General features: G+C 32.0%; 1 protein-coding gene, 1 long non-coding RNA gene and 1 pseudogene across 2 annotated transcripts; 1 reads left to right on the top strand and 2 right to left on the bottom strand.

The window, feature by feature from the left end:
* Positions 1-3,540: 3,540 nt before the first annotated feature.
* LOC134681368 (uncharacterized) lies at positions 3,541-14,592 on the bottom strand. Its single transcript, XR_010100611.1, has 2 exons — positions 14,194-14,592; positions 3,541-3,831 (listed from the first exon to the last, which is right to left on the bottom strand). It is a non-coding gene; the product is annotated as an uncharacterized LOC134681368 (long non-coding RNA).
* A 14,128-nt stretch (positions 14,593-28,720) lies between these two features.
* LOC134727953 (uncharacterized) lies at positions 28,721-30,586 on the top strand (annotated as a pseudogene).
* Positions 30,587-47,081: 16,495 nt separating this feature from the next.
* Positions 47,082-70,643, bottom strand: LOC134681367 (uncharacterized). Its single transcript, XM_063540968.1, has 3 exons — positions 70,467-70,643; positions 52,490-57,825; positions 47,082-51,100 (listed from the first exon to the last, which is right to left on the bottom strand). The coding sequence occupies exons 1-3, from the start codon at positions 70,476-70,478 to the stop codon at positions 48,949-48,951; spliced, it is 7,500 nt and encodes a 2,499-aa protein (XP_063397038.1). The 5' UTR covers positions 70,479-70,643; the 3' UTR covers positions 47,082-48,948.
* Between the last annotated feature and the right edge of the window lie 1,446 nt (positions 70,644-72,089).

Below are 72,089 nucleotides of genomic sequence, written 5' to 3'. Positions count from 1 at the left end.
AACGAACCATGAAAATGAGGTCAAGGTGAGATGACACCTGCCAGTTGGTCATGTACACCTTACAGTCCTTCCATATACCAAATATACAAGACCTAATAGCTATTGCTTAAAGTATCTAAGATATGGACTTAACCACCAAAATCTAACCTTGTTCACTGATCCATGAAATGAGGTTGAGGTCAAGTGATAACTGTCTGTCAGGCAAGAGGACCTTGCAAGGTATGCATATACCAAATATAGATATCTTATCACTCATAATAAGAGAGAAATTAACATTATAAAAAAATCTTAACTTTTTTTCAAGTAGTCACTGAACTATGAAACTTCGTAACATGAGGCATCTATATACAAAGTATGAAGCATCCAGGTCTGCCACCTTCTAAAAAATAAAGCTTTTAAGAAGTGAGCTAAAGCTGCCATCGCCGGATCACTATCTTTATGTCGAACTTTCTGCGACAAAAGTCACAGGCACGGAAACAAATTGCCTGTAACAAGTCTCCCAGGAATATGACATTTGTTGTCTATTTGTTTGATGTGTCTGAGCTTTGGATTTTGCCATTTTGTAAGGGACTTTCCGTAAATATTCTATGTAAAAAGTGGATTGATTTATTTTCATGAATACCCAACTTGAAGGATTAAAGAAAAATTGAATTTTTGTGGATATTCAATTCAATGGTTTTCCAACATTCAGTATTCAAGCCTCTGGAAAATGTGTGCCACATTGAAAAAATTAACTTGGGGTTAACTACCTACAATAAATGGACAGTGTCAGTCGGAGTCCTGGATATACATGCAGATGGTGCCCCTGCTTCCATTTAACATAATAAAGGAGCAAAACACGAGAACGGTAAAAATGAGATGACGCCCACATTCCAACTTGATCTGTGTTCTGTGGTAATAAGAATTATGTTTAAGTTTCAAAGCATTTGGTTTAGGCAAACTAAAGCAAGACAAGAGTAAACAAGCTGAAATGTCTCGCCTTCTTTACTAATCATTGATATTATGTCGATAGTCCTAAATATAAAGCTATACAAGTGTAAGACATAATAGTGTCCTATGAAAAAGTGTCCACATGGACACTTTTTCATTGAAATTTGGTATTTAATAAAGTCCATTGCCATGGAATGGTGTCCCTCAAAAGGACAGATTTTTACTGCTAACAATATGAAATAGTGTCCACTCTCAGGACAAATGTTCATAGTAGTTGCTATTAAATTGTGTCATCAAGGGAAGTAATACAAAGGGCATTACAAAGTTTTATTATACTTGAATTTTAATTAAAATATGAAAGATTGATGAGAAATTGATCAATATACAAATGTAAACAAATAAATAATGGATGGAAGTGAATATAGAGAAATTTAAGTTCTAAGAAATTCCCAGCAAATGGTAATGACTATGAAAGAATAACAATAAGAAGGAAGTGTATAATCAAATTATGAAAAATGTTATTATATTTATTATGTCAGAGAAGAAGGCAATAGAAAATAAATAATGTCCATTGCCATGAAATATAATTGTCTTCTAAGTGGAAAACATTTTACAGCAACAGTTATGAAATATGGTCCATCTGCAAAACAAATTTTCGTAGTGAATGTTATTAAATTGTGTCCTCAAAGGAAAATAAAATGGAACAGCATCTAACATGTATATAATTATATTAAAAAATATAGTTATGAAGATAAGGATGGTATTAGTGCCAATGAGACAATTTTTATGTCAAAGTAACAATTAATTCAAGTTCGTAATTAATAAAAATGCGTCCAGTAATAACAAGGCAATGGATATCATTTAATACTTTAATTATATCAAAAAATGCCCTGGCGGACACAATGTCCTGTGAAAAAAATGTCCACCTGGACAATATTATGGTAGTGAATAATGTCCATGTTCATGGACACTTTTTCATACCCGAGGACATATTTTCATAGGAAATTTTGTCCAGGACACATTTAAATAAGTAAATATTGTCAAAATGTGTCCGGTGGACATTTTTTCATGGAGGACATTATTAAATCCTACACTACAACTATCACATAAACTTAATATGATCCAAGAAAATGAGGTCAATGTCATATAAATCAATCAAGAAATACACGTACACCTCACAACTCAATACACTAAAAGAATTTGACCTATTGCTAATAGTTTCTAAGAAACAGACTTAACCATAAAAACTAAACCTTGAACAATGAACCATGAAAATGAGGTCAAAGTCAGATGAACCATGCCAGGCAGACATGTACAGCTTAAAATTCTTCCATACAACAAATATAGTTAACCTATTGCCAACAGACCAAAACACAAAAACTTAACACTGAGCAATGAACCGTGAAAATGAGGTCAAGATCAAATAAAATATTTCCATACACCAAATATAGTTGACCTATTGCATAGTGTTAGAAAAAAGACATCTCAAAAACTTTGACCACTGAATCATGAAAATGAGATCAAGGTCAGATGACACCTGCCAGCTAGACATGTTCAGCTTACAATCATCATGATCATTCCATACCCCAAATATGATAAACCTATTGCATACAGTTTAATAAAAACAGACCAAACACAAAAACTTAACTATTGCCACTCAACCATGAAAACGAGGTCAAGGTCAGATGACACCTGCCAGTTGGACATGTACACCTTAGTCATTCCATACACAGAATATACTAGACCTATTGCTTATAGTATCTGAAATATTGACTTGACCACCAAAACTTAACCTTGTTCACTGATCCATGAAATGAGGTCGAGGTCAATTGAAAACTGTCTGACGTGCATGAAGACCTTCCAAGGTACCCACATACCAAATATAGTTTACCTATTACTCATTATAAGAGAGAAATTACAACTTTTTTTTTCCAAGTCGTCACTGAACCATGAAAATGAGGTCAAGGACAATGGACATGAGACAGACAGAAACTTCAAAACTTGAGGCATCCATATATACAAAGTTTGAAGCATCCAGGTCTTCCACCTTCTTTTAAATATTAGGCTTTATAGAAGTTATCTAATGGTGCCGTCTTAGTCGCTGCATCATTATCCCCATGTCCAGCTTTTTGTGACAAAAGTTGTAGGCTCCATAAAAATGAAAACCAATTTATGGATGTATGGATGGACAAGGGTAACATTTAACATGCACACTTCAGTGATGGTAGGGGAACAAAAAACAAGTGATTTAGAATATGTGGTAGTTTGTTGTTTGTCATATATTTGTTTTGTATTTATTGATTATGTCATAATGTTTTACATTCTGTTATGCCTCTTATATATCTGACTGAGCGATATGATTTAATTCATTGTTGAAGGCTGCAGTTTCTTATTTCTACATCATTTGATCTCAAGTGGAGTTGTTGCACTGGCAATCATGCCACATCTTCTAATTTCTATATTGGCAAAGTTTTCAAGACTTATTACATATATGTGCTGAGTTTTCAGCCTTCTACAGTTTTTTTTAAAGATTTTTGTGTTTACATGTTGTTCCTATTTCAATAATAATTTAATGTAAACGACAAGAACTCAAAGAACTAGTGGAAAAAATCAATCAATATTTCTTTTATAAATTATATTACCAAATAAAACAATGTGACTTCATAAATTATAATGATGATTCAGATTTTATGAAAGACTGTTATGCTTAACACCAAAATACAACGGAATTGACTGTCAAAATTAGCACAGATCTTTCTGAGTTTATTTCTGATCAAGTTCTTCATATTGGTACACCATTTATAAGTTGATGCTCAGCACAGCAGTCATTTTTGTGTTTCTATTTATAAATCATTCTTCTGTCTTTTGACTGTAATAAGCTTGGACATCTTCATACATTTTCTGAAAATAAAAAATTTGTTCTTTAAACATTCTGGGAAAATTTAATTGACATTTTCCTTGAACATAATAAACATGATAAAATGAGAATGCTAAAACATGAAATTGAGAATGGAAATGCGGAATGTGTCAAAGAGACATTAGAGCAGAAAACATAAAAGGATAAAACATGAATAATTTTCAGACTTTATGCCGGTCTCAATATGGGTGGAATCAGAAAAAATGAAGATTTTAACATATTGGGGCATATTGTTTCCCCCATTATATTTAGGAAAGTAAATTAAATGTCAAACCAACAAGTTCAATACCAGCTAACTTGCAGCCAAATTTCATTTAGATATCTTGTACCAGCAAAAAGTTTTATTAAAAAAACATGTCAAATTTGTCAGGAGTGTGACGCTTTTTGTGTGACAGGATTTTTTTTTAATAATTTACATGTTGAGTAAAAATTATTATGATGAATGCATGTATATGAAGATGGTTTATAATCATTCTTCAATACTAGGTTTTGTAGATTATAGATTGGTGTTATCATTGCACAAATATTATGTAAATAAATATACATTGTGAAAAGGTATGTACCAAAAATTAATATTGGCAAAATTTGATAATTTCTAAATTAAAGTGTTATGGTTGTATTTTAAAGGAGTATTTGTGTGTAAAACTGGTAAGTATTTATTGTATACATGTATAAGCTATCCATAAAAGGCTATACAGACATCCTGAGGTGCATAATTCACATATTGAATTAACTTCTATACAAGCACCCAAAAATGTCAGGAGTGTGACAACTGTCTTTAAACATGTACCAAATTTATATAATGCTTTTCATCTTACATTGTTATTTATTTTTCAGAAGCACCTGTTCCATAGAGAAGAAAAACATTTATTGCAGCTGTGATAATCTATATGTTGAATCTACACACTTGATTTTTAGATGTCAGGAGTGTGACACTTTTTTTATACATTCAATGACATTGTTTAAATTTTAATTACATATTAAAAAAAATGATCCATTGTTACTTGGTGTCAAAATTTTGATAGAAGAAGGTTAGAAAATACAAAATTTAAACAATATATGTCATTGAATGTATAAAAAAAGTGTCACACTCCTGACATCTAAAAATCAAGTGTGTAGATTCAACATATAGATTATCACAGCTGCACTAAATGTTTTTCTTCTCTATGGAACAGGTGCTTCTGAAAAATAAATAACAATGTAAGATGAAAAGCATTATATAAATTTGACAGTTGTCACACTCCTGACATTTTTGGGTGCTTGTATAGAAGTTAATCCAATATGTGAATTATGCACCTCAGGATGTCTGTATAGCCTTTTATGGATAGCTTATACATGTATACAATAAATACTTACCAGTTTTACACACAAATACTCCTTTAAAATATAACCATAACACTTTAATTTAGAAATTATCAAATTTTGCCAATATTAATTTTTGGTACATACCTTTTCACAATGTATATGGACCATAATTTGCTATTGGGCTCCGTTTCCTATAACTATAGAAAAGTGATAAAATGTGAATTACTGTAAGAAAAGTTGCAACTACATCTAAAGATGCCATTATTTTTATCAACATACAAGTGTATGCTACACTTCCCTAGAAAAAAAATTAAAATATACGAATTTCAAAGATTCTACAACCGTATTTTTGTGTCGTTTCTCGCGTTATTTATTGCTTCCGAAGAGCATAACGCTGACTGATTTATAGATAATCGTCACCGGCAAATTCGTAACTTTTGCTTTCAAATAACAAAGAAAATCGACCAATAAGAATAGTGAGAACAAAATGCCGAGAACTATAAGTATTTATGTAGCAGATGTAAGAACAGTGGCGTGATTTTTGCGTCCGATTTCATAACGCAATTTTTAGATGATGTAATCTGCTTTGTTGTAATAGAATTCTTAAAAACAATATGCTTATATGAACTCTCACGAGATGTTCAAACAGGTAAATCCGAGATGATTTACATTCTTGTTTTGATCTTCGTAATAATTAAGTAAGAACATTACGTTGCCGTTATGCGTTACATTTCACACGAAACAGAAGTCCAATTATTTATTAAAATTGTTTTTGTCCTTAAGTTCTAACCATTTCCGGTCATACGTGAAACATGTGACTAGCATGTGATCACGCCATTACGGCCGGATGTACGAAATACTAGGTCTAAACATTGTTTTTGTTTCCAACGGGATGTTAGCAAACATAATCTGTAGACTTGTTTCGTCTTGTTTAAAAGGGGAAAATACAATTGTCAAAGAGATTGCGCCGGTGGTCTGTTATTTTTCCTATGTGCTTAATGTTACATACGATCCTGTGTGAAAATAAATGCCCAATGACTTGACAAAATCGATTTCATATTTGACAGACGTTAGAACACACTTCGTTTCCCGATAATGACGTGAAGAGTCCTTGGAAAAATCAATCGAAATTACGTCTCTTATCATTGTACCAATGCTCGTTGGATTGATTTAACTTCAGCAGTAAATATTACTGGATATTTTAGGTGAATAAATATAATTTAATAAAAAATACATGTTAATATACCGTTACACTTGGAATGTACAAAGTTGGAATCCTGTCACAGTTTTTAATTAATATTTTTTATTCATGTTCTGCAAACACTTATCAGAAACGCAATAAATTTTTCAAAGGAGAAGTAAACTTTTAGCATGCATGACTTGAAAGGAAGTACTTTATTGATTTTAGCCCACTAAAGTAGGTTAAAATGTGGAAACCATGTAGATGGTGTACATGTCACAAGTATCACATTGTGTCTATTTTAAAGATTTTAATTCCAAGTTAAAGGATTTTTCTTTACTGGATTTGAAGAATGTTACATTGCCAATGATTTGGAATAAATTGTATATATTAACTGGAAAATCAAAACCAAATATAAATACATTTTTTTTGCTTAAACATCATGATTCAACGATTATGGTATCCTGTATCAATGGAGAAAATATGGAAAATTCTGAATAAAATGTACTAATTGTTTTCAAAACAAGCACATATTTAGGAGTTTTATAATACTGTTACATTTAAGATGGATTTTAAGAAAAAGTATACTGTTCAGATTAATTTAAGCAGATTTTGCAATAAAATAAAACTAAAAAAATGCTTTCGGTTTCTTATGGTTTCCTGTCAGGTTTAAAAAAAACTTTAATATAACATTGAAAATAGATTTTAAATATTAACATGAAGCAAGTAACACTAGTAATGGTGTTTATTTATGCCTTTTGAATTATATTGTGCAAAATAAAGAAAATAAAGATTGGTTTCCTGTTTGGTTTCATGTCACGTAAACGGTGAATCAAAATGTATTAATTTTTTCTCGAAAAACTCAATTGTTCCATTCATACTATTCTAACACCAACACAACCCACTAAATAAAAGTTTAAATTTTAGAACTTATAAAAAAGGATACAAAAAGAAACCAAAGGCCGAATACCAAATTATGGTCCATATTTATTTATATAATATTTGTGCAATGATAACACCAATCTATAATCTACAAAACCTAGTATTGAAGAATGATTATAAACCATCTTCATATACATGCATTCATCATAATAATTTTTACTCAACATGTAAATTATTAAAAAAAAATCCTGTCACACAAAAAGCGTCACACTCCTGACAAATTTGACATGTTTTTTTAATAAAACTTTTTGCTGGTACAAGATATCTAAATGAAATTTGGCTGCAAGTTAGCTGGTATTGAACTTGTTGGTTTGACATTTAATTTACTTTCCTAAATATAATGGGGGAAACAATATGCCCCAATATGTTAAAATCTTCATTTTTTCTGATTCCACCCTTATATTGATTAAAAAAAAAAGAAAACATATTCTATATATTCAATAATTTCATGAAATTTTGATAGAATTGCCTTCTGGTTTTTGATACTTTTCTTCCAACATGTGATAGATGCATTCATATTATATATTTTTTTATATATATGATATGTGTCAAATATGTCAGGAGTGTGACAAAATCCCAGAAATGGATGCTTTTCTAAAAAGATGATTACTTTAAAAGTGTAGCCTATATTGGTATATTTTTGTTTGCTGATTGTTACCAAAAGTTGCGTCTTTAATGGAAAGGTGTTTTTGTTAATATTCTTAAGTAATTTTTTTCTGTATTTAAACTTTTATAACCAGGTCATTCATAATCTGCCATACATAAAGTGCTAAAACAGGATTTTTTTCAAATTGATGGCGATAATGTATAGAGAATTTGGTATCCAAATGTTCCTTAATCAACCTGGCATTAATAGGAAATATGTTTATGCTTTTAATGTATTCTTAATTGATGTAAATCATGTGTATATGTTTAGTTGTATTTGTTCAAATTACTGATTTTGTTAGTTATTAAAAGTTAAAATTATTCTTAATGTCTTAATGCTTTGTCTGGACACTTAAGTTTCATAAAATAAATGATATGGTGAAGGTGGTGAGACAAATCCTGAACCCCAAAAAATATGTTTATTTTTGACCATGCTCGTCACACTTTTGCCTCATTTTTTCTGATTCCACCCATATATAGCAACATTAGACTGGGTAATTTAGCTTTATCAGCAGGTTTGGTATTTTGAGCTTTCTTCGGACAATTTACATATGATTATATTCTACTGCATGTACTGTACACAATCTAAAGTCATGATAGTAGGAGGCACAAATGGTAGAAGGGCCAGGGAAAATATGTCTACATTGTATGTCACTGTATAGGCAATGAAAGATATACAGTCAGAGATATAGGTTTTGATTGAATAACACATTGAATGTGAACCAGAGTTAATTCCCTTTTGTTGTTATGTTGGAAGTCAATGCGCTCAAATTATTTCATATATATTGGTCAAATTAACTTGATTAATGCTATAAAAGTTTATCTTGTGTTTGTTGTCATATAAACTATGCCTGTGTTAAAAAGCATATTTAAAATTTTTGGAGATAACTTCAAGAAAATATGGGCTTTAGCCCCTTTATTTTTTTTATATTTCAGAAGTATTTAAAAAATGATAAATAAAAAGCCAAATCTCTCATCAAATTTTGGTAAATTCAATCGATCAATGTTTCTTCAATAAGGAAAATTTAAGTTTCCCCATTATCAACATAATATAAATGCAATTACAATGTATTACAGGCAACATACCAGTCAAGGGTCCAACTTAAATAAGTTATTAGAGAAAAATAACAAACATGTCGTTATTGCATTGTGGGCTTAAATATCAAAATACTGTGATAACATATGTATGCTACATGTTTTAAAAGGACAATATACAAACTTAATTTTGTTAAATTTTCCACAAGTTCTATAGATATTATAAATTTCTTTATCATGTTTATGTATAATAAACATTGCAAACATATAACAGTTCATAGTTTACCAATCATGCATAGTACACCTATGTTATTACAGAAAATATATTCCTGCAATAACAAAAGGGTGTTATTACAGCTTCTCTACATCTCTTTAAAGCCGTTGCTCAGACATGTATCACAATGTATTTCATTTCATTGTACATTTGTAAGGAATGATGATCAGAACTTGTAATGAGGCACTGCACAAAATTCCAAGTAATTCTTAAGTGTCTCATTTACTCTCATATAACATGTATAATATATTTGAGGTTACATGTCTGAAATAACTAAGCCTTGTTACTATAGCTTAATTTTCCCTCAAACATTTGTCTCATTGATTCACCAAAAAAAAGGACTATGGTTGATCAAAATTGTATTAATGGAATTAGAAAATTAGTTTTCAAGGTAATATATTAAGCTACTGCACAAAGTTTCAAGAATTCCCAAGATAAAATATTTATGATATATTTAAATGATAGCAAACATATGTTACTATAGATTTAGGAAAAAAGAGTAGACAACTCATGAAAGTGTCTGTAATCATGGTAATATCACATGCATAAATATTTTCAAACCTCAAATGGAATCATATCTTATTTTATCATTTCTTTTGGATATCTTTGGAAATATTTTGCACCAATAAGCAGAAAACAAGAAAGACTTAGTATCTCAAATGTACATGTACAAATGTATCTATATAAACACTGGGGTCACTGCTACTTTTGCATACATGTAGGTACTGTTTCTGTACCAAATATCTGTAGTACTGGAAATTTACTTTTAATATTTAGTACTATTTTGTCACTTTAAAAAAAATTGTAATATGTACATTTGTACCTATAATTCTTATATGATTTGCATATCTTTTTATAATACTTTTCTCTTGGTTTACACTTTCATAACTTACTACATGTGCAAAATTACTTTCTTATCTTTCACTTTGATATATACATGTATTTCTGCGCTATACACATGCATGCAGGGATCCTAGGAGTTTCAGCAAATTGAGATTAAACAAGAATGTGTCCAAAGTACACGGATGCCCCACTTGCGCTATCATTTTCCATGTTCAACATGTTCAATGGTCAGTGAAATTGGGTAAAAAATCTAATTTAGCATTTAAATTAAAAAGATCATACCATAGGGAACATGTCATGCATGTGTAAATTTCAAGTTGATCGGACTTCATCTTCATCAAAAACTACAAATGTATCTTGACCAAAAACTTTAACCTGAAACGCACACTTTCATTTTCTATGTTCAGTGGACCGTGAAATTGGGGCCAAAAGTCAAATTTGGCTTTAATATTAGAAAGATCATATCATAAGCAACATGTGTATTAAGTTTCAAGTTGATTGGACTTCAGCTTCATCAAAAACTACCTTGACCAAAAACTTTAACCTGAACATGCTGAAGCGGGACAGATGGACGGACAAACAGACCAACGTACAGACCAGAAAACATAATGCACAGTTATCCCATTAAAGTTAAGTTTTTGAGACCTGTACATGTAGGTGCTATTTCTATATTTAGTTGCATTTATTGAACATTTTATATGGATTTTGGAAATTAAGACCTGTCAAATTGTGCATTGGATGATAATGGTAGTACTGTTACACAAAACAATGTTAATTCATAATCGTGAATATTTGGCTTAGGAATCATCAGTCAGGGGACTTACTGAAATAAGTGATTTTTAAATCACTTATTTGAGTAGCAAATTTGAAGTTTTGTCACAAATTGTGATTTTGTAGTTTTATCAAAATTTTAAACACATAGGTTTAAATGATATCTTTTCATTAGTAAAATTGAAAAAAAAAATGATATTTTTGCATCTTTTAAGTAGCAAGGCTTATGCCTTTGATGCTACATCGTATCATTTACCTACAATGTACAAATTCTATTTTAGTTGAAAAATGCTGTAATAAGGAACTGATACTTTCTTAACAGATTTTTCCCAGCAGTGGGAGTATTTTTCCTGTAAAGTTCAAGGTTAACGTTTATGTAATAAAATTCTACTGTTGGTGATAAAAGTTTCACTGTTTGGGGGTGTTGAAATTAGTAAGGGTTATTAAAATAATGATACTTAAAGAAGTGATTTTTGGGAAGGAAATTGAGGTAGGATACTTAAACAAGTGATTTTTATGTCATTATCCTAGATTCAGTACAAGGTCATCACCTGAAATGACCTGGTCATCCTAGACAACACAGATGTTGGTTCTGATAAGTTTAGAAACATAATTAGTCCCTGGATCATCAGTATTCTATATTTAAAGCTACAGTAAAATTAAATCACTTCTTCTAGTGATTATTTTCTACTACTTAAATAGGTGATTATTAAAGAAAGACAACTCTTACTTCCATCTTTATGGAAATAATGTTACTTGAATCAGTGATTTAGAAAATCACTCATTTAAGTAAGTCCCCTGACTGATTATAAGGGGACTTTTTACGGTAGAAAAGCCAATACAAAAAATATTTGGGAAATTAAAATCTAATAAGACGGTCACCCTCAGTCATATGGGAATCAAGATTGCATGTACGTACTTACGGAACATGAATTATTTCTATACTATCCTACAGAATGACGATTGTGAAAGTGCTGGAAACCTGTAATACACCTTATCGCTATTCCCGGCTGATCTGGCGGCCCGCTTGAACTTTTGACGTCATTACATGTACAACAACCACTTTTCCATTGTGGCATCTGATACATGTATGTTGTTTTAAGACATCAAAATTTTACGGGAACCTGTGTGATATCCAGTAATGGTGGACAAATAGCGATAAGGTGTATAGAGCAGAAATACAGGCGGGCCTACTATACATGCTATAGATCTGGTAAATGACCCCATAAACAGTCAGAGCTCAGACATGAACAAGTAGATTTTTGTTTTTGACTTAAATAAGTCGAAACATGTATTTATTATAAAAATGTAGTTTCAATTTTAGACTTATTTAAGTCAGAAAATGACAGACTTGTTTAGGTCTATTTATGTTAGTGAAAAAACTTTATGTTACTTTGTGGCCAAACTACACCACCTATGACAGCAAAAACCTGAATGAGAGTTCACAAGGACTTGAGCTATCTATATTTAATTATCTAATTGAACATCCTTACTAAACACAGATGTTTTACCTCATTAAGTGTGATTCCAGGTGGTTGCATTGTAAGGTTAATTAACATTATCTCCGATTTTTTAGACTCTCATTCATATTTTTCTTTAGAAGACAAAGAATTGGCTTTCAATGTGGTCATTATTTGAGGCTGAAATTAAAATATTGTTTGTTTGCCCTTTACCGACCGACCCTATAAATTCGTTCCGCCTAAAAATCTTTTATTTGTATTTACCAGCAAGATTTTATTTTATTTTATTTTTTCGTTCCTACCAAAAATCTTATATTTGAATTTCCCGCTTAAAACTTTTTTACGGAATCCTCGGGTTTTATCTTTAACGTATAAGGTCCAGTCCGTTTGGTTTCACCTGAGCGTTTGACATGAACACTTGCATTTGAAGTTTCAAAGCATTTGTTTGAAATCAATGTTCAACGCTTCCTGAAATCATGATATCACGTACGTTACTCTGTACCTTTAAACTTAAAAGAGCAGGGTTCATTTACAAAAAAGTTCGTTTGATACAAAATTATCAACGTGTGTACAATTAAACTAATTTGTAAAAGGACATTGTATTCTATGTAGGGATGGCCTTTTGTGATCCACAGATCAGGATGTTTATGTTAACGATGCTGCTATATTATTTATATCTGACATGAACCAAAAGTGACCAAATCCTGTAAAGTGGAGAATATCTGGCAGTAAAATCGCCAAGTTTTCCATACAGATAATTTATAAATGTGATATAAAATATGTGACAATTGAGTTTTAAGTCTTGTAACATTTTTATTGGAAACAAAGGCACACACGAAATTTCAACAATCCAGGGACTTTTTCTACTAGTAATGTATGTCTGCTCAAACAAATCTTACCAGTACAAAGTTATCTTTTACAGAAAACCTTTAGGTTAGTGTACAAGGTATGAAGTACAGAATATAAGTGCAAGCTCCAGGCATATTAACATTGAAGATATGTGGCACAGCTCTATATTTTGATATTTGAAAACAAAATAGTAGTACATATGAATTAGCTTCACATTCTACGTGATATTTTTTTTTCAAAACTAATAAATTGTCCCAGAAAACTTATTTGCAAAAACAAAACGGACAAAAATGACATTATGCAGATTTTGCATCTATAAAATAAAATATTATACCTACCTGCCTTCCCATGACAAATAGTATACCGAGCCAAGTTATTTTTTGGGTGAAAAAAATAAAATATTTTACCTACCTACCTACCCTGTTTCAAAACATAGGGTCGGAAAAGGGCAAACAAACAATATTTTAATTTAGGCCTGATTTAGATGCATGACCTCCTTATAAATATGCATGGGTCTTGAAGTTAACCAATTTTGATCACTTATCGACTTGTAGGAGTCGATATTTGCAACTTTTTAATTCTGGTCAATTATTTCTTGTTTTACAATATTTGACTTATTCAAGTAGTATTTTGCCTTATATTAAAGGGAGACAAATCCTAAAACTTACAAATTTAGACCTCTATGAGTCAAAAGCAGATTCAGACTTATTTATGTCTGAGCTCTGACTGATAAAGGAGTGATCATAAAATATCTTTTCTGGTGAAAGACAGGATTCCAGAAGTGATGTATAAGTTACATTTGAGTGTATAAAGCAATGCATGCAATGCAAGGGTTAAGATTTCTTTAAAATCGTTAAACCAAGGTAGACCCATCACACACCCCCCCCCCCCCCCCCCACACACACACACACTCCCACCACATGTCCCAAATCAGTGAAATTGTCAGTAGTTGTTATCCCACCAAGTATAAATCATGACCGTAACATCAGTGGGTACTATAATTTTGATTTTTTTTTTAAGTATTTGGGAACAGCAAACCTACCCCTTTATTCATGTTTCTAAACACGCTGTCAAGAGCCTTGTCCAAATACATTGCATAAACTAATCCACCAGTGCAAAACACTAAAGCAAAAGTTGATGTTCGGCGAAAAATGCCTCTATATACGCCTTGTAATGCTGACATTCTGTTCTGTTTGGAAGTCACCTTCGAAAAAGAATCAAGAGCCTTTTTTCTTCCAAATAGTGCGGAAGGATATAGCAGAAGGCTTCCTCACTTTTTTTAATTTAAAGAAATGAATGTTTTTATTCACTGGTTTTCATTAACACCTTTTAAAGCCTTATTTAATTCTATTTTCATTTTGACAAAACGTGTTGTTGTTTTTTAATTGTTTCATCAGGTTTCTAAGACTATTTTTTGCAGCGAGAGAATTGCTTATTGACCTTTATGCTGAAGATCTCTAATCAAATATACCCAAGTACCACAATCAACTTTTGTCACTGCAACATATGAGACGGATCTTTATAAAAATATTTATCCACACATCGTGTTTTTTTTGGCATACCGAATGAATCTGTTATATTTTATAGAATTTATCTAAGATTCTCACAAAATAATAAGAGCCTGGAGTGCTAGAAAAAAATGTGTCAGTTAATTTTAATAAGTTGACTTCCAAGTATCAATTTTTTTGCCGTTAAGGTGGTACCTAACACTACAGGGAGATAACTCTGTAAAGTCAGCTAAACGTTTTAATTACGTTGTGTTGTAAAAGGAATATTAAGCTTCTCAATGATCAAAATTGGTGATTGTCAACCTGCTATATAACCAGTGTAATTTTTCTGACAAAACGGTTGGTTCGAAGTTTTTGAAATTTTTATATTTTTGTAAAAGGGTCAAAGTAAGTACTTTGACAAAATTTTATGAAAATTAAACGAGCCAAATAAATTTTAGTGCAGGTGTTGGGTACCACCTTAAATGAATAATGAAAATAAGGATATTTGGTGATATTCGGTGATTTCATACCAAATTTAGGAAAAAAAATCTCATAATTTTTTCGATTGTCCGTAAGCAAACCGTGCGACGGCCTCATGGGTATTCAAGGTCGTTATAAACACTCATTTAAGATTCTGTAAAAAAAATATTTTATTTTGTTTTATTTTGTTTTTATTTATCAAATCATTGGGATAAGTTGTGCTAGATAACTGTTTAGTATTCTTGTATCATACACAAGGATAATTTGAAATGTCCATGATAATACTTTGTTTGAACATTGTAAAGTGCTATACTTTTCATACTAATAATGACGACTTCAGTATGTATACTGAAAAAAATTATCCTGTTGAACTTACTTTAAATAAAGCTAATACTAACAATGACCACTGCCCTTTCCTCGATCTTGATATCTATATCACTAACGGAAAGCTTAATATTAAAACTTATGATAAAAGAGATGATTTTTCATTTCCTATCGTTAATTATCCATTTTTAAATGGTGACGTTCCCTTGTCACCATCTTACGGTGTTTATATATCTCAACTTGTACGATTCGCTCGTGTGTGTAATAATGTTTTAGATTATAACGAGAGAAATTTATGTATTACTGAAAAATTATTACACCAGGGTTTTCGATATCACAAACTAGTCAAAACATTTACTAAATTTTATCATCGGTATAAGGACATCATTCGTAAATATAGCTCAACATGCAGACATCTTATACGTTCAGGTATTTCACATCCATTTTTTTATTGGAAATATCTTTTATAAAGCACAAAAATGTCAGTATTCACCTCAGAAACTAACAAAACCTTTAAATAGACTTATCAAGAAGGGATATAGTTACGATACTGTTGTCAGGTCATTAAAGATTGCATATTTTGGCGTTAATATTGATTCACTTATAGGGACTTTGTATCGGAACTAAACACTTTTATTCAAAAACCAGTTGTTGGCATGACACGGGTTATGTTCTTCTCATATATGTTATGATGGTATGAAAAAAATTGTTACATCCAAATAGCATTAGAATCAGTTTAATTGAAGTCTGGAGCTGGCATGTCAGTTAATTGCTAGTAGTCTGTTGTTATTTATGTATTATTGTCATTTTGTTTATTTTCTTCGGTTACATATTCTGACATCAGGCTCGGACTTCTCTTGAATTGTATTTTAAATGTGCGTATTGTTATGCATTTACTTTTCTACATTGGCTAGAGCACAGGCGCTTGGGTCAATGATAGAGATTTTTTTTTTTATTAAAATATTGAATTTTCTATATTAATAATACATATCTATGCCTTCTGTGCATGTCTCACCTAGTTTTGAGTGATTTAAACAACCCAGAGAAAATACCAAATTTTACTATCCATACTTCTTAGTATGGATAGTAAAATTTGGTTTTTTCTACAACCCAGAGAAAATACCAAATTTTACTATCCATACTTCTTAGTATGGATAGTAAAATTTTGTATTTTCTTAGTATGGATAGTAAAATTTGGTATTTTCTCTGGGTTGTTTAAATCACTCAAAACTAGGTGACACATGCACAGAAGTGATAGATATGTATTATATTAATATAGAAAATTCAATATTTTAATAAAAAAAAAAAAATCTCTATCATTGACCCAAGCGCCTGTGGGCTAGAGGTATAGGGGGAGGGTTGAGATCTCATGTGTTGTAAAAGGAATATTAAGCTTCTCAATGATCAAAATTGGTGATTGTCAACCTGCTATATAACCAGTGTAATTTTTCTGACAAAACGGTTGGTTCGAAGTTTTTGAAATTTTTATATTTTTGTAAAAGGGTCAAAGTAAGTACTTTGACAAAATTTTATGAAAATTAAACGAGCCAAATAAATTTTAGTGCAGGTGTTGGGTACCACCTTAAATGAATAATGAAAATAAGGATATTTGGTGATATTCGGTGATTTCATACCAAATTTAGGAAAAAAATTCTCATAATTTTTTCGATTGTCCGTAAGCAAACCGTGCGACCACAGAAGTGATAGATATGTATTATATTAATATAGAAAATTCAATATTTTAATAAAAAAAAAAAATCTCTATCATTGACCCAAGCGCCTGTGGGCTAGAGGTATAGGGGGAGGGTTGAGATCTCATAAACATGTTTAACCCCGCCGCATTTTTGCGCCTGTCCCGAGTGAGGAGCCTCTGGCCTTTGTTAGTCTTGTATTTTTTTAATTTTAGTTTCTTGTGTACAATTTGGAAATTAGTATGGCGTTCATTATCACTGAACTAGTATATATTTGTTTAGGGGCCAGCTGAAGGACGCCTCCGGGTGCGGGAATTTCTCGCTACATTGAAGACCTGTTGGTGACCTTCTGCTGTTATTTTTTTCTATGGTCGAGTTGTTGTCTCTCTGACCCATTCCCCATTTCCGTGTTCAATTTTATCTTTCACCTCATGTGACAGCCATCGTGTTACTCGTTTTATCATAAAAAAAAACAATGAGACAAGAACCAATAATATTACAATAAACGGTTGTTTACACAACAACAGATCGAGCATGTTTAAAGTTATTATTTTTTATCAGCCTGATATTTATTGTAGTTTTTGGTCCTCTAGTCAAGGTTCTTCTACTTAGTACTTTATTTGTCCTTTTTAACATTTTATGATTCGAGCGTCACTGAAGAGTCTTTTGTAGACGAAACGAGAGTCTTGCGTAAATATAAATTTCAATCCTGGTATCTATGATGAGTTCTGTTACTCAAACGTGATGTTTTTTTTTGTTTTTTTTGCATCTTGTTTTGACCATCCGAGTATTTTAACACAATTTTATTTTATAGTATGGCGTTCATTATCACTGAACTAGTATATATTTGTTTAGGGGCCAGCTGAAGGACGCCTCCGGGTGCGGGAATTTCTCGCTACATTGAAGACTTGTTGGTGACCTTCTGCTGTTGTTTTTTTTCTGTGGTCGGGTTGTTGTCTCTTTGACACATTCCCCATTTCCATTTTCCAATTTATATTTGCTTGATTGGGCGTTAAAGTCATATTATTTAATTTTGGATGTAACGCGTCTTCTGGTTGGCTGACGTCGATCGTTTTGTTTATCATATATCATAGACATAATTTAGTCATGTGACCGTGACGTCATCAACGTTTTTTCATGGTTTACTCCGCTTTAAAATGGAATTTAGAATTAAATTATAAGAAATAACTGTAATGTTTTTTCTGTCTATTCGAAATAACATAAAACAATGTGGAGCACACTGTTAAATAACCCGCTACGCGAGTTATTCAGTGTGCACCACATTTTTTATGTTATTTCTTCAGACAGAAAAAATATTACAGTAATTCCTTAAATTGAAACGAGTGACTGGTGAAAAATAATGTTTCTCCAATTCTTGAACCAATGCATGTATATGTCGTGTATAAGTTGACATTTTGTACAGGTTATACATGTAACATGTATCATTATTTTGTACATGTTATAATTTGTACAATGCAAAAATACAAGTTATGACATGGTTGGTTAGGAAGTATTTTATCAGGGACGGATCCAGGATTTTGGAAAGGGGGGGCGAAAATTTTTGGGACCTTTTTTTAGCTAAAAAACATAAAATAAGTGTAATATGCACTATTTAAACGGTTCCTGGCTTGGGGCATGTATATTTTATAGTTGCTGTAAAGTGTAAGGGTTGGACATTTTTTTATGCTGTATTCTCCCTAATAATTGTCTATCATAAAATGATAGTATTGATCCAAAGCTATGTACTGATATATTTGATGTAGGACTTGTCAGTAAAAAATAGACATGGAAATTCGATGAAATTTACAATACGACCGACACGAGTTAAAAAAGACAAACAAGCAGTTTTTATATCAAAATGTTTGATTGATATTTTTCACCCAACATAACTAAGGGAACCGAAGTGAGGGTTCCAAATCCACCAAAGACTACGAAAGTGTCTGAAATGACAACGAAGTTATGAATGACGGTCGACAAATAGAGACATAAAGGTCACACCCAGCAGACAGGTTACAGTCTGGTCTTGAAAAAAGTATTCAATATATTTATAAGTCCGGCGAAACAGACATTCCAGTCAGACATGCAAACCCCGGCCACAAAAAAATACGCCTGTTTTTATACATCGTGTTCATTTCATGCTAAAAAAAATTGTTGGAAATTTTCTTTTTTAATAGCAAAAAAGTGGACAAGACTATTGTTTTCAATCAAAATACGGCCATAATTTTTGTTTATGGAAAAAGGAAAACCGGTTCAATTTCTTGTAAATGCAAATTTAAATGTGTCTTGAGTCCCAATGAGTGATACGGATGTAAGAGATATGGTGCGTAAGATATCATTATTAGAGGGCAAAGTTTTGTGCATTGTCAGTGTAAGAAAGACAGTTGTAAGTCTGGTTGGTGTGAATGTAGAAGAATGACATTTTTGTGCAAATCAAAGGTGTCACATGTCTCTGTCTTGTAGCAACAAGTGAAAAAAAAATGTTTATAAAAAGTATGAAAATTAAGTATTTAATGCATGCTGTAAATAATGCACCGTAATTCTTTTGTTCTTTACGATTTGACAATTTTCAATCGTGAATGTATATTCTGCTTTATTATCATTTCGACTTTGTACAGATTAAAACCATTTTTTAAGCAATATTTTGTACATGTTGTAACATGCACGAGGTATTTTTGTACATATTATAACTTGTATTTTTGTATTGTACAAATTATAACATGTACAATATTTTTGTACACGTTATAACCTGTACAAAATCGCAACTTGTACACGACATATACGTATACCAAGTAAACACATCTGTATGTGCCACCGTAGACACGTATATGTTAGCGGCAATAAGTGAAATTAGGCATTAAGCTTAAATCCTAGGCAACAAGCTAACGCCTAGGCATTAAGTTATTGCCTGAAATTTTCAGGCATTAAGCTTATTTCCTGAAATTTGTTGATGATTATTTATCCTATTGCCGAACATAATTTTAGGCAATATTATAAGTTAACTCTGGAATTCATACATATTTGGTGATTTATTCTTGATATAAAGTCGTTTCTCAATCATATTTCTAATATTACATGTATAAATATACATTCATCTGACAGATCTTCAAAATTAATTTTGATTAGTTATTTTAACAGTTAAAAAACAGAATTAACTCATACTTTTTTCATGTTTGTGTGGTATTCCAAATATAAAAAAAAGATTTAAAATTAAAAAAAGTGATTGCATCCAATAAAAAAAGGGGGCAATTCTATAGAATAATTATATAATATATATTTGAAAATTTGTACACTTCACGAATCGAGCTGGTTTGAACTGCTCAAAAGTAGACAGAATAAAAATATGATTTTTTGCTCGCACCATTTTCCATTTTTTTTTTATTGGATATTTAAATTTTCTTTGTTATTAAACAGTTCAACAACTAATGATAACAAAATGATTTCAATAAAATTTCTATCAAGTTTTCATACTTTTAAATTATTATTTGATGCGTTTTAATATAAATTTATATAACATATTTTGTTACTGATTCTATTTCCGGTCTCTTGTGCACAGTTGTCTCATTGGCAATCATACCACATCTTCTTTTTTTTTTTATATATTTACTATTATAGGATAAACTAAGCCCTGTAGTTTTGCATCAGTAAAATTATTTTTTTTCGGTAATAGAAAAAAATATTTGAATAACTCAGGATTCATATGAAAGATGTACAATTATATATTTAATTTTAACTATTTACAATTCAATTTTAAGATAAATAAATAAGTATTTTCTAATCGGTTTTTTAAATTAAAGTTGTTGGTTAAATTTGATACAAGATTTCATTTCTTTCGTTTGGTATTTTCTTTACGCCAATACTTGGGACAGTGGTTAGAACATGCTAGCTAATATAATCCTCAAAGATAAAGCTCAAATAGCTTCGATGTGCATGCTGAGAAATGTCGTCAGTCAGTCCTTACTTTATCATAATTTCTGTCCTAAGAATATAATCTTATAGGACCAATCTTAGGACAGTTTCGATAAATCTAGTTCTCATAATGTTATAATGTAACAAATCTTATTTTTATTTAAATAAATAAATGTCTTTTATTTACTCGCATTATATTTTTGGCATTAAGCTTAATGCCTTGCACACATTTTTCAGGATTTAAGCTTAAATCCTAGGATTTAAGACTAATGCCCAACATCATTTAGGCAATAGACTTACTGCCTAGGCGTTAGCTTATTGCCTAATTTCACTTATTGCCGCTAACATATACATGTATATTAAATAAACACATGAAACCAAGTCATGATTTTGAATTGCATTTTTGCGATTTTATTTTGATATAGGTCTGTATTAAAGTTTCAAATTATTTCTAATGATATTTCATATTACTTGACATAACTGATAATGTTTTTAATTATCATATATAATAGCTAATTTTAATCATTTTAAAAGAACTTTACCTTGCTATAAAATTATATGTGCCAATCATTTTAAGTAAGGACATCATAATCATTTAATTAAAGGACAGTAAGGTATATTAAATGTGTTTTTTTAATTTAAAAGTCATCGCTATCTTTTTGAATATCATACAAGTAAGTATAAAGCTGTATGTTTAATTTGTTTAATCACGAAGAGAAAAAATAATGTTACTCTATTATTATCTATCATGATATGTCGATAACTTAATTATATACCAAAAAGACATTTCAATGTTGTTCTTTCTTCATAATTTTTATATTATGACGGACAATTTTCAATGTAGAATAATTAAGATTTAGTGCACACCTCTGGCCCTCAACAGATATTTTCTTTTAAAAATATCCGTGTGAACCTTCTTATTTTTGCAAGGTCTTGTAATCAGCATTATAATTTAAGGGTCAGGATGGGGTTTACAGAATATTGAATAGTGACAAAAGAATAAAAAATATTTAAGATTAGCAAAACATATAAAGAAAGAGAATAAATGTGTGCAAAAGTATACAGAAGAACTGTGGAAAAAAAGAATTTATTTAGATAATGATTACAAAATTGAACGATGAACAGAATAAAGAATTCAAATAATCAAAAAAACGATAAAAATATTTTAGGAGAATTCTACAGAATACGCGTTATTCCTAAAAGATAAATTTGAAAAACAAAGAAATTATGACCCTACAAGTACCTCAGTTTTATCTTTTCACTGAAGAAAGTATTTTTTATAGTATTATACCATAAATATGTATATTGTGAACGAGTTGATATTTTCTTCATTTCATATTGGACGCTCGAATATTATGTTGGTTTTCATACATACATGTAAATTTACCGCCTTGTGATTCTCTATCTTGTTGATTCTTATTGTGATTTTTTGGTCGCTAGCTTGAGTCTTGGTGTTTTGTTAAAGTCTTTCATAAATATTTAAAATTGGCCAAAATTGAACATTTAACTTGTATTAAATAAAGGGTTTTGAGGTGCAACTTATGGCTGGAAGTTGAAATCCAGTTGAAATTAAACAAAAGACATTGAATTGTAAAGTAAGACTGGTATAGTTGGTATATTTGAAATGTTTCTATGGCCTTTAGAAGTTGAATGTAGATGCATAACTATTTTGAATGTTTTGCATCTGATTCACTTGTAAATACTTAAATAAGAGTATGGAGCTTTGCGATATCGATATTTTTGAAATTAATGAAACTAAGACAACATTTCATTAAACAGTCGATCAAGGTTGGGGCTAATAAATGTGTGTCTTCCCTGTACATAAGCATATATTCCAAAGAAAAAACAAATCCCCAGAAAGGCTAAGGATTGATCTTTTTTGTATTTAAAATTGCATCTCTCCCCCCCCCCCCGTCAATAGTTTTATTGGAAAATATCCTTATATGGGCAATTTTAACATTGAAAGTGGAAAGTCGGGTTCACCTTTTGATGTTCAGGCGTGTTCGAATTGACAGTTTTGAATTATAGAAAAAAGCAAAATTAATCGATGCACTATATATATTTTGTTTAGATATACTTTTTCACTTTTTTCGTCTTTTGGAAAATGTTGTTTGTGCTGATTTTAGACCCTTTTTCAACGAAATTTGTTTAACATGCAGATGTATAAAAATTGCGATTTTTATCCAACGCAATCATAGGTTTGAACGTAGTTTTCAATTTAGACTCGTTTATAACAAATATCGTTGTAGAAGGGTCTAAAAACAGCACAAACAACATTTTCCAAAAGACCAAAATAGTGAAAAAGTATATTTAAGGTCAAGGAACAGTAAATGGGCTATGTCGCAGATTTTACTAAAAATTTGCCTACAATCTTGGTTCGTTAAACTACAACTGAAAATCGAAAAAATAATACATTTATCTCTTTTATTATCAGAAAAAACGCAGATTGATTTCTTTTAATATGAGTGAATATTTGTATAGAAATCACATAAAATCGGCAAAAATCCTTCTAATATTTGTCTTAAAATCGCCAAATCTCTAATTCTACTCCATAGATTTTTCTTAAAAAACTATATATTGTTGACACATAAATTTCTGTTTTAATGATATAAAATAATCATAGGGTCACCGACTTCGTTTTTTGTCTAATAATCAATTTATTACCTTGTTGGTAGTGAAAAACGTCAAAAATCAACGTTTTACGGCCTGCAACGCGATAACGTTACGATTATTTCGACGTTTTGTTGGATTTTTTCACAAAGAACGCAACTTTGAATGGGTATACCGTAAAAACGAAGTCGGTGACCCTATCTTTATTTTGCATCATTATAACAGAAATTTATGTATCAACAACATATAGTTTTTTAAGAAAAATCTATGGAGTAGAATTAGAGTTTTGGCGATTTTAAGACAAATTTTACAAGGGTTTTCGCCGATTTTATGTGCTTTCTATACAAATGTTCACCCATTTTGTAAGAATTCAATCAGTAATATTTGAAACAATAATTGAGATAAATGCATTATATTTTCGATTTTCAGTTGAAGTTCATCGAGCCAGAGTTGTATGCAAAATTTTACTGAAATCTGTGACATAGCCCATTTACTGTAACTTGACCTTAAACAAAACGCATTTGACTAACAGGTCGAACAACTGATTTTCTTTAACCCTGCTGACTGCCATTGGCGATTGCCAAATAAAATTGATCACAAGATGTAACAAAATGGATCCTAACATAAATTTAATACGTCACAGAATGAAAAAAAAATTGTTAACTTGTGGACAGGATGTTGTGCCACAAAATTTCGGTGTCAATATTTCTTTAGTACACCATATCCGGATTTCGACAATAAATGTCTCTTCAGTGATGTTAGGGATCGAAACGGTATTTGGAAGGCCATATAAAAAGTACCCTCATTTTTAGATTAACTCTTGAATTTTAAGAGTCAATATATAGGATGAACGGATCATATAAACCGTAGAGAAAATATGATACATGCCCAAACAAAAAATATAAACGAGTCTAAATTGAAAACTACGTTCAAACCTATGACTGCGTTGGATAAAAACCGCAGTTTTTATACGTGTGCATGTCAAACAAAGGAGTAGGTCCGGTAAGGACTCATTTTGGCCTCAAATTTCAGTTTCATCTGACGAAAGATTTTGACCACTTTTAAAACACTAAAGTGTCTATTTCACTTGATTCAATTAGTTTTTGTGAAAGATTTTAACTAATTTAGTCATTAAAAACGATCCGATTCAAGCTCAAATATGAAAAATCTCTCAAATATGCCAAAAACCGTCACTTTTCAGAAGGTTTTTGTCAAAAATGAAAGTGGCCGCATCCGTGTTCATCCACAACCTTTATATATGTTATGTATTATCATAAAATACAACTTACATTTCAATATTAAGGATGAACACGAATGCGGCCACTTTCGTTTTACACGGAAACTGTCTAAAATTTAACTAAAATGATAGAATTTTGAAGATTTCAGTAATTTAGCATGACTTAATGATGCTACAACCCGTTATATGTGCATTGTATTGTCAAAAACAGCCCATATTTATGTAGCAGAAGCATTCAACTGTCCAAAAAATAACTAAAAGTTTACATTTTAACAATTTTGTAAAACTGTTATATTTTGGGGCCAAAAAGGGGTCTTACCGGACCTACTCCTTTCGTTGTAGAAGGGTCTAAAAATGAGGGTACTTTTTATATGGCCTTCCAAATACCGTTTCGATCACTTACATCACTGAAGAGACATTTATTGTCGAAATCCGGATATGGTGTACTAAAGAAATATTGACACCGAATGTTTGTGGCACAGCATCCTGTCCACAAGTTAACAAATTTTTTTTCATTCTGTGACGTATTAAATTTATGTTAGGATCCATTTTGTTACATCTTGTGATCAATTTTATTTGGCAATCGCCAATGGCAGTCAGCAGGGTTAAAGAACATCAGTTGTTCGACCTGTTAGTCAAATGCATTTTGTTTAAATATACTTTTCCCTATTTTGGTCTTTTGGAAAATGTTGTTTGTGCTGTTTTTAGACCCTTCTACAACGAAATTTGTTTGACATGCACACGTATAAAAACTGCGGTTTTTATCCAACGCAGTCATAGGTTTGAACGTAGTTTTCAATTTAGACTCGTATATATACAAATATATATATATATACAACTCGTCTTAACATCAACCCAACAATGTTAGATCTGTAAATTTGCTTTCGCAAATTTTAGGTTCTTCCCTCATCCTATATAGTTAAAGTAATTGTTTGATAAAACATTTATTAGAGACGAAACCAATTAATAAAATTGTTTACAAAATTTTGTAATAACAAGTATGTAATGAAATGCATGATTTCAAATGTAATTATAAAAAAATAGGATCTTGATATAAACTGTAAAACAATTTGTTTTGAAATGAGAATATTTAATTCGTAGCGTCATCGTATCGTAAAAACACGAAGTCCAAAGTTTAAAATCATGCACAATTTCTTTAAACGAGTTAATAACCGATGGTGCGTCTCTTTCCACGTTCATCTTCACGTAAAAATATGAGAAAAAAGCATGTACAAAGTAAGGATGAAGATATGATGATCTTAAGATACCTAATTAGGTGTCCTAAAGTTAGGACGAAAAATGTGATATATATATACTAAGTTAAGAGAGCTTCGAGAACACGACTTAGGACAGAGACTTGTCATAAGATGGTCTTAGGACACGTCCTAATTCTAAGATAGCTTCGAGAACACCACCCCTGGGCTCTACTATAATAGAGCTTTCGCTGGCCGTGTGTTACCTTTCCTCGTCAGTTTTAATCTAGCGGCGTACTACAGTACATGATATATAAGGCATGAAGATGTAATTGTTACAGATCAGCTAAATTATTTATAGTAAAGGATCCTACAAATTAATGTAAGATACAGTCACAGAAAATAATTATATTTATAAGTACGTCTGAGTCAGTGACAACTCTACAACAGATGTATCCATCGGATCGCCATCAATGATGGTGATATATGGCTGTGTACATAATGTATATACAACTCGTCTAAACATCAACCCAACAATGTAAGATCTGTAAATTTGCTTTCGCAAATGTTTGGTTCTTCCCTCGCCGGGATTCGAACCCATGCTACTGTGATATCGTGACACCAAATCGCCTGCACTGCAGCCGTCCCGCTAGACCACACGAACACCTTGGCTCTATACTATAATAGAGCTTTCGCTGGCCGTGTGTTACCTTTCCTCGTCAGTTTTAATCTAGCGGCGTACTACAGTACATGGTCTAGCGGGACGGCTGCAGTGCAGGCGATTTGGTGTCACGATATCACAGTAGCATGGGTTCGATTCCCGGCGAGGGAAGAACCAAAAATTTGCGAAAGCAAATTTAAAGATCTAACATTGTTAGGTTGATGTTTAGACGAGTTGTATATACATTATGAACACAGCCATGTATCACCATCATTGATGGCGATCCGATGGATACGTCTGTTATAGAGTTGTCACTGACTCAGACGTACTTAGTAGCATGGTTCGAATCCCGGCGAGGGAAGAACCAAAAATTTGCGAAAGCAAATTTTCAGATCTAACATTGTTGGGTTGATGTTTAGACGAGTTGTATATATATATGTATATATATATAAACGAGTCTAAATTGAAAACTACGTTCAAACCTATGATTGCGTTGGATAAAAACCGCAATTTTTATACGTGTGCATGTCAAACAAATTTCGTTGTAGAAGGGTCTAAAAACAGCACAAACAACATTTTCCAAAAGACCAACAAAGTGAAAAAGTATATCTAAACAAAACGCATTTGACTAACAGGTCGAACAACTGATGTTCTTTAACCCTGCTGACTGCCATTGGCGACTGCCAAATAAAGTTGATCACAAGATGTAACAAACTGGATCTTAATATAAATTTAATGCGTCACAGAAAAAAAAAATGTTATTTTGTGGCCACGATGTTGCACCACAAACATTCGGTGTCAATATTTCTTTAGTACACCAGATCTAGATTTCGACAATATATGTCTCTTCAGTGATGTTAGGGATCGAAACGGTATTTGGAAGGCCATATAATTTACTCTCAATTTAAGATTGACTCTTGAATTTAAGAGTCAATATAGGATGAACGGATCATATAAACCGGAGGGAAAATATGATACATGCCCAAACAAAAAATATATATAAACGAGTCTAAATTGAAAACTACGTTCAAACCTATGATTGCGTTGGATAAAAACCGCAATTTTTATACGTGTGCATGTCAAACAAATTTCGTTGTAGAAGGGTCTAAAAACAGCACAAACAACATTTTCCAAAAGACCAACAAAGTGAAAAAGAATATTTAAACAAAACGCATTTGACTAACAGGTCGAACAACTGATGTTCTTTAACCCTGCTGACTGCCATTGGCGACTGCCAAATAAAGTTGATCACATGCTACTGAGATATCGTGACACCAAATCGCCTGCACTGCAGCCGTCCCGCTAGACCACACAACCACCTGGGCTTCACAAAAATAAAGCTTTCGGTGGTCGGTGGTTACCTTTCCTCGTCAGTTTTAATCTAGCGGCGTACTACAGTATATGATATAAGGCATGGGTATGTAATTGTTCAAATGCACTTTTGTACCGTATTGAAATGTTATTCCTCAAATACATCTCTGTTTCAAAAATATCTTTAAACAATTTATAAGTACGTATTACTAATTATTTTTCAACATTTTGTGACAATATTCTATTATGCCAATTTATCTTATAATTTTCAAACAAAAAAATTATCTTACTGTGTAATAACACTTGCGCGAATTTACCTGTAGTTTACCCCAGTTTCTTTTGCCTGTAATCTTTTTTTTGATGATTATGTTTTGAACATAAATTGGCGATCATACCACATCTTCTTATTTCATATCTTTGTGGCGGGATTGCCTCAATGAGAAAATAAAGTAGATACCGAATCAGTCGTAAGCATTAAGCTTTAGGAAGTTCTTATTTAGCTTAGTCGATATACGCGCTGCTTTGTAACACACACGTCCCGCGTTCGTGTCCCAATTTTGTAATATTTCATGCTACATTGGCGCCCAACAATAAAAACACACGGTTAGATGAATTAACTAGCCGGGAAAATATATAAATATAAAAATGGAGATATCATAGTGTATAATGACTCCTGATATGGGTGACAGGGTTGCTTTCTTAGGCAAATGTAGTAGATACTCAGTTAGGCGTAAGCGGTGGACCTAAGGAAGTTCTTGTTTAGCTTAGTCGATATGCGCGCTGCTTTGTAACACAGAAGTCCCGGGTTCGAGTTCCGATGGAGACCAAGTGTAATGAAATTCATGCTCTCCGGTTACATCTTGATAAACATAATTAATAGTAACTGAGACAAATCTTTCTTTTAACTATGAATCTATACAAACAGTAAATCCATCTAAAATCAAGAGTGTACCCCCTTCTTATTATTGAACTTCAATCTTGTATACATGGGCGGACAATTAGGGATTACAGCTCAATCATCCACATGTGTTTGTAAGATGCAAATAAGGTGCAAATAAAAAAATCTTAATTTTAATTCAGTTTATTTTAAAAACAAATTTTATTTTGTTTTTTTCTAATTAGAGTTTTTGATTTATTTTTCATAGTTGTATTTGTATAAATCCGCGAAAATGTAGTAACTTTTCAACAGGTAAGTTTTGCGCAAACGCAACTCGTTTTATCGCGCAAACGTGGATTTATTTGACGAAATGTACGAATTGTTGACTGTTTCTTTCGGGCATTGTGTTAAAAGTAGTACTAGTGATATTGGTCTTTCAAAACTTAGTAATAAAAGCTTACATTTTAAAAGTTTCCGAAATCGTTTTTCATTTTTTATGTCAGTATATTTAGAATAGAAAATGGAAATGGGGAATGTGTCAAAGAGACAACAACTCGACCAAAGAGAAATGTAATTTATATAATTAATTATTTATTTATTTGATTTAATTATCATTTCAGTGTTAACATCAAAATGGTCCTTCATTGTGGCTCTTTTGTTCAGTCTTTCATCGCCTGTCCACGGCCTTTCTCAGAGTGAAAAGGAAAAAGTTAATACTGGCCTTAATCTTGGAAAGGGGATAGCTGGATTGCTAGAAAATAGAGATTTTACTAATTCTTTAACAATGATCGGGAAAAGTATTGGTCCATACCTTGGCGCATTAGGTCCCGTCATAGGACTCATCATGGCGTTTATTCCATCCGAATCTGCGGAATTGGCTTTTATGAAAAAAATGATGGAGGATATTGACACACGCTTGGATCATTTTGATAATCGATTCAACGATATCGAACGATTAATTGAGTGGAGTGGTGTTCAAGTCTCCTTCGGGCAAATAGAACAGAGGATTAAAGCAGTGTCGAGAGAATTTCAATATATTTACACTGTTCCGGCTGCTGTGGAAAACAGAAAGTTACTTTATCTTTCGAGTTATGATAATGATTATCAAAAAAGTGGCACGAAAATGTATGGTTTCATTGTCGAAAAAAGTTTATTTCAAAAAGATATTGGTACTACCGTCATGCGTTATACCAAAAATGACCGCAGAAAGACGCAGATCTTTCTTCTCGGTGTTATGCAACTTCTCTTGCAAGCTGTAAAAGTAGAATTAGGTTATCTCCTACTGAAACAATTTAATCACAATGCAGATCATATACAGTTGGAATGGGAACAAAGAATACAGTAGGTACGAAGAGAGTTCGAGGAAATTGACAACCAGTGCGTAGCACGTTATCTCACCCAATCGGGACAAGATATTGACGAATACTCGTCTGCAAACAAAAAGACAATTTGCAAACGGACTATACAATCTCCTTCGCGGAAAATACTACTGGAAGGACTGGTGTGTTGTCGCCTATAAACCGGTAAAGGGTGGTGACAAACATTACGTACAGGTCAGAGGAGGACACATAAAATTTAGAAAAGATGGAAGAAACATAGTTGTGGCAAGTATTGACAAGAACCGTTCAGTCATGAATTTAGGACAAGCTGAGTAGGAAATGAATAGAGTAACAACGACAAGGGGGTATTGGTGGCACGGAATTGTAGCTCGAAAGGCAAAAGATATATTTGACTCCTTAGATAAAAGAGGTGCCTATTTGGTTAGTGTTATAAGGTTAAACGAGGATCCAAATTACTATTGTGACATTAAGAGAATGAAAAAAGGTCCGCAGACAGCCTTATTATGATCTTCTGATGTGGGGCTGAACGATTATGAGTGTTGCCAAAGTGTTGCTGTTACTCCTTAGATTTAATTAAATATATAACTCAATGTGTTTGTTATTACCATTACTTTGTAATTTGTCTTTATTTTTTGTTGTTGTTGTTATATTTCACAAACTGTTGAGTTTATATGGCAATAAAACTTTGAATTGAATTAAACAATAATAATTTTGCAATGGCAATAAACGTTTTTGAATACGTTAAAACGTTCAGTCTGAATATTTACCGAAACACAACATTTGCATGCTACCATTAGTCATATTATCTTTTAAAAACTTCTCGATTCAGTTTTGAAATTAAAAAAATGAATATACTTAGGTTAGTGTAGTATTCCGTCATTATTGAATGATTTTCGCCAATTCTTTTTCTAAAGCATTAACTGTTGGATACATTCAAATAGCCCATAAGCGTCTTTCTCAATATTTGGTTTGCCTGCGAAAAGGATTCTCAATAGTTTTTACGAAAACCTTTGTAATCAATAGATACATGTAGCTATTAATCTAAAATGTGTTATGACATAAGTGCCATTCAACCTTTAGCTGTACAATACAATACAATCAATATGCTTTATTTCAAAAACACCCCGTCACATTGACATGTGAAACAAGAGGTAAATTACAAAATACAATCACATACAATTAAAGAAATACAGAAAATTACTTTACTTTCTATTATAATATTAAAAAAATAATACATACAGACTTCGTCCCCATTCACAGGTTATGCCTGCCTCATATTATTTTAATATTATAATATTGTAGTTAACTTTGAAATGAATAAAGACACATTTTTAAGTACGTTATTATTAGTCAATGACAGTAGTCCTTTCATTTTTGCTTCACTTGGATATTTCACATAGTACTCTGGAATATCCTGATTTTTACGGATATTATAGTAGTATAATCGTAGTTTACAGGTGGATGAACACGAAAACATAATATGGGGACGAAGTTATTACAGTAGAAAATTCAAAAAAAAAAAAAAAAAAAAAACCGGAAAATTTCCCGAATTTTTCATTGTACTAATGAACTCAAAATCGTTCAATTTTTTTATGTCGCGTTTTTGAATTTCCGGATCTGCGCAGAAATCTTCTTCCGTTTCCGGTAGTAGATTTGATTCGTAACTTCCTCCCCGGCTCCGGGGCTGGAACCTGTACTTTTTATTTCTAACTTCTACGACAACACCGCCTAGCGTTGAAGTTACGAATCAAATCTACTCTAACATCGTTAGGTTGATTTTCTAGGCACTTTATACATATTCTAACGCCTGGTATTTCTTAATCATAAGAAATGCGATGGACAAGGTATAATTGCAGTTGTCACTACACATAGGCAGAGATAAATATATTAGTACGGCGGCTTTGTGAAAAAATGTGCACATCCTGCTACAAGCATGAAATTTGGCATAGACCTTCCTCAACTATTACTCTTTGATTTCAGATAGGGAGGCATTTGAAAAAAATGTCTCACTTCCAGTAAAATACAAAATGGCGGACATTATACTTAAATCTGCCCAATATCGAAGGCTAGTATGTGAATAGGTGTTATTATCATGCTACTATCATAATATTTAGTATCAACCTTTTTTTTTACTACTTTTGGATATATTACATAGATAGATGTCTTTAAAAACCCTACTTCCGGTAAAATCCAACATGTCGGACGTTGTACTAAAATAAGCTTATTTTTTAGGAAGGGAAATTGAAGTGTGTTTTAACGTAATGCTACTATCATTACATTATGCAGGAAACTTTCTTTAGTGCTTCTCATGGACACAATGTATAAGACGTATATCTTTAAAACCCTTACTTCCGGTAATATAAAAAAATGAAAATGAAAATATAGAAATATCGATTTATATTTGAATATTCAACTTATATCAGCCTGTAAAGAAAATGTTTTTTTTTGTGCTGGTCATTAAACTTTTGGCTTTAAGTTATCCCCAAAACCACTAAATTAATTCTATTCTGTTGTAAATTTTTAAATACAAAGTTGACACTTTCGGTAAAAAATTGGCGTAAATTTCAAAGGTAAGTCCTCAATCCATATCCTTGATGTAGTATTTTGGATAGATTGATTAAAACAAAGTAAAATCACTAAATTACTAAAACATTTTTAAAATTACTACTATTTGGCCAAAAATACATGTTTATTCACGGGTACCACCACATGCACACAAGGCAGTGCACGGGGCCCCGATTTTCCCCATAAACAACGACCGCGGCATTCTTTCTTTCACCCACAATATATAAACTTCTGACAAAATGATGAGGCCTCAGAAAGATTTTTTTTAAAAGGAATCTTCTTTGTCCCTTCGCCATCCATTAGCGCATAAGGGTTGCATAAGAGCCAATCCCAAGCTCGTCCCCCTAAAAACCCGCCTGAGTTTATTGCATGTTTAATATGCTGGAAAAGACTAGACCAAGTTGAGGGAACAGCCTCAATTAGCCTTCCCCTTTATGCAAATAGTTATTTTCTTGCTTCGTTAACCATGTTAGCCCCATCTGATAAGTTTGTGCGATTTAACAGTAAACCCCGGTGATTTAGGCTGATTAATCATCATTCTTTATGTTAACGTCACATAGTCAAATGCCATGAATGTCTCCCACGCAGTCTTTTCTCCTTTTCAAGCAAACAGAGAACTGTATCACAACTATGGCAAGCCGTTTTACTATTTATTCGAATTTCAAGATATCTCCTATAATATATAAGATATCTTATATAATATATAAGATATCTCCTTTAATATATAAGATATCTTATATAATTTCTTTTTTATAAGATATCTCATATATTATATAAGATATCTCATATATTATATAAGATATCTCATATATTATATAAGATATCTCATATATTATATAAGATATCTCATATATTATATAAGATATCTCCTAAAGTTTATAAGATATCTCCTAAAGTTTATAAGATATCTTCTATAGTTTTATAAGATATCTCATATACTTTATAAGATATCTTATAAAGTATATAAGATATCTTATATAGTTTATGAGATATCTTATAAAGACAATTATATAAGATATCTGATAAACTATATAAGATATCTTCTATAGTTTATAAGATATCTTATATACTTTATAAGATATCTTATATACTTTATAAGATATCTTATATACTTTATAAGATATCTTATAAAGTATATGAGATATCTTATAAACAACTTTTATATAAGATATCTTATATAGTTTATAAGATATCTCATATAGCTTATAAGATATCTTATATAGTTTATGAGATATCTTATAAAGACAATTATATAAGATATCTGATAAACTATATAAGATATCTTATAAACTATATAAGATATTTTATATATTATAGGAGATATCTTATAAAGACAATTATATTAGATATCTGATAAACTATATAAGATATCTTATAAACTATATAAGATATTTTATATATTATAGGAGATATCTTATAAACCAAATAAGATATCTCCTATAATATATAAGATATCTCCTATAATATATAAGATATCTCCTATAATATATAAGATATCTTATATAATTTCATTTTTATGAGATATTTTATATATTATATAAGATATTTTATATACTTCATAAGATATCTTCTAAAGTTTATAAGATATCTTATAAATCATATGAAATATCTTATAAACAATTTTTACATAAGATATCTTATATAATTTATAAGATATCCTATATAGTTTATAAGATATCTCATATAGTTTATAAGATATCTTATATAGTTCATGAGATATCTTATAAAGACAACTATATAAGATATCTGATAAATTATATGAGATATCTTATAAACTATATGAGATATCTTATAAACTATATAAGATATCTTATAAACTATATAAGATATCTTATAAACTATATAAGATATCTTATAAACTATATAAGATATCTTATAAACTATATAAGATATCTTATAAACTATATAAGATATCTTATAAACTATATAAGATATCTTATAAAGTTTATGAGATATGTTGAAGTAAGAATAAATAGAAAAACGGCTTGCCATACACAACCGGTAAAGGTATGGATAACAATAAGTGTGTGTAATCACTCATTGCCTAGTTCATTTGAAAGGCCATTGATAGATATTAATCCAAAGTGTTTTGCCTTACCAAACACTATTTATAGTTCGTCTACCCCTATGTCACGGAATAGCGAAACAGTTATGACAGCATCATCAGTAACGACTGTTCGAGTTATGACTCGTTTAATTTCGTGTTTCACTGCATAAGACACATGCACAATGATTCTAGTGTCTGCCCTCCCTCTTAATGTGAATTAAGTGCTAAGCTTGAAATACATCATGTGGTGGATAAGTTGAATATCTTGAGCATTCGTTGCTACAAATACCATACGCAGCCAAGACTTCATCCACTCTTGTTACAGTTTCAAGGTATTTTATTAAGGTAAGGACATAGAACCCAATCAGCATACTTGTAAGGCCGCAAATACAGGTTTATTCACAATCGGAGAGCTGATTTTCCACATTTACAAAGACTGTGGTATTGTTTCTTACATCCATAATGTACAACCTTCTGATGAAGAGGCCTCACAAAGAGTTGTTCAAAAAGGTTCTCATGGATCATATTTGTTCATTCGCCATTCATAAGCGTCTGGACTAGTTAGCATAGGAACCAATTCCAAGATTGTTACTCATTCATACCCGCTATGGTACTTTGCACGCTTTACATGCATGCTGAAAAAGACTAGACCCAGTCGTTGGAATAGCCCCAATAAGTCTTTCCTCTTCCAAAAACACATGTTTTCCTGCTTTGTTAACCCCATCTGATAAGTTTTTTCGATGTTACAACCAAACAACATATCGCTTTATCAATGACATTATCAAATCCATATCTGGTGATGTTGACTGGTCAATCATCATTCTAAATGTTAAAGTCACATCTTCATCCATGTCACCAACACAGTTCCTTTTCCAGCAAAAGTGTAAACTCTCAATGCCTAGTGCATTTGAAAGGTCGTGGATGGATATGTATCTAAAGCTTTTCCACTTCCAAATGCAAACTAAAGTTCGTCTGCCCCTTTGTCACGGAATAGCGATACAGTAATGACATCAGTATCGACTGTTCGAGTTATGACTCAGTTAAGTTTGTGATTCACTACATCAGGCAAAACCATCTTGATTCTACTGTCAGTCTCTACATGTAAACATGGTGCTAAACTTGAAACATGAAGTGGTGGATAACACTGAACATCCTGACCATTTGTTGTTACAACTGCCTTTTCCTCAAAATTTGATTGAGCAAGCTGCTGTGAATGAAAATTAAAAAGTTCTTTCTTTTTGTCGTCATCTCTCAGAAAACTTTGCCAATTTTGAGGAATTTGTTTTGACCCTAGATTCGTCTGTGTATTCCCATTTCCCTAAATGTAGCTCTTGCTTCTCGTAGCAGCCTTCAAACTACCAGTATATGTACGCATCCTAGACTACATCCACTGTTATAACAGTTTCAAGATGTCTCCTAACGAGTTAGCTGATTGAGTATTATATCTTTACTTTAATAAAATACCTTGAAACTGTAACAAGAGTGAATGAAGACTTGAATGAGTATGGTAGTTGGAGCAACAAATTCTCAGGATGTTCAGTGTTATCCACCACGTGATGTATTTCACGTTTAGCACTAATTTCACATTAAGAAGCTGACACAAGAATCATGGTGTCTGATGCAGTGAAACGCGAACTTAAACGAGTTATGATTCGAACAGTCGTTACTGATGATGCTGTTATTACTGTTTCGGTAATCCATGAAATAGGGGTAGACGAACTATGGATTGTGTTTGGGAAGGCAAAACACTTTGGATTAATATCTATCAATGGTCTGTCAAATGCACTAGGCAATGCGTGATCACAAACACGTATTGTGATCTTTGCCTTTACCGGTTGTGATACGGTTCTCTGTTTGCTTGAAAAGGAAAAAAGACTGCGTGGGAGACATTGATGGCATTTGAAGATGTGACTTTAACATAAAGAATGATGATTGATCAGCCTTAATCACCGGGGTTTAACTGTAGGATCGCACAAACTAACATGGTTAACGAAGCAAGAATATAACTATTTGCACAAAGGGGGAGGCTAGTTGAGGCTGTTTCCTCAACTTGGTCTAGTCTTTTTCAGCATGAAAAACGTTCCATAAACTCAAGCGGGTGTTTAGGGGGACGAGCTTTGAATTGGCTCTTATGCTAGCCAGTCCAGGCGCTAATGGATGGCGAAGGGAAAATCTTTCTGAGGTCTCATTATTTTGTTAGAAGTTTGTATATTGTGGATGTAAAAAAAGGATGCCGCAGTCGTTGTTATGGGGGAAATCGGGGCCCCCGTGCACTGCCTTGTGTGCATGTGGTGGTGACTGTGAATAAATATGTATTTTTTGGCCAAATAGAAGTATTTTTAGAAATGTTTTAGTAATTTAGTGATTTTATTTTGTTTTAATCAATCTATCCAAAACTCTACATTAAAGATATGGATTGAGGACTTACCTTTGAAATTTACGCCATATTTTTTACCGGAAGTGTCAACTTTGTATTTAAACATTTACAACAGAATAGAATTAGTGGTTTTGGGGATAACTTAAAGCCAAAAGTTGAATGACCAGTACAAATAACAACATTTTCTTTACATGTTGAAAAAAGTTGAATATTTAAGTAATAAATCGATATTTCTTTGTCCGCCATTTTTTTTTATATTACCGGAAGTCAGGGTTTTAAAGATATACGTCTTATACATTGTGTCCATGAGAAGCACTAAAGAAAGGGTCTGCATAATGTAATGATAGTAGCAATACATTAAAACACAATTCAATTACCCTCCCTAAAAAAATAAACTTATTTTAGTACAATGTCCGCCATGTTGGATTTTAGCGGAAGTAGTTTTTTTAAAGACATCTTATCTGTATAATATATCCAAAAGTAGTCAAAAACAAAGGTTTTTACTGAATATTATGATAGTAGCATGATAATAACACCTATTCACATACTAGCCTTCGATATTGGGCTGATTTAAGTATGATGTCCGCCATTTTGTATTTTACCGGAAGTGAGACATTTTTTTCAAATGCCTCCCTATCTGAAATCAGAGAGTAATAGTTGAGGAAGGTCTATGCCAAATTTCATGCTTGTTGCAGGATGTGCACAATTCGTCTGATATATGCTTGTAGCGGCCGGACTATATATATATATATATATCCGTTACTTGCATCACAAATAATTAGTAAATACAAAAAATCGGGACAACATCAAAATAAGAGGTGGTATGATTGCCATACAAATGAGACAACTCTCCATCAGAGAGACCAAATGACATAGAAGTTTATAACCATAGGTCACCGTTTGGCATTCAACAATGAACAAAACCGATATCGCGTAGTCAGCTTTAAAAGGCTACGAAATGACAAATATAGAGGCCTGATTAATGTAAAAATAAAAATATTATATATATTCATCTAGACTACATACAACAATTACTTCATCTTAATTGTAACAATTAAACGGATGTGTAATGCATATATATAGGTGCATTTTTTTTTATCTAGCTCTGTACTACTATACATGTGGTTATAGAATTACTAAATTACTAATTGGACTTTCTGTGTACTGCATTCTCCAGTTTGTACCATGAAAATGGGGTCAAGGACATTGGACATGTGACTGACGGAAACTTCGTAACGATGAGGCATCCATATATACAGTATGAAGCATCCAGGTCTTCCACCTTCTAAAATATAAAGCTTTAAAGACGTTAGCTAACGCCGCCGCCGCCGGATCACTATACCTATGTCGAGCTTTCTGCGACAATAAAATTAGCTTCTTCCATTGTAATTCCGTATAAATCAAACTTTTATTTCAGTTTGTCTAAAAGTGTTCACGTGGTTAGAAAAAGGGATGTATAAATCATATTTAATGATCATTTCAACAGATGGAATGAAAAAGCAACCTATTTAAAAACTTGAGATGTTGTCTTCTTCAATGTCAATTAAATACTTATATAATCTAAAATTCCTTTTTATTTTACAGTCATTGTTTCTTGATAATTATTTTCTTTATGTTGGACATATCCATGTGCTCATCTAGAATTCTGGTAAAAGGTTTTCTTGTTTCATTTTTAAATGATACTGATATTTGATGCATTAGGTGAGTTGACAGATAAATTATTGCTAAACGTCCAGTGGCAAGTATAGTATGAATATCATGATTATGAATAAGTGTTATACGTCCAGTGGCAAGTATAATATGTATATTTTGAAGATGAATAAGTGTAAAATGTCCAGTTGCAAGAATAACATGATGATGAATCAGTGTTATACGTCCAGTGGCAAGTATAACATGTCTTTTATGAAGATGAATAAGTGTTATATGTCCAGTGGCAAGTATAATGTGATGATGAATCAGAGTTATACGTCCAGTGACAAGTATAACATGTCTATTATGAAGATGAATATGTGTTCTATGTCCAGGAGCAAGTATAACAATAACATACATATCATGGTGATGAATTTGTGCTTCACGTCCAATGGCAAGTATTATGATATATCGTAATGATGGATTAGTGTTAAAATTTCAATGGCAAGTATAACATATATAACATGACAAAGAATTAGTGTAAATTGAGAATGGAAATGGGGAATGTGTCAAAGCGACAACAATCCTTCCTTAGCTTTGCTCATTGTTGAAGGCCGTACGGTGACATATAGTTGTTTATGTCTGTGTCATTTTGGTCTCTTGTGGACAGTTGTCTCATTGGCTATCATACCACATATTCTCTTTTATACTTAGAGCAGACATCATCTGAAGTCTGTAACATATTCAAAGGCAAGTGTTACATGTGTATCATGAAAACAGAGGAGTGTCAAACGTTCAGTGTCTAGTATTACATATATATCACGATACAGAATTAGTGTTTAATGTCCAGCGTCTAGTATTACATTTATATCATGTGGATGAATTAGCGTAACACGTTCAGAGGCAAGCGTCTTATGTATTAAATCTGAAAACATAATTAGTGTTTTAACTATTATTACATATATATCATGATACAGACTTGTTGTTATGCGTCTAGTGGCAAGTATTACATTTATATCATGACGATGAATTAGCGTAACATGTTCAGAGGCATGTGTCACATGTATATAATGATGATGGACCAAAGTTAAGCGTACAGTGGCATGTATATTATGTATATCTTTACGATGAATTGGTGTAAAACGTCCAGTGACAAGTATAACTTTACGAGTCCTTTGTAGATGAAACACGTGTCTGGTTAGTTTATGTACATCAGGCAGACAGGAATACTGTTTTAAAAATGTACAGTAGTAAATACTACATACACATCAGAATATGTGATATGAATATTAACCTGGTTAGTACTAGACCATACACTAATCCGGATTTTCAATATGCAATTACTGAAGATAAGTCTGAGGATTATATTTAATCCTACTCAGATTCATATTTCGGCTACAAGTTGACCAGAAGTTTAAAATAAAGTCCTATTTTATTTGTTTTGTTTGTAGTACCATCCGGGCATTGAACCATTAACAAGGATGTAAACAAGATCAGATAGTTTGGATGAATGAAGATTTACAACAGGATAACAATACATTGCATTCTAATGCAGTTTTTTTTGTAGCAATGCCTTATGATTAGCATCCTATATTTTGAGATGCTCTTTTTACCTGTATGCAATGAGGGCCGATGTACATTTTAAAATCAAGAATATTTTGAGCCTAAAAAACATTGAAAAAAGAACATTAGTCACCGACTAAAATGGGAGTATTTTGTAATTTTTAAAGGACATAATTCCATCAGCCACAAATATGTTGAACATTCACATACAGTTTTAATCCAGCTACATTTGCACATTCTTTCCCAAGTAAGGAGCTTGTTAATCAGTCGTTTGCTCATGTCTGTCATATTTGTTTTTCATAAATTCCAATGTAATAAATAATGCTGTTTGAATTATTGCACATTTTTCAATGCCGACCAGGGATAAGTGATTAAGCTTCAAGTGGCAAATATAACATGTATATCGCGAAGAATTAGTGTTAATCATTCAGTGACAAGTATTACATGTATAACATTACAAATCAGTTTTAATTGTCCAATGATAAATATTTTATGAATACATGTATCACATAAATCAATGTTAATTAACCAGTGACAAGAATTTCATGTATTTCACTGCAAATTAGTGTTAATTGTCAAGTGACAAGCCTGAAGCATTACATGTTATAATGATGGATAAGTGTAAATTGTCCAGTGGCAAGCACTACATGTTTATCATGGCAAATTAGAGTAAATTATCCAGTGACAAGTATTACATGTATATCACAATGGATAAGTGTAAATTGTCTAGTGGCAAGTATTACATGTTAATCACGGCAAGTGTCCAGTCACACATTTTACATGTATATCATGATAGATCAGTGTAAATCGTCCAGTGAAAAGTATATCATGTTTATCATGATGGGTGGTTAGCATCCAGTGGCAAGTTTTATATATAAAAAAAGAAGATGTGGTATGATTGTCAATGAGACAAATCTCCACAAGAGACCAAAATGACATCTATATCACAATGAATCAGTGTTAATTGTAGTGAGAAGTATAGCATGTATATCATTACAATCAGTGTTAAACATTTAGTCACAAGTATTACACTTGATGGCATACATCTATATCATTTGAATTCTGGTGGATAGTTGTCTCATTGGCAATCATATCATATCTCCTGATTTCAATTTTCAAAAGTAAAGTGAAAACAAAAGTTTGGATTAAATAACGCAAGATCCTTATTTGTTGAAAAGAAATAAAATAAACTAACAAATATTCTATTTTCTATTTATTCGATCAACATGCATTCAATATCTTCACATTTCAATATGGTCCACTTTTGTAATGTAATGAAAATTTCAATAAGGACAAAATACATAGTTAGGTTGATTAACCTGTAAAACAGCTTTCATGATATGATTGGGCTGAGCTTAAGAAAAATGGCATCTCCTGTTAAGCTCCCCCCACTTGTCTGACTTTAACATATAATAAAAGTTGAGCATTCAATCTATGTACATGAATGTTATAATATGCACTGAGACGATATGAAAATGCAAAAGTCAAGATAAAAAAGGGGGAAAACTCACTCACACATTCATGGGTAAATGATTACAAAAAAAAATTGTGTAAAAAAGTTTAATTAATTTATGAACCAAAATATAATCATTTTTCCATTATTCTTTGCATGTTTTAATTTAAAATCATATATTGTATAATTCACATTTAAATAAATGATTCCAAACAACAGCCTTTCAAATAAAAAAAACTCACTACACGTAGCAATCAGCACTATATTCTGACAGAATGGGGATACACTAACATTTCTGATATTCGCGTAAACTATAAAATATTAGTTTTTATCATTGTTAAACTTCAAGGAATTGCAATTAGATTTTCTGAGGGAGGGGTGTGTTACAGGGTCATTATTTAAATCTGGGTGAAAATTCACATTTTTGAACACAAGTACTTCTTGCAATGTCCTGCATTTTGTAGAACAGAATAATCATTTTCACCGTCTTTTACAGAATAATTTTCTTCCAGTCATCAACACGTCAGAATAATCATTTAAAAATTCTTCATGGGATAACTTAATTTTAAACAAGATTGACCTGAATTAGTGAGGGTCAAGCTACAAATAACTCAAAGTTTTTCCTATAGCAAAAAAAAATCATTATCAAATCAGAAAGGGAGATAATTTCACTCTTAACTGTTCTATATATATATTATAAAATGGTTTAGTCTCATATCATTTAAATTAATTTAAAGAATATGTAAAGCTCTGAATAAATTTGTTTTTTAGAATGCCATGATGCATTTCAATGATTTTCAAACACATCCTCATGTATACACATTTTTAAATACAATTTTAGATAACTTAAAAGTTGAGTCAAATTCCATATAACATGTATCATTTAGATTTACTTAAGTAATAAGTACTGTTCTATATATTTTTAATTACTTACATAATAAGTAAAAGTCTTGTACAATTTTAATTTACTTCAATAATAAGCAAAATTCATATCTACTGTGGATTCGTTTATTATCATGGCTACCATTTTTTTGTGGATTGCGAAATTTATCTTTTTGTCACTATGAATACTTCACACACTTTCATGATTTTACAATTCAAACAAACTTTCAATTCAGTTCGTAAGAAAAAGAAAACTTGTGTATCAGTGAATCTTACCGTTAAAAAAATCACGCCAAAAATGGTAACCTGACAATAAAACAGAATCCACAATATCTGAACACTTAATGGTCAAAAGAGATCATTTGTTATAAATAAAATGCATGAAGAACGGCCTACATAGATATCACCTGTTTTTAAGTACTCCTTTACTCTAAATAATTGTTTATAATTGACATGCAAATATGATAATTGGGATCATACTTTTTATAAAACATTCATTCAGTATTTATATTTGATACATGTACATGTAGGCAAATGTATAATTTGACAAGATTATGATGATAACTTTCGCATTTAACAAAATATTTTGTTTCCAACAAACCATTCACTCATTAAACCAAACAAATGTGCACATAAAAAACAGCAATACATTACAGCTTCATTATACAAGGAACAATTAAGGCCCAAATAAGGACATGTTTGTTTCATCTGACATGAAATTTACAGTATGTTAAATACACATCAAAATTATATACAAAACATACATTGATCATGTTGATACATTTTCTGTAAAACATTGATGCAAAGACACAATTATAAACTAAATAAAATATAACTTACAAATATTCATCCTTTTTATTGGTAATGTCTTGTAAGTTTTCAATTCATGGTAATAATTCTTTTACTGAATATTAAGATTCTGGTCAAAAATTTTAATCAGCCATAATTTGTGATACACGCATATCTATATGTAATGTTTGCTCATTGCATTCTTTAGTTTTATTGTAAAAAGTATCGAACTTTCAGCACACTTTGTATATTTGAACTTAAGAAATTTTAGACCAAATATAAACTATAATTAATCAACAAACTTAAGAAATAATTATTAAGATTTGTAAATTAATTGTACAAAACTATTGTTCCACATTTGAATCAAGTCTCAATTTAATCAAATTCATAGAGATTAACATGATTAATAACATTGAACATTTGTGCAACCAATCCAACAAACCATAATACCTTTCAATCAAAAAGCTTTAAAAAATCATTGTAAAACTGGTATCCTAAATCTATAAAGTGTAGATGGTTGAAAGAGCAGACGTAACAATCAGTTAACAGGTGAGATAATACATATCAATCAGTTAGAAGGGGAGATAATAACTATATCCTATTCTAAGCCTTTATCTAAAAACATGATGGGCAGAATTGCCAAAATCATTAATTATACCAGCTTTAGTTTTGGACAAGGGAACACTGTAATCAAAGAACAGATTAGGAAAGCTTCTACGCACAAATAAAAATCTCCAAGTAAAAAAAATTCCAAAGTTTGCATGAATAGGTCATTTTTGTACAAATTTCAAATCTGTATGAATCAAATTTGTATTCTTATTTTTTCAATCATCTTTTTTTAACTTAAGAAGATAGATTAAGCTATTTTGCTAGTAAACTACAAATTGTATATACAATGACACAAAAATAAGAACAAAAAAGATATTAAAAAAATAAACCAGTTATCCTTTTTTGTGGTATAAAATCACACAAAAAAATAATCTATACAAAGATTTCTTTAATCTAATTACATATACATTAAAGTGCATAAAATTTACAACTGTAAAAATCCAGAGAAAAAAATCTGTATATATATGTATCTCATTTTACACATTATTCCTTTCATTAAAGTTTACACATTATTCCTTTCATTAAAGTATACATGTTATTAAAATGTAATTATACCAACTGGTGCTGGAAAATTAATATCCAAGAAATAAGTGAAACAACAATGAACAAGGGTTGGACCTATTCAAATTACATACAATACTCCAAAAGGTAATTCAGTAAAAATCATTCATGACATAATTTTTCCCAGTGAATGCTATCAATTTTCAAAGTTTCTTTGTAAAAAAAATTGCTTTGCATAGAATTTATATTTTGATTATAAAATTAACACCTACGATGGTTGACAGTCTGAATTTCATCCGTCCAATCAAATTAAACCATATTTTCATTATTATTAATTTTAAATGTAGAAAAAACTAGAGGCTCTCAAGAGCCTGTATCGCTCACCTGATTCTACTTGGGTTTTTGAAATCATATAAAAAAATATAAAATTTGGCTAAAAGTGACAACACAACCTCATTTATAAGAAAAGGAACATGTTTAATTTCATTCAAAAGTCCCCCACTGGCGGCCATCTTGGATGACGGATCGGCTACAAAGTAACAACACTTGGTCAGCACCTCATAAGGAACATTCATGCCATGTTTGGTTTTATTCCATTCAGTGGTTCTCTAAAAGAAGTCATTTGTATGCATTTCCCATAGGGTCCTATGTTAAACTAAGTTCCCTGCTGGCGGCCATCTTGGATGATGGATCAGCTACAAAGTAACAACACTTGGTCAGCACCTCATAAGGAACATTCATGCAATGTTTGGTTTTATTCCATTCAGTGGTTCTCTAAAAGAAGTCATTTGTATGCATTTCCTTATAGGGTCCTATGTTAAACTAAGTCCCCCGCTGGCGGCAATCTTGGATAATGGATCGGCTACAAAGTAACAACACTTGGTCAGCACCACATTAGGAACATTCATGCCATGTTTGATTTCATTCCATTCAGTGGTTCTCTAAAAGAAGTCATTTGTATGCATTTCCCATAGGGTCCTATGTTAAACTAAGTCCCACGCTGGCGGCCATCTTGGATGATGGATCAGCTACAAAGTAACAACACTTGGTCAGCACCACATAAGGAACATTCATGCCATGTTTGGTTTCATTCCATTCAGTGGTTCACTAGAAGAAGTGATTTGTATGCATTTCCAATAGGGTCCTATGTTAAACTAAGTCCCCCGCTGGCTGCCTTCTTGGATAATGGATCAGCTACAAAGTAACAACACTTGGTCAGCACTCCATAAGGAACATTCATGCTATGTTTGGTTTCATTCCATTTAGTGGTTCTCTAGAAGAAGTCATTTGTATGCATTTCCCATAGGGTCCTTTGTTAAACTAAGTCCCCCGCTGGCGGCCATCTTGGATGATGGATCGGCTAAAAAGTAACAACACTTGGTCAGCATCCCATAAGGAACATTCATGCTATGTTTGGTTTTATTCCATTCAGTGGTTCTCTAAAAGAAGTCATTTGTATGCATTTCCCATAGGGTCCTATGTTAAACTAAGTCCCCGGCTGGCGGCTATCTTGGATGATGGATCAGCAACAAAGTAACAACACTTGGTCAGCACCTCATAAGGAACATTCATGCCATGTTTGGTTTCATTCCATTCAGTGGTTCACTAAAAGAAGTCATTTGTATGCATTTCCAATAGGGTGCTATGTTAAACTAAGTCCCCGCTGGTGGCCATCTTGGATAATGGATCGGCTACAAAGTAACAACACTTGGTCAGCACTCCATAAGGAATGAATATTCATGCTATGTTTGGTTTCATTCCATTTAGTGGTTCTCTAGAAGAAGTCATTTGTATGCATTTCCCATAGGGTCCTATGTTAAACTAAGTCCCCCGCTGGCGGCCATCTTGGATGATGGATCGGCTACAAAGTAACAACACTTGGTCAGCACCCCATTAGGATAATTCATGCTATGTTTGGTTTTATTCCATTCAGTGGTTCTCTAAAAGAAGTCATTTGTATGCATTTCCCATAGGGTCCTATGTTAAACTAAGTCCCCGGCTGGCGGCCATCTTGGATGATGGATCGGCAACAAAGTAACAACACTTGGTCAGCACCTCATAAGGAACATTCATGCCATGTTTGGTTTCATTCCATTCAATGGTTCTCTAAAAGAAGTCATTTGTATGCATTTCCCATAGTGTCCTATGTTAAACTAAGTCCCCCGCTGGCGGCCATCTTGGATGATGGATCGGCTACAAAGTAACAACACTTGGTCAGCACCTCATAAGGAACATTCATGCCATGTTTGGTTCCATTCCATTCAGTGGTTCTCTAGAAGAAGTTCAAAATGTAAATTGTTAACGACGACGACGACGGACGACGACGACGACGGACGACGGACGCCAAGTGGTGAGAAAAGCTCACTTGGCCCTTCGGGCCAGGTGAGCTAAAAACAAGTTGACGATAGCATTCCTAACGATCATTGCGAAAGTCTGTGAAATATTGATATGAAAAAGAATAAGAGACTTTTGTTATTCTCAAGAAGGGAGGTAACCCAAGCAAGAATGATTTTCAACAATTTCAAATTGTAAGTAATGAACCAGTAAATAAAGATTTGCTGTTATGTAATAAATAAAGATGACAAGCTAAGTACACGAACAAAAGTTTGACCATTCAAAAAAATTACGAAATGAAGGAATTATAAAAAAAAGTTATAATGTTGACTATAGCAATACACTGTTTGCACATTTAAATAAATAATGCCCATATTTCTATGTAACAGAAGTACATTAAATAAACAATAATAATGATCATATGAAAATTAATAAATTTGAAATTCAAGTTATAATGTGAAATCTTACAAAAATCACTGACAAACAACATTGAATATGATAAATGGAAAAATGTAAGAAAATTGGAGTAAATTCAAATCATTCAAAATTTAAGCTTCCAAGAGCATAATCATGATAATGTTAGATGAAGAAGGGAGACAATTGTCTTCAATCAAAAACTATATCTGTATAACAGATATAAAGGTGATTTTTTTACACATCTAAAATGAACAAAATGAAACAAGACTTTGAAAAGCTAAATTATGGATCTATTTTGACTACTGTCTATTCTATGCAAGTATAAATTGTGAGGTCTACCTCAATTGCAGGGATGCTTAGTTGAAATTTTCATTTAAATTTTATCTGAAAGACCAACACCACTTTTAAAAGTGTTATTTATCTACCGCTTCTGCAATGTCTAGCAGTTTTTAAAAATGCTTTCAAGAATAAATAACTGAATAGTGTTAAGATGGTACCCAACACTTTAACTTAAATCAATTTGGCTCGTTTAATTTGGATAAAATTTTGACAAAGTATTAACTTTGTCCCTTTGACAAAAATATATAAAAATTTAAAAAAATTGAACCAACTATTTTATCACAAAAATTACACTGGTTATATTACAGTTTGACAAACACTTATTTTGATCATTGAGAAGCTTAATATTTTCTTAACAACACAACGTATTTAAAACATTTATCTGATTTTACAGAGTTATCTCACTGTAGTGTTAGGTACCACCGTAAATAACTGTTAAAAATCTCTTCTGACAAAGGAAAAGGGTTTACCGATAAAAACAAAAATATCTGTATCTGTTTTGTTTGTAGATTATAATTAAAACATGTATAAATTTGAATTCTGAAGGGGGTAATGTGAAGTGACAATCATGGGATGTGTTGAATGCTAATATGGAATAACACTTTATAAAACTTTGAAAAAATCTATGGAAAGTTTTCTAATTTTAGGAATGTGTTTGAAATATATTTTAAACTTGAATGTATTTTATACAAAAAATAAAATTGACTTCTAATGTCCAAAAAAATTACAAGTAATTGTACTTTACAATACATGTTTAAGTGCATGAACATTTTCCTAAATTTCCCTTTTTCCCTTTTTCCACATGATTTTATTTTTAAACATGATATTTTTAGCAATGCTTAGAACATTTTAGAACAAGAACCTAAATGAAATATCAAAACGTTTATGTGCATGTATAAAACTAAATTTTTGTCATGTTTGTGAATAAATACATTTGTTTAGCATGTTTAGTGCTTAAACTAATTAATGTAAAACATACCACACTTTTACTAGAAAAAAACAACACATGTTGTATTTCACATATGAAAACATGATTCATATTATCCAACATAATATTACATTATTACAAACATGATTAGAAGAAACACAAACAAAATATTCTGTACCACACGCACATACATAAAAAAGTATTTATTTTTACAAATTTGCATAATATAACAGTTTTAAAAAATTTAGTCCTTTTTCACATACTGAATTTTCTGACCAGGGTGGTATTTTTGAATGTGAGGAGCAACTTCTCCCATTGATAATGGCACTAGATTTGGACAATACGGACACTTGAGAGGTTGTGCTGGCTTCTGTCCAGACAATTGATTTTGACTTGGATGATGAGGTCTTTGATACGATTGTGGGTACGGAGGAGGAGCCCTATACATCTGATTATACATTCCCGGTCTATTGTAGGCCGATGGATTGTACTGTCCTATCTGTTGAGGTCTTTGCATTTGTGAATATGGCACTGGCCTAATGTTAGGTGTTGGCTGTCTTGCTGGTTGTAAATTAAATATTTGGAATGCGTCAGGCGACATATCGTCCATATCTTCAGAGTTATCGTGTTGACTATTGGGAGTTGAATTCCTAGACAAGTCTAACGGTGCTCCTCCACCTTCCAATGTTTTCCCATCACTTTGCTGATTTGGGGACGTCACAGACCGTCTAATGGGTACTGATGGCACCTTAAGTACTGGCCTACTTTGTGGTGGCGGAGAGACATTACTTGACATTGATTGTCCTTGAGACTGAGTATGGAGTCTCTGCACCTTATCTGTCATTGTAAAGTTTGTATGTCTAATAGAAGTAGTCGATGGCACTACTTGTGACTGAGGCTGTGAATTATTTCCTGGAAAGCGAATAAGAGGAGGGGGTCCTCTCATTAAGGGTGGTGGACTTGTAACCTTCCTACCATCACTATATGGCAAAGTTTGAGCCTGAGTGGGCTCAGTATTTTGCTGTTGAGGAATATGAACAGGTCGGTATGACTTTCGACTTGCAGCTTTATTTATAGGTGGTGTTGGATTTATAGGCTGATTGCTCGATTGAGAATGAACCGCTATAGAACCAGGAACTGGACCTGGCATTCTAACAGGCTGACTTTGTATCATGCCAGGGAAGACAGGCTGCATTGGTGGCCTTGATGGTTGAGGCGGTCTTTGATGATAGACTGGCAAAGGCTGATGCCTACTACTGGGAACTGGCATAGGTTGTTGCCTGCTGCTAGGTACTACCATAGATTGTTGCCTGGGAACTGGCATAGATTGTTGCCTGAAGCTGGGCACTGGCATAGATTGTTGCCTGAAGCTGGGCACTGGCATAGACGGTTGCCTGATACTGGGCACTGGCATAGACGGTTGCCTGTTGCTAGGAACTGCCATATTCTCATATCCTTGTCTTAGTTGATTACTCTGTGAGGTTAGAGGTGGTGGTATCTGTTTTTGTGATGTACTTTTATTTTGTGAGGTTTTATCTTTTATAAGGCACTGAACCCTTGTAAAGAGATTTTCTTCAATTGCAAGAGATAGAATTATATCGTCTGTATTTTTGTTGTGAGCTGTTTTAATATGATTATATACAACTTCCTCTTCTTTAGCACGGAATCTTTTACAATCAGGACAAACATAGACAAATACTTCGTTATGTTCTTTTTCCAAATGTTCATAAATATAGTCTAAAGATGGCATGTGGCGCTTGCATTTTAAACATTTATAAATGTCCTTCTCAATTAAATATTTCCCATCAACTTTTTGTGTGTCGCCCACAGGCACTTCAATTGTTCGTAAATGTTGTTTGGCATCGCTCGACAAGGCCACAGGTGGGCTTTTTGTGTTAGGAGATGGATGAAACTGCTTAATATGTTTATGAATGTCAGGTTCGGTAGCACCTTCGTACTGTCTACAAAACGGACATAAAAATAATCGTGGAATCTCTTTATGGCCTGTACGTAAATGTTCAACCATTGAAGATAACACGGGTGCATGCACATTACATTTCTCACATTTGTACGTTGTTGTAGTCTCTTTTAATTTAGCAGAATCCATAATGCTAGGCTGATTGTACGGCATCCTTTGTGGCACGGGAAGAAGTGGCCTATTATTAGCCTGTAACTGATGCCTTAAACTACTAGTGGGTACCAGTACCGGAGGTCGATTTACTGGCATTTGAATAGGAATAGGAGGGGGTTTACTTGATTCGGCAGTTTCGCCCCAAACATCTTTGGCAAAGTCACTTCCTCCCTGTAAGCTGACAACATCTACGATTTTCAGTCCCATGTCATTTCCAGAATTATCGTCCAATAGCTGATTAGGATTCTCAGCTACACTGGCATTTCTGAAACAAAACAAACATTTAAATTATACTGCAGACATCAGCTTAAACACTATTTTTCAGGTCCAAAGCCTACGAAATTCAATCTAAACTTTTCACTTTTTTTTGGGCAGTTTTTTAATTGTCATATGACTGTAAGAGTAATCAGCTTCACTTATATAATATGCTTATACTGTAAACAGACTTATTTTCACAATGGATTTATATTTGAGATTTTCACTTGTAAAACAATATTGCAAAAATTAATTGTCCTGTAAATTTATTTAAAAATTATATTGTTCCTTACCATGCTTACTGAACTACTTTAACATGTTTAAGTAAATTTGAAAATCACAAAATTATATCGCTGCTAAAAAGAGATACATGTAGACAGGGCTTAACAAGAAGTTGTCTCATTGGCAATCATAAGTCATCTTCTTATTCTCATAATTACTATTATGTGTATTAATAAATGTTTATATAATATCATCATGATCATGATAATCTTTGACAATTAACATCAAATTTGTCTGTTGTCTTCAAAACAATTTATTTTTTATTTTTGAAGGCATCACTAAGTTACTGTATTAAAATATACATATACATGATATGCATGATAAGTGAAGGTGCCCAGTAGATTTCTTTGTTTATATTTCTTGAGAGTATAATAATTAAAAATATATTAGCAAATTAAACCCTAAAATAAATTGTATCAGCATGTTTTGACCTACTAACATGACTAATACAATGTAATACGTCAGATTTTAAGGTTTTGTGAAAAAAAAATGGATATTACAGAAAACCAACATGATTAAGGGGAGATAATTCAAATCGTGAATTAAAAATGAAAATTAATAATCTACAACATTGTACAAGTAAATGTTACTTTTATCTTCAACAAAATAGACATAACTTGGATAAGTATTCAACATGTTCAATCCGACAAGAGCTTCTTTGTGACATTGGATATATGCAAGGAACCTGATGTTCAGTTGTTGTTTGTTGACGTCGTTCATAAACATGATAAATATATATAAGTGTTTCTTGTTTGTTATGTAGATTTTACACATCATTTTTGGGGCGCTTTATAGCTGTACGAGCTAAGGCTTTGTGTTGAAGACTATTCTTTGACCTAAAATGGTTTACTTTTACAAATTGTTACTAGGATGGAGAGTTGTCTCATTGGCACTCATACCACATCCTCTTATATATTTATGGTTAACAAAAATTCCCTTTAGCATGTTTAGATTGTCACATATCAATATGTGTTCATGGTGTATGTTCATTGTTGCCAAAATTTTAAAATTTGAAATCTTTAGATTTTTTCTCTCTATAATTATAAAAAGGTGCATATTTGTTTGTGTTTATTTGTTCAAATCCCTGATGTTACCATGGTAACAAGGGGAAACATACCTGGTATCCTCTGTTTTATCCCCTTCAGTAGAAGTGGGGTTACCATACATTTGAGCCAACTGTTCAATTCCATCTGGTTCATGATGGACTGGTTCCACTGTTTTCTTACTAGTATCTTGGTGATCAGTAGTAGTTGGTTCATCAGCTGATGGTTGGGAATCAGTTGAAGTAATGTCTTCATCATTTTCTGCTGTCGTACTATCGGCCTCTGCACTTGTTTTTTCAGTAAAAGTTTTTGAACCTTTTTTCCCAGAGAATAAATCACTCATTCTATCGAAAATATTCCCTTTATCACCACTTGAAGGCTTTTCTATTGTTTTTCTGACATCGTAATAATCCGGTAAACTTTTGTATGCGACCGGTTGATCAGGATGTTCATTAGAAAAATGTCTAGCGATTCCTTCACCATATCGGCATACAGATTTGTTGCATACTGAGCAAAGATATTGAATGTTCTCGCGATGTTCTTGTTCGACATGAGTGTTGATGTCTTTCACTTTACTAGCGGAGAAGTCACAATGACAACAACAATAACATCCAGTAGCACTGTCATTAACATTCCGAGGGAGTCGGACACTAATTATTAACGATTCCGATGAATGCTGAACGTCTTGTATATCGGCTTGAATGACGTTGGAATTTTCAGATGTTTGTGGAGTATTAATTTCTTCGTAATAATTACTTTCGTCAACAGTGTCAACTGTTATAATTTTTAGTTCTTTTTCACAATGCGCTTTTTTGGAGTGATTGAATGCTGCGTTTCTGGAAGGGAATATTTCATCACAATGCGAACATTTAAATGGAGAGTTCAAATGAATATAAATGTGCGATTCCATAAGATTTCTCTTTTGTGACTTAAACTCACAGTTTTTGTAATTGCATTTAAACCTAAACATATTCTCCGAAGAATTCTTATTCATGGCCTGAAGAGAAATATTTGCTGAATTATTTTCTGTATATTCTGAAGCTAATCCTTGATTCGCAACCACCGTAGATGCAGAAATGGGTACTTGTGACAATGTGCTAGCTGTTGGCATTACTTTCCCTGAAGAATCCTCAAAATTGTATGCTGTGTCTTTTGACCCGAGAGTTTCAAATTCAAATGTTTGTTTTGGTAAGATTCTTCTAAACGGTGTCATCTGTTTTCTAGCTCTGTTTCGAGGCGCTGTCCATTTGTGACCTTTAAACTTCTTTTTAACTTTTTCTTTCTGCTTAATTTTTAATATCAATGGTGGAACTGTAAAAGTTTTCGTTTCAATATCAGTTGGCTCTGGACTTGATACTATTTCAGCAGTCAACTTTGACAACTTAGATGAATAATTATAAGATTTAGCTTGCTTCCGAGCTTTTGCTGGTCTTTTGACAGGAGGATTTGAGCCTTCTGCGGCTGACTTTTGTGTTGCATCTTTAGATTCATTTCCTAATTGGGTAAAATTATTCTGGACATTAGTCTCAACTTCAGCCTGGTCTTGCTTTGGTTTGACATTTACAGTCCCTTCAGTATCAGTTGCGGCTTCATCTTCAGTTGTAGACATATCGTCGTGATCAAGATCAGGTGTAGGTTTTTCGGAATGATCACTCATTTTCAAATACTTCACAAAGTCAATCAAAACAATGGAGCAAGGTTTACATAAATGTGTTGGTGCTTCTAGAAGTTCATCTACTTTTTCCGGAGAGCAATCTTGTACATGTTGTAATGTCTCTGTTTGTTTTGGAGGAGACGCCTGGTCAATAGAATGTTTCGGCGGGGAAAGCTGCTCAATTTTTTCTCTCATTAATTTGTTTTGGAACATTTTCTTTTGTTTTTCCTCCCTTCTGATTGCACGTTGAGTTTCTTCCAACATGTATTTTCTCTCTTCTAGACTGTGTTTCATTGCAATTATTTCTAACGGAGAACGAGATGCCTTCTTTCTTAACTGGAAAACACGTTTGACTTCTGTTTTTCCTGAAGTTTCAGGTGTTGTTACTATAACTGATTCCCTCATTGATTCACTTTCTGACTTAGAATCTGTCTCATTTTCTATCTTTCTTTTCCGTTTATTTTGCAATTCAGCTGATTCACTGACAGATGCTGATTCTTCGTGTTTATCCAATACTTCTGTAGGAATTGGAACAGACTTTTCTTCTTTGTCATCAATATTTACATTGGCATTAGATTCCTTAATATCAGTCTGAATAGCTTCTTCAGTTCTAGTTTCCAAAAAGCCATCACTGGTTTTATCTAACATGCTACTTTCTTCACTTGACCCATTTAATTCATCAGTTTTCTTGCCTTCATCTTTGCTCTTTGCTTCTTTATCTGATGTTTTGATTTTGTCTTCCTTTATAGCGATTTGTACATTGCTCGCCTCATTCAATATAGGTAATGTTTCTGTTAATTGTTTAATATCAATATTTGTTTTCTCTTCATTGTTTGCAATCGTTGGAAGCATGGCACTTTCAGTTTCAATAGACATTGTTACATCACTATTTACCGAGTCAACATTATCTTTTGCACTCTCGTCTTCAATATTATTCTTATCCTTCTTTTCTAAAGCATTCTCGTCCTTTTCCATGTTTTCATATTCAGATTTGGTTTCCCCGCAAATCTCTTCCACTATTTTTTCTAGAACATCAGAAACTACACCTTGTGCTTGGTCATTTGATGACAATTCTTCAACCTCACCAATTTCTGGATCATCTGACAAAAGTTCTAGATGTAAATGTTCTTCATCAGTTAAATCATCTACTTTATCTACAGTTTCATTTTCATCTTCTTGACATATTTTGTTCTTATCCTCGTTATCAGTCATTTTTCCTAGGAAACTTGAGACTTCTGTATTTTGAATACGATTGATAGCAGTGCTTGTGATAGCTGCTGATTCCAATTTATTGAAATTGTCATAAGCCGTTGTTGCGACACACGCTGCTTCAATACTAATAACGCCATCCTCTTGTTTAGGAATGCTTTTGTCAAGTTCAGAAATATTCTGCGATACTGTTTCTGTTTTTTCAGTAACTTCTATTGTTTTTGAGGCATTGTAATTATTTTCACTTTTCAATGATTCTACTTCCTGAATAGTTTGTGAATGCTGTATTGATGAGCCTTCAGCCCCTAGCTGTGGGACCAATTCTGCCAAACTTGGAATTTCAGTCTCATATGTTTTACCTTCAAGTTTGTTTAATGCATCTGACCCTATTGGTGTTTCTTCTTGTATATTTGATGATTCTGTTTTGTCATGCTTCACTTGTTTTAAGGACAAAAGTATGGTCTCTGGAGATATTTCAGCTTCGGTGGTAAGTATTTCTTTCGAATGAAAATCAACAGTATCTTTAGTTTGTTTCACACTTTCAATGGATTTAACATCAATTTCTTTCTGTAACATATCATCATGATAGCCAGACAATTTTTCTTTGATCTTTTTCTCTTGAAAGGCAATATTTTCTTTTAAGCTTTCATCATGGACAATTTGGACAGTAATGATTTCTTCCTTCGCATTTGACTCATATGTGTCATTATATTTTTCTATCAAATTGCAATTTTCAGCTTCCGTATCAACTGCCATCTTATAAACAACTTTATCCTCCCCATGTTGACCTCTAACTTTTACAAACTGAATACCACCAGGACCAATAATGGTCAATCTTCCCGATTTATTTTGACGAATGTATGAACTTTTAACACTCGTAAAGTCTTTTGCCTTTTTTTTCATTTTCATTGGTATTTCATAGTCATTTGAAAGTATTTTTGGTGGTCTACCCTTCCTTCGACCAAGCTTAATTCCTTGCAGATGTGAATACTTTTTACTCGTTTCTGACAAATTAGTTTCATTGAAAATAAGCCCTTTATCTGATTTTACTTGTGAGTCCTGAATATCACTGTCACTCTCGCCATAAATATTATCAATCTGCGATTCATTAAATTCTGAATCGGTTACGTCTGCCCAGCTACCATCGAATGATTGTGCTACAGAATTATCATCGTCATCCTTCCCACGCATTTGTTTCCTCAATGTTTTTTCGTCTAAAAGATCAAATTCACCACTTAATGTTCTTTTCCTCTTTTTAAGCACTGGTAGGCCGCTCAAATTCTTTACAATTCTTGTTTTCATGCTGTCCTGACTTCGTAACATTTTTGATGGTCCTAATTTTATTCCTAAATGATGATGCAATTTTCTTTTACGAGCCTTCGAGGAGGCGCTACTTAGATTAGAGTCTATACTTTCATTTTCAGAATCCACAGGAGTCTCGTTGAGCTGTTCACCAAAAGTTAAGTTCCCACTGGAAATAGCTGCTCTTGTATGTTCATTCAACACAGATTTATTTAACGCCTGTCTATTTAAAGATGTCCATCGTGGACCCCTTCCCCTTCGACCAAAAGGCCTTCCTATTGGTTTTGAAGATTGCTCAGATGTTGATGAAATTTGTGGCATGTCGTTATCTGGTCTGACTTCTGCATTCAAATGTTTCCAGGGACGTCGACCTTTTTTAACTCTTCCACGGCCTCGACCACGACCTCGACTTCTTAATGGTTTCAATTCTGAATCACCACCTGCATGATCAGCTTGAGTAGTTAAATGATGTACATTGATAATGCTAGAATGAATACCAGGAAGGTTTATCCGTGGTCTTCCACGGAGACCACGACCACGTCCTCTGCCCCGTTTCCTCTCACTGTCAATTTGTTCTTTTAGTAATTTAAGTTTATCTTGGTTAATGTTATTTCTATTTTGACCATCCATATCGTCTGTATCTGAATCGTCTTTTTCAAGTACAGGAATTGAATGTAATTCACGAATACGTTTTATTCTTCCACGTCCTCGACCCCTTCCTCTCTCAATATGACGCTTTAAAATTTCAAGTCTCTTAATTCGAATATCTTTCGATAAAATTTTCTTTTTTCTCCCACGACCAGATTTCTGTGTATTTTCTACTTGCCCCTCAGTGCTGAAATTAATAGCCTCTTCTTGAGTTACTGTATCAGATATATCTTGGTTAGACTCAGACAGTTGATTTTCATTTCTGATTATTTTTGGTCTTCCTGGCTTTCTCTTTGGAATGACTTGATCACTGTTTATATCATTTTTCTCAGATTTAAGTTTGTTTGTATCAATGTCAGTTTTTCTACTCTCTGATGATGTTGATGGCCCCTTTTGGAGCTCCTTATCTTGAGCAGTTTGTAGTCTCTTAGCAACCTTATTGGCTTGTTTGATACCCGATTTGTTGAATTTCCACGATACTGGTGCACCCGATTTGTCTTTACTGAGGTTGTTTAGCATAGCAACAATCTTCTTGTGGCTTTTGGATGTTTTTGTTTTGCTCCGTGTTATCAACTTGCTTGCTATCTTTGATTTGATCTGGAATGAGAAATAATTCTACACTTAATACTAAATTACAAAGGTAAAATATATCATGTATATATGTATGTATATTGTTTTAATCATATTTATCACATGTATGTAATATAAATCCAACTTATGTTATGCTGTATTTTGATTGAATGAGGAATGGTAATTTTCTCCAATTTTGTATATATTTAGATTTTCTTTTCTCTTCCAGCGGTGAAATTGTCATATAGGAATTCAATATGCTTGGGTATTTATTAGCCTAACAGCCATGGAAATTGTTTACCTTTTAAACAGTATTTTTTTGCAATTCTCCTTTGCAAAAGTGATATGTTGGTATATTATAACCACTCATGCATGTTAATACTTCCCAAGAACTAATACATAATCATGATTATGATGAAATCAACAAGGATATTTTTGAATCCTGTGAAATAGGGCCTTATTTCACACGAAAATACTTAGGACAATATATATATACTTAACATGCATCCACAATGCCAACAGGGTTTAATTTAATGTCAGGCAGTTTATTATTAAGGTTAAACTGATATACTGTTCCTTGTACACTTCAAATTTGAATAACATCTCAACAAAATGAAGTTTTTGAAGTACATGTAGGAGTTTTGTTTTAGATTCTGCTTTAAAATATATATCATGTATCTATTGCAGTAATCATTTATTTATTTCAGAAATTTTATGTTAATATAACTGAATCCTTAACATTGTGAAAATATCACTTGTTTTTATCTATACCGTCATATTCTAAATTTGGTTATCATGGTTATCATGGTAATCTGGTAGCCTATAATTTTTGCTGATGGGAATTCAAAACATTGAACAACTATAATTTTTTTTTTTTTTGAAACAGTGGATTTAATTTATAAACAGACTAAATTATAAATACTAATGGAAAAAAGAAACTGCATAAAATTTTGTCAATGTAATTATATAAATGTTACAAAGATTTAAGGCATTAATAATAAACACCAATCAATCAATCACTCAATCAATCAATTCATCATTTACATGATTTATATAAACTTTGTAATTTGTTTGTAATTTGAGGGGAGGAATTACCTTTATCAGGACTCCGGGATCGAATATTTTTATGCTCTGGATTTCGGGATTGACACCTTCGGGATCCAGGAATTCTTTTTTTCAAATTTTGGGATGGCGAGATTTATTTTTAAAAAAAAATTGGGACTTTGGGATTTCATGTTTTTAAGTCCGGGATTGCTGGATCAGGACCCCCTACCCTTCTCTAATTTAGAATTTGAACTATTTGCATGATTTGTAAGAATTTAGATCCCCTTTTCCTTTTGGTCATATACATTGTCATGATTGTACACCATCATGACTGTGGCTCTAAATGTGTTGACATAATTTTTTAATTCCCGCTTTCAAAAGGTTTTTAAGCTTTGAGTGTTCTAGAAGAAATTAAAACGCTTCCGAGACACAATGTTTATTATTATAAAAAAAAAGATGTGGTATGATTGTCAATGAGACAACTCTCTGCAAGAGACCAAAATGACACAAAAATTAACAACTATGGGTCACCGTACGGCCTTCAACAATAAGCAAAGCCCATACCACATAGTCAGCTATGAAAGGCCCCGAAATGACAATTTAAAACAATTCAAACAAGAAAAACAACAGCCTAATTTATGTACAAAAAATGAACGAAAGACTAGTTATTTTCATTTGTAAGTTCTTGCAAGTTTTTACAATCAAATATGCATGTATTGTTACAAAACAATAGTTATTCAGCCAGCTGCTGTGATTAACACTGCATGTCTACAAGATATGATTTACACATTTTATTATTGTATTAATAATTGACAAGATGTTACATGAAAAAAAAAATTAATTGTATAATTCTCAATTCTCTTATTCAGGACTAAGGGGAAAACTGAGGAAAAAAAAAATAGCCAGAAATATAAATTCAATTAAGAAAACCGAGTTCCATAAAGTCCCCTGCTTTGCACATACTTTATCTATCTAACATGTCTAAGAGCAATAACCCAGAAATAACCAGAAAAAAACTTTTTTTTCTGATTTTAAAACCTTTCATAAAATAAATCTTAATAATTTAGAGGCTTGGTTCACTCAGCAAATCATACAATGGAGTTTTCCGAAAACTAATATACTCAAACTTAGCAAATAAAACCTATAATATATTGTACAACATGTGAAATAAATCTTAATGGGGGTTAATCCTGATAGGAGTCATAGTTTATTGTCTATAGAAATGATAGAAATGATAGAGAAGATGAACCCATTTTTGTGTTTTTTACTTTTATCATGTTTATCTTGATAACCGCAATATTACATGTATTAGCTAGAGATACATTGTAAACAGCAAATATAGTCTTTAAATGATCAAGATTATTTAAGATCTAAAAATAAGTAAACATGTCTATCATCTGAAAAGACAATAAAAATTAATAAATACTTAAAACAAGTGATTTTAGTATCACCTATTTCATTTGTATTCATGCTATTTTAAATGTTAACCAGATGCTCCGCAGGGCGTAGCTTTATACGACCGCAGAGGTTGAACCCTGAACAGTTGGGGCAAGTATGGACACAACATTCAAGCTGGATTCAGCTCTAAATTTGGATTGTGATTAAATAGTTGACACAGCATAGGTTTCTGACACAATGAATATATTCAAATGAACTTAAAATTTTTGTTTTCTCTTAGAGCAATTCACTATGCTGTTGAATATTAATCCTCTCAAAAAAATGTTTGAAGAAATTTTCTTTTTATTTATGAAATTTCAAATGAGAAAAATTGAACCCAATTTTTTAATCACATCCCCCTTTCCCTTATTCCAAAACTAATTTCAATTAAAATATTCTAATGGAGTTTGCAACAATTACTACTCATTTAAATACATCATAAAATATTAAGATGTAAAAAAACTGCTTGTAATCACTGAATGGTAAAGATTATTTAAATTTATCAGTTGGTAGTAAAAAGTGAATATACATTGTATATTGTATATAACAAAGATTTAAGTTGATTCTGGACAAAGAAAGATAACTCCAATTAAAAAAAATTCTTGCAGATATTTCTTGCTTACTATACTGGACAAGGAAAGATAACTCTTAATTAAAAAAAAAATTGCTATTTCACAATATTGTGTAATTAGATATTTCTTGCCATTGCACAATACTGTGCAATTGAAAAGACTTGCTATTGCACAATACTTAATATAATAATTTTAGATCCTGATTTGGACCAACTTGAAAACTGGGCCCATAATCAAAAATCTAAGTACATGTTTATATTCAGCATATCAAAGAGGCCCAAGAATTTAATTTTTGTTAAAATAAAACTTAGTTTAATTTTGGACCCTTTGCACTTTAATTTAGACCAATTTTAAAACTGGACCAAAAATTAAGAATCTACATACACAGTTAGATTTGGCATATCAAACAACACTAATTATTCAATTTTTGATGAAATCAAACAATGTTTAATTTTGGACCTCGATTTGGGCCAACTTGAAACCTGGGCCAATAATCAAAAATCTAAATACATTTTTAGATTCAGCATTTCAAAGAACCCCAAGGTTTCAATTTTTGTTAAAATCAAACTAAGTTTAATTTTGGACCCTTTGGACCTTAATGTAGACCAATTTGAAAACGGGACCAAAAATTAAGAATCTACATACACAGTTAGATTCGGCATATTAAAGAACCCCAATTATTCAATTTTGATGAAATCAAACAAAGTTTAATTTTGGACCCTTTGGGCCCCTTTTTCCTTAACTGTTGGGACCAAAACTCCCAAAATCAATACCAACCTTCCTTTTATAGTCATAAACCTTGTGTTTAAATTTCATAGATTTCTATTTACTTATACTAACGCTATGGTGCGAAAAACCAAGAAAAATGCTTATTTGGGTCCCTTTTTGGCCCCTAATTCCTAAACTGTTGGGACCGAAACTCCCAAAATCAATACCAACCTTCCTTTTGTGGTCATAAACATTGTGTTTAAATTTCATTGATTTCTATTTACTTTAACTAAAGTTATTGTGCGAAAACCAAGAATAATGCTTATTTGGGCCCTTTTTTGGCCCCTAATTCCTAAACTGTTGAAACCAAAACTCCCAAAATCAATCCCAACCTTTCTTTTGTGGTCATAAACCTTGTGTCAAAATTTCATAGATTTCTATTGACTTAAACTAAAGTTATAGTGCGAAAACAAAGAAAATGCTTATTTGGGCCCTTTTTGGCCCCTAATTCCTAAAATGTTGGGACCAAAACTACCAAAATCAATACCAGCCTTCCTTTTATGGTCATAAACCTTGTGTTAAAATTTCATAGATTTCTATTCACTTTTACTAAAGTTAGAGTGCGAAAACTAAAAGTATTCGGACGACCACGACGACGACGCCAACGTGATAGCAATATACGACGAAAATTTTTTCAAAATTTGCGGTCGTATAAAAAAATTGGACCCTGAATTTTTAGAATCACTTAAATAATTTATACATGTTATACATGTATCAGTAATTTTAGAAGTGAGAATTTTAAACACTTAAGAAAATGATGATATCATTTTCATAACATTTTTTCTCACATGCTTATCTTTTAATGGGTTTAAAAAAAGATATTTATCTCCTAAATCATGTATATGATCAGGATAGCCTAACAATATATATCCTCCATAAGATTTATTTCTCATGTTGCTATCAATCCTTTTGGTTATCAAAATGAATTAAAAAAATAAGAAGATGTGGTATACCTAAAATATATATTTATGTACCTATCATTGATATAAATCTATAATAATATATAGCTTTTAAGATCATAGCTAATAAAACTTAATTTGTTTTTAAATCATCTTAAGTATTTGTCAGGGCAATAAGCTTAATTTAAGGCATTTATAATTTATAGGAGTATTCTGTTTTAATGGTTGCAATACAGAGGATTGAGGAAGTAGCTATAGATCTAGATCTTAAGATATTCTTAATATTTATAATCATGCTTCATTTTCTTTATTTACATGGTTTTCAAGACAATGCAAGAAACAAAGACAATACTTAATTTAAGGTGGTACCTAACACTACAGGGAGATAAATCTGTAAAATCAGCTAAATGTTTTAATTACATTGTGTTGTAAAAAGCAACATTAAGCTTCTCAATGATCAAAATTGGTGTTTGTCAAACTGCTATATAACCAGTAATTTTTTTGACAACACAGTTGGTTCATGTGGTTCAAAATTTTTGAAATTTATATATTTTTGTTAATTACTTTGACAAAATTTTATGGAAATTAAATGAGCCAAATTAATTTGAGTGAAAGTGTTGGGTACCACCTTAACTATTTTGAGCATTGCAGCTAATATAAAATTAAGAAGATGTGGCATGATTGTCAATAAGACTACTCTCCACAAGACATCAAATTTAATGATTTAGAAATTAAAAATTTACCGGTCACTGTGCAAATTTCAATAATGAGAAAAACCCATGCAGCATAGTATGATAAAAGGCACCAAAATTAAAAATATAAAACAATGCAAACGAGAAAATTAACAGCCTGATTTATGTACAATATGATGAACAAAAAGCAAATATTATAGAGTGGGGCGCTCATATTCGCCGTGGACACAATTTCGCCGTTTTATGATTTTGAGGTGTAAAAACTTCAAAGGATGGTTGAAATGGAAGAAATATGCCGGTAAATAATAATTTCAAAAAACAAATATGGTTATTTTTGAAAATGAGACAAAATAACAGCACTAACCGCAAAGGACCAAAAAACGGACAACAATTTTCAGCAAATTTCCGGAATGAAAAAAAAAATCAATGAAGTATTTCTTAGTAATTCTTTGACTGATTGCCCTAAATTTCAGTTTTTTAGACCTTTCAAATGTCTGTTATTCATCTATAATGAAATTTATTTGATGAATATTGTTTAAAGCTGCAGTTATTTGGTTTTAAATTGATGTGTAAAAATGGCGAATATGTGTCCCACATTAACAAAAAATCAGGAAATTTCAAACACCCTTTAATCACACTTTTCAGATGATTTTTCTCAAAACAAACACGTTTTCAAGCTAAGAATAATTTGCAGTTGAAGTTATTTTCATACAGAAAATATCATTACACTTCAAAAACATAAAGACCTGAACAGAAACTGAAGAAAGCATGGAAAGATATGGCGAAAATGAGCACCTCACTCTATACATCAAAAAACCACTACCACTTAATTTATACTGACTTCTGACTTTGGACAGTGAGGCACATACAGAATATGGACTTGGAGGGGTTAAAACTAAGTTTGAAATAATGCTTACCCTGCTCACATAAACCATCGACAGTGAAAAAATCAGTTGAAAAGGGCTTAACTCATCAGATCAATACAGAGCAAACATACATCTATGTAGATCTAACAAAAACACAGAGCGGACGAGGCAGGGTACTTATTAAAGTTTTGTTGTAATTGTGCTTATTGACATGACCTTTGAAGCAGTTTCAGAGAAAATTTGTTACATTATTTAGATAATGGATCTTTACCTTTGGTTAAAGCAAAAATTCACTCACTGCGATATTCACATGTGCACTGTTCATGTTCTTCATATAACATTACAATGCAGGGATCTTTTAATTTGTTGAAGATTATTGTGTTGTATCATTAATTTTAATGATAGGGTGCCATTACCACAATTGCACAAGTGGTCAGCTGTATAATCAATTTTTAAAGTACTGAATACTCACAACACTACATTGGCCATAAAAGCTGAATACTGATCTTAAACCCCTGAATCAAGTTCTAAGGCATATGGTCTAAAACATAATAGGACTAAAATTTGATTAAAATATTTCAAATTCATTTAACCAAAATGTATTGCAAATGTGACCATTTTCTTAAAGTAGGTGACCAATTATTTGCAGATTGATCACTAAAAGCTTGGTAATAAATATAAATATATACTGACACCACTGAATTTAGTATGGTACATCATTTTGTACATTGTAGTTTGTTTTATGTCATTTTCTTTGAAATAACATTGGGTGCAAATACCCCCTCCCCCTATCCCCTTAACAGAGTGTATACAATCTTGCTGCTGAAATGATGATTTCCGTTGGTAAAGAATAACATGTCATGATAATGCATACACTTCAAAAATATCTCTTTTTGGTTATTTCTGCTATCAATTTTTTTTTACAAATGCCAATCTTTCAATATATATTTATTGTAAGTAATATTTACTTATATAAGTTTATAATTTATCATACTTATATTGCTTACAATCTATGTTTTAGGCAATTTTTTCAGATTAAAATTTTCTTAATTATCTCCCTGTATACTTCTGTAAGAAATGTACAAGGTCTAGAATACAAGAAACTTTTTTTGGCAACCCATTTCACAACAAGAATGTGTCCCCAGTACATGGATGCCCCATCGTGCCCATCCACACTTTCATTTTCTATAATCATCAGTGGACAGTGAAAATGGTGGAAAATCTCTAATTTGGCATTACAATTAGAAAGATCATAATATATACATGTACCAGGTATACAGGGAATATGTGTACTTCAAGTTTATCAAAAGCTACCTCCACCAAAAACTTAAACCTGAAGCAGGACGCAAGGACAGACAAAAGAACAAACAAACGGACAGACACACAGACCAGAAAACAAAATGCCCATAAATGGAGCATAAAAATGTTTAATAGATTTCAATACATGGCTATGTTAAATGTCAGTTGTTTAGGCAAACCCTACCTCTGAAACTTTCGAGTTTTATGATGTCAATACACATGATACATGCATCACAACTCATACAATTTTGCTCATTTTCTTACTTTAAAAAAATTATAGTAAATGGGAAAAATTATCCCCTAGAGGCTTGTAAATCATGTACATTATTTGTAAGTTAGCATACATGTTCATCAATGTACATGTAATTATTGACATCAATTTTGTTAATTTTACATGTTTTCAATCATACATGAAGATGATAATAAATAGGTGTTCAATGTTAAAGTTCAATACCAAATATTACATGTACAAATGTAAGCATATAAGTCATAATGATATTTAGGCCATTGACCCTTTTTTCAGATAGTTTTCAAAATTAATATTGGTGTTCATTTTTATTAAATTAAAGTTTCTTGAATGTTTCTATCTATTTATAGTTATTTTATGTGTTCTTGGTCCTACTACTACAATCTACAATAACTAATTGATATTGGATAATTAGTTGAATGAACTTTTGTATGTTATTGCTTTAATACAAGTAGAGAACAGTTCCCCTTCTTCTAAGCTACGTCATACAAAAATTCAGATAAAGGAATTTAAATTGTAGCATGTGCTGTTTTGGGTTCAGAGACCCGAGAAGAAAAACGGTACTTATTAAAATAAACAGCTGCACCATGAGCACATGCAGTCAGGGGTACCACTTGAACTTAAGTTAGTTTCATTTACTTGAAGAAGTAAAAAAAAATATACACATATAACATGTATAAGTAAATAAATAATGTTTAAATAATCTCCCCTTAATTTTCTCAAAAATTTACTTGTACAAATGTATAAGTAAATTTTCTTACAATCCCACGAAAATCCTCAAGTTTAGAAATGTAAAAATCATGCTTTAATGATTTTTCCCGATTTGCTATTTTTTTTTTTTTTTATTTAAATAAAGTTCAATGTTTCATTTCATTAACATGATTAATTCAACAAAGAAACTGATAGAGCAAAGATCTTGTATATTTGAGCAAAGCCTTCAAAAATTGCTTCTTGAGGGCTTGTCAATGAGGTGTTCTGAAGGTAACAGACAAATTGGGATTTTCATGGTCCTTTAAATTACACTTAAATGATTAGTAAAGACATCTGCAAATTAAAGGGCAGATAATTTAAAATTCTATTAGAGCAAAGAAATCCTAAGAATTCAAGGAAAGAAGAAAGGATGAAAGGATGAATATTTTTACTTATACAAGTTGTAGTAAAAATTGTCTAAGGGACATAACTAAGTCAATATTTTTTTACCTATTATACAAGTATATAAAATTCACTTGTATAAGTATCCTACAAATTTACTTATTTATTTTTTTGTGTATATTTTTTTTTTAATTCTTTAAGTAAATTAAAATTACTTAAATAAGTAGTACCCCTGACTGACATGATCATGTTGATACATGTACATCTGTCACATTTTTAAAGAATAAAGTTCAATTTCTTCTCAATGTCATATTGAAAATTTATTAAAATCAAAAGGGAGTTTACATCAATGTGTCAATAAATATAAATGTTCCAGACCATATGAGTATTTGGACCATACGCGTAGGGTCTGGACCGTATACGTATACTTGTACGGTCCCACCATACGCGTACAGTCGGACCGTATGTGTATATGTGTATGGTCCAGTACGAGCTGACCATACATGTTATTAGATCATATGGGTTAAATTTAAAAAAAAATAACATTAATCACAATCTTTATTTTCAGATTTACTAATTAATATTATTACAATTACCAGTGATTACACGGATAAAATGAACAAATAACAATTGAAATTAAATATTTATTAAATTGTATCTTGATCCTAATTTTGGTACTCTCAACCAATGTTACACTTGCTACCACAAGTTACGTAATAATATTTTTTACAGTTACATTTTTCTTTTCGTGTAAGTTGCTTAGCAAAAATATTTTCATTTTTTGGTAAAGTTGCTAAATATTCTAAAACGATTGTCCTCCCATATTATATTTACTTCCAATATTTTCAGTTTTAGTGATCATAATTCAATTATTTTACTGAGTGATCGACATGCTAAATACAAGAGATAAACATTCAATTAGCGTGAATTTTTCAAATCATTAAAATACATGTATATAGTTGTTTTTTTTCAATTACAATTAAACTTTTTTATATCTTTTTGAGAGTTAAGTTTTACTGATCTGTTATATGGATCTAATTAATGTAACTTTGCCAACTTCTTAATACAAATGTAATATTAGTCAGACCGTACACGTACGGTCCAACCGTATGAGTATGTTGAAAAAGTATGCATACGGTCCAGACCGTACTTGACGTACGGTCCAAATACTCATATGGTCTGGAACATAAACAATTCACCAAAGTTTCACGAGAATTGGGGAAAGCATTTTTGAGTTATTTACTGAAAACTGAAAAATCACCCTTTTTTATGAATAAAACTCTGTGTAACTTGGAAAAGTAAAATCTACAATTTATAAAAATGGAAAAAACAAAATAGAAAAATTTGTATTAGACAAAATGTTTGAATGGTTCTTTTCCCCACAACTTCCACAAGCAAGCAGCATCTGGAATAGAATAAAACCTGTTTGACACAGACTTGGAATAATGTGTAACATTGTGTAACTACAGTAATAGATATAAACAATTCATTAAAATTTCTTGCAAGTTGGTGAAAGCATTCTTGAGTTATTGTCTGAAAACTGGAAAATACCCCTTTTTTAATGAAAAAACCCATGTGTCGGAAATGTAATGTCTAAAAAAACAAACGGAATCTCATTTCAATAGATATAAACAATTCACCAAGGTTTTATGCTAATTGAATTAAAGCCTTTTTGAGTTAATGTCCGACATGATGATGACAGATGGACTGACGGACAAAGGTATACCATAAAACATCCTGTAAACAGGCGTATAAAAATACATACATGCATATGATCTGGTCTGTTGATAACCGAACAAGTATACAATTACATGTAACACACAAGTACATGTATAATAATCATATGGTCGGACCTCATACATGATACAGTATTAAACAGTCACACTTTCAATCAGATTTTTCCTTTCTCTTTAGTATTGTTTTTCAAAGTTGGGAATCAGCATTATTTTTTTAAAATAAAAGCACGACCCCCCTCCAAGATAAATGGTGGGGTAACCCTTCCCTCCATAAGCATAACAATGAGGACATTTAAATGTTTACTTCATGATTTAGCAGGTTGCTACATATATCACTGTATAGAATTTTATTTTGTTGTTGTATATAATTAATTCATGTAAGTTAGTATAAATACATAAGAAAGCAGTCTTCACAATGCACCACAAGCCCAGCAGCATAGGCAAGTAAAATTGTTTTTGGGTCTGTAAAAATCATATCTACAGACCAACAGAATCTAATTAAATTTTTCCAAAAAATGACCTCCAAGGCCTGTAGATCTAAAAGTTCATTGTGAAGACTGAGAAAGATGATGGATTGTTGCAAATGTCTAGTAGCAACTATTACAAACAAACAAACATTTTATTTGACAATCACAGTGCCCAAAATGAGCAAAATAATTACAATATAATACATGTATTACATGACATCATAATCTGGAATAGATACAGAACTATAGATGGTGACGTGGTCTGGTAAGCAAAAAGTAAAATAAATTCATATGGACCTCAGAGCTACAGGTCAGAGGAAGATTGTTGAATTAACAATTAATATGAAATGAGGAGGAACCCTATCATGCCTGTTTACACTGGACGGTCATGCTAAGCCTGATTTTTTTATGTGCAATTTCACAAGGTACATTTTGTACATGTTACAGTCAGCATGAAGACATGTCACCCTACCCTTACTGTAGTTACACAATGTTACACATTATTCCAAGTCTGTGTCAAACAGGTTTTATTCTATTCCAGATGCTGCTTGCTTGTGGAAGTTGTGGGGAAAAGAACCATTCAAACATTTTGTTTAATACAAATTTTTCTATTTTGTTTTTTCCATTTTGAAATTTTCCATTATTTACGCTGTCATTAGGGTTTACAAGAAGCAGATAAATAAGCAAAATAAAGGACAAAAAAATATAAATAAGAAATACAGGTGACAAAAAAAAATAATTGAATAATGGGGTTTTATCATATAATTTTTTTATAAAAGCACCGAAAAAGTGACCAGGTCCGTAGCCAGGATTTTTTTAAGGGGGTTATTTGGACTCACTAACTCGACTTTTACAGTCAGTCACAATTCAAACAGAACGTCGACTTTAACAGTGCTTATTTGGGGGGGGGGGGGGGGGGGCGAACCCCCCTGGCTACGGGTATGAGGACTACACACAAAATTGGAATAGTTATTGTTTTAACATGTTTCAATCAGTTCAGCCATATAAGCAGAACCATTCAAATTATTTATCGTTTGATGATAAACATCATCAGCTGATCATGAGTGTTCAGTGCTCCTCTTTTTTTTTTTTTATAGATAAATACAAAGTCTGTAATTTTAATAAATAAAACTCTTTTTTGTCAATCATGGCACTGTAATAGCAATATCTCTTGTACATTTTAAAACTCAAACAAAAATTTTAACAAAAGAAAAATATTGATTTATTATTTTTTAATTAAATTTAATTTCCCATCATGTCAACTTATTTTTATTTGTCAACAAATTACCATTTATGTATCATGTTTATTATATTACATTTACTTTCATTCATTCTTCGTAATTACACACAATGTAATCGCACATTTAACATGTTTACACGCCTTGTTTATTATAAGCGTGTATCTTTTTTTAGCTTGTCACGTTATCGTGGCAACACACAAATCGATAAACGAGGGTGCAATATAATCACACCCGCTTCGCAATAAAAATAGTTATTAAAATAGTGTTTCATCAATAAAAGTTCACGATTAATACCGGCGTATGTTTACCTTTTCGTCCATCGTGTTTTGCACTAATAAATCTTCATTTAAAGTTATATTTCGTCCTAATTTTGACAGAAATCAAGTGTATGATCTTTCCAGGGATATGATAATGGCGGTTGTGCTGCCAATCTAGTGGAGCGGATGTGACGTCAGTCAGCTGTACAAAGGACTTCATGAGCAAGAAGCAAAGTACATTGATCACAGATAGTACATTAGAAACTTGTAGAATAACTACTCAACCATGAGTTTAAATAAACATAAGACAATGCAAAACATTTATTTAAGAACTAATTTATGTGTTGAACAATTAAAGTAGATCAAAACTTGCTTATTTATTTGTATATGGATTGAACCAAATGACAGTTCAGGGTTCTCGTTTGGATAATAAACAAAGTTGCACAGAATATTTGATTCACGAATTTCATTGTTTAATAATTTTTATTAATTAGATAATAAATATTGATGGAAAATGGCCGCAATAAATGTTAGACCACGAATATTAAAGGATTTTGTTTATAGGCCCGGTCTCTTGTCGATTGACATTTGTGATGTCTGTTTGACGGTCTACAGTACTGCATTGGTAAAGTGGGACGAAAGATACCAAAGGGACAGACAAACTCATAAATCTAAAACAAACTGACAACGCCATGGTTAAAAATGAAAAAGACAAACAGACAAACAATAGTATACATGACACAACATAAAAATAAAAAATAAACAACACGAACCCCACCAAAAAACTAGGGGTGATCTCAGGTGCTTCGGAAGGGTAAGCAGATCCTGCTCCACATGTGGCACCCGTCGTGTTGCTTATGTGGAGTAAAGTCGTAGTTAGTCCCTTTGACAATCTGGCCTATAAATAATTCAAATGGAATGTAGGAAAAGACTTTCAAATGTCACGTACGTGTCTGAATTCATCTCTCAATTACATATTGGTCCGGTATTCGACGGTGTTAAGATGATTCATTGAAGAAAAAGGTGGAAGCCCAATTAGATATTTGAGCCCGAATTTACCAGGTTCGGGATGGGGATTCAAGAATAGAAATTAATTGTAAAAAAACACAAAAAAACACGGATAACAAATCATAAGGAAAAAAGGGGACCAGAATATAAAGAATAGACATGAACACGATGAAAGACAATAACATGAACTTGAATTTTCGCGTAACAAGTACAGTGTGAACTATGAATTGACATGAGTCTTTTAGACCAACATCTTCATTTGGAAGTTAGACGAATCCACAATTTTAATATCATAAGACATCATCATTCTTTTCGAGTGATGTTCTCATTGCTTCATAAATTTAGTATTGTTTTCTGTCAACGATTATGTTTCTTCTTGAATAGATACATGATTTCTTTTGATCATGTTGATGGTTGAAACATCAGCTACATCTCAGTGCTCCAACAACATACTGTAAGTGTACATGAAATATAATTGCACGATCAAAGGTACCAGGATTGTAACATAAACGTACATGAAAGCTTAATATAACGGAAACTTGTCAAAAGAACTAATATAAGTGTTTTATAGCCCGAGCATGAAATAAAATCCTGTCTTCCTGGTATTAAAGATTTTTATTAAAAAAACGAGGAAGAAGTGAACAAGGAAGTAGCGACAAAAATATA

The sequence above is a fragment of the Mytilus trossulus genome, chromosome 8, assembly GCF_036588685.1.
Source record: "Mytilus trossulus isolate FHL-02 chromosome 8, PNRI_Mtr1.1.1.hap1, whole genome shotgun sequence".
Lineage (NCBI taxonomy): Eukaryota > Metazoa > Mollusca > Bivalvia > Mytilida > Mytilidae > Mytilus > Mytilus trossulus.
The sequence above is the reverse complement of the archived record's forward strand: the minus strand, read 5'-3'. Positions and strand labels throughout refer to the sequence as shown.

What these genes read in the sequence shown, in the direction of transcription:
- LOC134681367 (XM_063540968.1), bottom strand. An exon ending in GATAAAACAGAGGATACCAG is followed by an intron (nt 51,101 to 52,489) that starts GTATGTTTCCCC and finishes GTTTTGTTTCAG; the next exon opens with AAATGCCAGTGTAGCTGAGA.